The sequence below is a fragment of the Pseudonaja textilis genome, chromosome 3 (genome assembly GCF_049901715.1).
Source record: "Pseudonaja textilis isolate UNSWEBS1 chromosome 3, rPseTex1.2, whole genome shotgun sequence".
NCBI classification, from domain to species: Eukaryota; Metazoa; Chordata; class Lepidosauria; order Squamata; family Elapidae; genus Pseudonaja; species Pseudonaja textilis.
In genome coordinates, this window is record NC_141992.1 from 91,618,230 (window position 1) to 91,690,318 (window position 72,089).

The 72,089-nt window shown below is 36.6% G+C and overlaps 1 protein-coding gene across 1 annotated transcript; it reads right to left on the reverse strand.

The window, feature by feature from the left end:
• Positions 1 to 17,293: 17,293 nt before the first annotated feature.
• On the reverse strand, positions 17,294 to 35,495 carry RGS18 (regulator of G protein signaling 18). The gene is made up of 5 exons (XM_026703238.2): positions 34,971 to 35,495; positions 30,443 to 30,541; positions 25,555 to 25,616; positions 20,440 to 20,606; positions 17,294 to 18,340 (listed from the first exon to the last, which is right to left on the reverse strand). Exons 1-5 carry the CDS (start codon positions 35,084 to 35,086, stop codon positions 18,083 to 18,085), a joined length of 702 nt encoding a protein of 233 aa, XP_026559023.1. The 5' UTR covers positions 35,087 to 35,495; the 3' UTR covers positions 17,294 to 18,082.
• Positions 35,496 to 72,089: the final 36,594 nt, after the last annotated feature.

Sequence of the window (72,089 nt, forward strand, 5' to 3'; positions counted from 1 at the left end):
GTGCATGTGTGAGAACTATGTTGCCTGCACAAAACCACCCTGACAAGTGAAAACAAAGAGGCTGACATTTAAATAAGTTAGGAAAAATATTTACAATTTTGGGGAGAATGAATCTTTTTTTTTTTCAATCTGTCCCTTTTCTGGATTAAGAAGTTAAGGGCTTTCAAAATGATTTTTGATGGTTTAGGGAGGCTTACTAGGAAAAGATTTACAACTCTCTTTCCTCAAGGCAACATCATTTATTGATAAACTAGGCAAACTGTATAAGCCATTTGGGTAATTTGCTAATCCTAGCACAGAGTATATACATTATGTGATTCACACATTAATGGTGAGTAACTTTCATCAGGATTTCTTTCCCTTCTCTTTTACAGCAGGATTTTGACTGTAAATAGGATTCCCTTTCCTTTGCTTTGCCTAACCCATAAGATGAACAAATAAAGCTCTCTGATTCTAACCCTGTGAACTTACATTGCGTGTTGCAGGCTTTTTCAATAGCCCTTCAGACATAGTAGTATATTGATTTGAAAAGAACATCATGATAACAAGCCACCAGTTGCTAACCTTTGACCCTGTAATTAACCATTATTGTGTTAGTAGTTTTACAGACATAGGCAATGTAATTTGTACTAAATGTTGGATAATAGTTGAACTTTAGGGATTCATTTGTATGCAGTTACCTTTACTTAAGCATTTCACCTTCCTTTTGTTCATGTACTAGAATAATATATATTGCCATTCTCCTCAGTACCAGGGCTGTTTTTTATGCTTGTGAGTCACTCATAGAACAATGCCTTTGGAGAGTTGGAATAAAGTTTCTAAATAGCAAATAAGATAAATTAATACATTGCTGGATAGTTATTACATTACTATAGTGGAGGAATAAATATGTCACTGGTTTACCACAGCATATATTTCATGACAAGTAAGTGTTCCATAAAGGGACTGTAAAGAAAGAAACCAAATTAGTGCAAATCTTCTCTCCTTTAAGGGAGAGAAAGAAAATTATTCAAGTTGATTTCACTTTGGTTTCAGCTTTAATTCAACTTGAGGTTAGCTGATTGGTTGGTTTTTCCAATCCTTGTCTGCCATTGCCTTCCCTCTTTCTTTTGAAAAAGGTAAACTTGAAGAAAAGCAAATGAACCACTGTATCTGTCTCCTTCCTTCCTTCCTTCCTTCCTTCCTTCCTTCCTTCCTTCCTTCCTTCCTTCCTTCCTTCCTTCCTTCCTTCCTTCCTTCCTTCCTTCCTTCCTTCCTTCCTTCTTATTACAGCCATTTATATTTTATAAGGAAAATCCTTTGGCTGAGGCAGGTTATTGGTTCTCCTGACACAATATTATCTGAGCTGCATATGATCACCCTGATCTCTCCAGGGTTTAAAGTAAAAGTCTTTCTTATCACCTGCTATCCCATCTTTTTATTGGAGTTGCTGACCTTCTGTGCTGCCACAAATATGCTCTGAGCCCTCTGCCATTCTCTTCAAAGAGCTGCATATGCATCAGAATAGATTGTGATCTAAATTAAAAGTCTGTATTTTCTGCAGTAGCACAAATTTCACATGAAATTAGATCAGCATAGCTTGCTGTCAAATAGCACTTTTTTGCTCTTTTACTTTTCCCTTTTAAAAAGTGAGAAAGAAAAGGTAGAATGGACAGTTTAGATTGTTTCTGATTCATCATTTCTCAAAAATGCCTGGTTTCTCTCAGCCAATGACTTTTACTGCTCCAGGCAAAAATGGAACATATTTGGGTTTTAAACCACCCATAGGTTATTAGAACAAATTTTGCATAAGAATATGCTTCCATGGCTTGAGAAATCTGTTATCTTGTGACCAATCATAATGTTTCTGGAAAAAAAAAATCTTCACAGTCAGTATTGAAAACCTAGCATTATTATAAGCACGTGAAATTAGGAGCTTCAATTTACGATTGCACAAGTTATAGTTGGAAAATGTGCAAGTTTGTTATTAAACCAGAATACAAGTGAGGGACCAGTCCTAAGACTAATAATGCAAATAGATATGCATCCAGCAGCATCTGATGAGGGTGGATGGAGTAGGTTGGGATGGCGACATCTGCAAGATGACACGTGGAGCATGATGATCCAAATCTTTTTGAACATGCATAAACATCCCACAATGTACAAAACAGGAAGGGCTTGGATTGTGATGTCCTGCTCACCATATTGCAGATTGTGATATACATCTCCCGTAGAAGCTATAGTCTTATCTCAAAATTGTTTCAAAACATTGTTTTTGCTACTAAGCTACGTCTCTGCACCAAGGCTGATGATTTTTGGAACTGTACAGCATAGCAAATGCTTCTTCAAAATTAAAAGCCAGATGAACCTGTTTGCCTCATTGGGATTCTTTAAACTTAACCATTTCTCTCAAAGTAATTCTTAAGCATATACAGTTAGTTGATCACAACCAGCATTGCCTTAGTAAAAAGACTAGTACTGTAGCAGAATGAAAATGGAATGGAACCATTATGGTGCTCAGAATGTCATTATCTATGATGGAGAGTGACGTCAATTGCAGATAACACTTTCCAGATTTTTCAAGTGGGAATGTACAGTTTCCCTGTAGCAGATTAGTCCTAACTTCCTTAAAGAATTATTTGAGATAAATCAAACAATTTATTATCCCCTGGGAAAGTATCTTAGGAAGAAAATAGTTCTAGATATCGCATCTCTACATAATTATTTCAGAAAAATGACATTTTCATGTTTTACAATAACATCCTATTCAGGGATAAACTCATTAAACATGACTTGTTTGCTGCTTTTTAATATATTTTAATCTTATTCACAGCTTCTAAAACTGTGTCTCTTCTTAGGTTAATCTAGGTGTATCCAATCAAGTGAAACAATAAATATAATTATGCATTCAAACATAAAATGAGTGGGAATTAATTATATTCATATATTCCTACCCGCCACCATATGACAAGCAATTAACAACGCATTACCATACACAGTGAGCTCAAAAAGAGAGAGAGAGAAAGAAAAAAAGTGCAGAGTTCAGTATGAATATTCAATGCAGGGAAGTGACTTTTGTCTTATTTTTTTTAATAGCCAGATACGATAATGAATAAACTCAGAGCTATGAAAATCACATCCAAGTCTAGCATCCTGATCACAATTTTTAAGAAAAGTAAATCAGTGATCTGCTGTTTCATACCTTCTGACAGTACAATATAGCTTATTGGAAGTTGGGACATCATGAAAAGTTGTCAAATATCAGGCAAATTTTTGTTTGTATCCTAGTTCTCATAGAGATGATCAGTGTAAGAGTCAGCAACATGAACTTGTCATGATTTTCTTGGTGTCTCTCTGCTTTCCAGATGTTAAGTATATATTAAGATTTTTTAAAATAAATTCATCAGTAACAAAAATTGGCAAATTGCAAAATACTGGCCTCCAGCAATTTGGAAATATTTCAAAAAAATGCCTATAGTTTTGTTTTGATTTTGAAAAATTTATAAACACTGCTCAGTGCTTTGTTTGGAAGTATCTATCAATCATCTCATCCAAAATTGAAAAATTACATTGCATGGTAGGGACCATTTGGGGAAAAGTCTAGAGGAAATGGGGTGGAAGTAACCTTACCAGTTTAAAATAAAGGGGTGGGGGACTCTATTGGATGAATGAATATTTTGATGATCACTAGATGGCACTAAAGAGAGTTTTCTGGATTTCTTTGCTCCTTATACTGTAGTGCACGGATGTCCAACTTTGATGACTTTAAGACTTGTGGACTTCAATTCCCAGAATTACCTAGCCAGCATGCTGGTTAGGGAATTCTGGGAGTTGAAGTCCACAAATCTTAAAGTTGCTAAGATTGAACACTCCAGCTGTAGGGGTTGTATGGATTCATTTATTTATTTATTTTAGCTCAGTAGTTGGAGAAATACTGATTGCTTTCTGCCAACAAATTACTAAAATAATGTCCTATCGTTCTAGACTTTTCCCAATTTAGTATTCTTCAGGATTCTGTTTTTTAATTCCAACTTTACTAGCTAGAGCTGATGGGAAGCTATGGTGCAAACCTCTTTAAAAAAGGAGAAAAAACAACTTTTGAAAAGCATAAATAATAAAAACAGAAATAGCTTTCAAAAGCCTATGTGAATTAAATAGTCTTTTTCTTGGCCCAGAAAAGGAAAACACTCAACCAACCAACAAAACAACCAACCATCCTGAAAATGGTTCTTCAATCTAAAATACATTAAGTGATTCCTAAACTATGCTGCCATCGGTGAAAATAGTGTGCTATAACTCTCACAAGTATTAACTTGATACCAAAAATAAACTGTAGGCAAAACAATTCTGTCAAATCTCAGTGCATGGGGAAGTTCAAACTGGAACCAATGTGATAGCCTTGAAAGGGTGATGAAAGCTCCACTTCAATCTTATTGCTATTTTGACTTTTGTGAACATATCCTGTGGAAAGGTCTAAACTGGAGACTATATTAGCACAAATATTCAACATCCATATGTTTTTGAGCTGTTCATGGATTGCATCTATACAAAAGATGCACCCCACCCCAACCCATCTGTATATGGAATCTCTGTACAGCCTAAATGTCCCTCAGGCATTATGTTGGGGTGGGGTTTATGACAATTTGCCACAGCCAGCTCGCTATGACCAACCTGCCATAGCCAACTCACCACAGCCAATACACCACAGCCAGCTTGCCACAGGACAACTCGCTGTGGGACAAGAGTGACACTAGTATCAGATATATGGTGGAATAGAATAATTAAAGAAAGGATGCAAAAAGAAGGACAGAACGAAATTTGAATGGCAAAAATTAAAATATTTTTTATTTATTTTAAATAATTAAATAGAAATTGTTAAATTGTCCTGCACTGAGTTGTCTTGCAGTGAGTTGGCCATGGTGAGTTAAGCCGCTGCAAGTTGGCTATGGCAAGTTGTCCCATTCCCGTGGGAGTGTTCCTCTATGGAATCCAGATGCCTTAACTCTCCCACAGCTAGCTGTAGGACCTGAACTACAACTATCAGCAGGTTACTAGCATCAGAATGCCAGACTCTATGCCTGTGTATACAATCCTCTTTGCTGCTCTTTTGGGAGAGCTACTTTTTGTTATAACATAAGAAAGGGATCATTTCTGAGCAAGGCATTATTTTCAAGCATCTAACCGTTAATAATAGATCTATACTAGGTTTATTTAGTTATACACTGGCTCTTTTTTCTTCTTCTCCTTCCCAGCCTCACATTATGTCTTCATTCATATACTATGGTGGAATCTCATGAGAAAAGAAGCAAGGCAGGCTTACCTTTTTAATCTTGTATTCTCAATATCATTCTCTACTTCCCTCGATTCATACATTTTACATGATGATCTTAGTGCTTGGGTAGAAATGGAGTCAGCAATATAGTTTCCATAGCCAAAAATTTAATCTAACTTCACTCTTATATCTCCTTTCTACTGATCTCATCATTTGTTTAACAGTTCTTGCAACAAAAATCCAGTCTTTGAAAGTTGACCTTTCATTTTCTAAACAGATCATTGGGCTACAATAATAATGGTGAAGATTAATGAGCTATAATAATAATGATAATCAAGTGCCTAAAAATAATAGGAGTTAGTAGAAATATTCCAAGCTTTTGTGCAAGAATCAATGGCATAATGGACAACACTGTTGCTGGTCAAAGGTGAAACACTGGGTCTGGGAGAGATTAATAGCAAGAGAGTAATCTTTCAAGGAACTCACTGTCCTCACTGTTTGTCATTGCACTGATTACTGAATAATACTGAATATGTTAGACCCTGGCTAACACATAACTGCCAGGCTATCCTTTATATGGATGATCTGAAGTTGCATGGAAAAGCACCTTATGAAATAGAATTGCCTCTCAACACTATGCATATAAATTGTCAAAAAAAATGCAATGGAGTTTGGACTGGACAAATATGCCACTATCAACAGGAAAAAATTAATGAAAACTGAAGGAATCATGATGTCCCATGGAATGGCCTATGAATATGGATGAAGATGATCACTACAAATACTTGGGACAACATTAAGCACACTGACATCAAGTAAAAAGTTATAAGTGAATACAACATGAGAGTGAAAAATATTTTCCAAACTCGGTGCAAGAAATACTATGAAGGCAATTAATACCTGGGTCAATCCAGCCATTAAATTCATGGCTGTAGTAGTGGATTGGATTCAAGCAAAATTAAAAGATCCGAATATAAAGGCCAGAAAAATAATGGCAATGAATTATGTCCTTCATCCATGTAACAATTTTGACAGATTCTACTTACCAATAAAAACCGATGGATACTGAATGTTGCAAGCACACCAGACAAAAATGGCATTGGAAGGATATCTGAAGAACAGTGAAGAAGGTATACTATTAATGTTTACTGAGTACTGGAAAGACCAAACTGATCTACAAATGAAGAATAGAAAGACCAAAATAAGAATAGAAAAGAAACATAGCAAGGCAAAGTATTACATGGCTGGTACAAGAAAGAAAGAAAGAAAGAAAGAAAGAAAGAAAGAAAGAAAGAAAGAAAGAAAGAAAGAAAGAAAGAAAGAAAGAAAGAAAGAAAGAAAGAAAGAAAGAAAGAAAGAGCCAAAGCAGATAACAACAAGACCTGGTATTGGCAAAGAGCAGAAAAATGGAAGAAAGAGACAGAGGGGTTAACTCTGGCTGCTTATATTCTTAAAATCAAGCCTTAAAAACAAATGCATGCAAAGCTAGAATTGATAAAGCAGCAGACATCAAATGCCACCTTTGCAAAGAAACTAAAAAAAAAAGTGGAACACCTTGTTAGCTGCTGCTTGAAGCCTGTACAGACTATGAACAATGGCATGACAAAGTAGCAACAATGATGCATTGGAATATCTGCAAGAAATACCATTTACCTGCAAGCAATTATACTCTGTGTGAAACAACTGTTTGCAGACTTTGCATTAATTCTCAACAATCACTCAGTTCTTATTTAGTGGCAACAGTTACCTCTATTCATCATGTACTTACATCCTGTTTTCATTACTTGGACATGTTCTCCTTAAAAAGAAACTGGAAGTTTGCTGTAAAATGTGGTTGTCGTTTAACTCTATTAAACACTGTAGAAGGGCCATAATGCCAATATTGAAAAATCTATACTGGTCACTAGTTCCTTATTTTATGTTATTTATGTTAGAATCTTTTTATCCTGTCTTTATTATTTTTACATTTAACTCAAAGCCGCGAACATACCCAATACGCCCTCTATTTGAACAATTTAATTTATTAGTATTGACTGATAAAGTCATAAGCTGTTTAAGGCCTGATTTATCTAAAAGTTTGTCTCTTCCAGAACCATTTTTTTTCAGATCAGCAGAAAAACCCTCCAAAATCTCTATTGACAGAGGTTCATCTTTGATGAGTCATAGAGGACATTCTCCTGCATTGCTCCTGGGATATTGAATGCATTTTCTCACATTTTCTGACACTGTGCATGGCTTTCACTCTCACTGTTCCTGTATAGACTATAAAAATGTACCTCTTCTTCAGGTTTTTGCCAAAATTTGTCAATGTTTATTTTATAGTATAGGTGCGAGCAAGGAGGCAGCAAGTGAAAAAAAAACACAATACAATGAGATAAACGTGTCAGATGTTGGGCTAAAAGGGGAAGGGTAGGATTTGTATTACAATCTTGTCTGAATCCTCATGTTGATGTAATTTCTATTAACTGCAAATGCCTGTGATTTAGGATTTATTTCAATTGTGGTTAATTTCTTGTATAATTTTTTTTTTTGTATTAAAGTTTGCTAGTTGTTCAAGAATGCTCTTTGAATAAACTAGGGGTGGTAATAAACTCTTGGTAAATCAATATTATCTTATTGTTTTTTCAAAGTTGTTGTCAAAACAGATTCCACAATCTGCATTCTGGGTTCAGACTCTGCAAACTAAAGAGAAAAGCACTAAAATGAAAATATATTGGAAGTTTCTCAGTTTGAAATCTCTGGTCTTTCTAATGCAAACAGGTCACAATGATGTTAGGCAAACTTGGGACTAAAGTTGATTTCCATATGTGCCATATAAATAATATAAGCTTTGGGGAGAATTACTTAAATAATATATTTTTCAAGAGCATAAGCCTACTCACATTAATATTTCATGTACATCGATACTGTTTTCCTAATGTAAGGAGAGAGAGTTTTGCCAAGAAGTTTAATCATGCAAAATGAAAAGCTATATATCTGGTTTTACCTGACTGTTGCTTTCAATGCACATTTCAGCTTGGCATCCATAACACTCCTAGAAACTTATGGAGTGATACAAGCAAAATGAGGAGAACTTATCCCAAACCATTTTCATTTACATTTATGTAGCAAAAAGGCAACAAAAGTAGAGAAGAGAATAATAATAAGAAAAGGCAGTTACATATCGCCCTACCACTACAATGGAAATTTAGCTTTTATAGATAGTAGAGAAAGAAGTTGTGCTACTATTTATATGTGGTGATATTGGAAATCTCATGCTGTTCGTGCCTTTGGCCTCTTGCATTCTCAAGCTGATATAGGGCTTTTTATTTATAGCTGGAAAATTTTCACAGAATCAATGTATTGTGATCATCATTAAACTATCAAAAGTAACTGCTAAGTAACTGCCAAACATGCTAAGTATTTTGACATTGTTTGCTCACAATGGAAATGGTATTTTGTTATTATTTAAAGCAGTGGCTTTTGGGCACCAGGGACTGGTTATGTGGTAGGTGGGTTTTCTGGATAGGAGGGGGCATGGTTCTGTATGCTGTCTGATCCCGCATATGAGTGGGTGGGTTTTGCATGGCCTGGTTCCAGTTAGGCTGTGAACTGGGGCCAGGCCATGGCCCAGGATTCGGGGACACTTGATTTAAAGGAGTAAGTTTGTGTACATTGGTCCAATATGCTGTAAATAAGTTCCTCTAAATCTGTTGTGGTTAGTTGGCAGCAGGTGCGGATGGTGGAGGAGAGCGAGGACTCAGATGAGGGGCCAGGACCATTAAAGAGTGGACTGCTGCCTTCAGAGATTGTGGGGGATGGCAGCAGTGATGAGGAGGTTCCTGAGGAGCCTGTGCCAAGAGCGTGCATGCAGGATTGCTCGTAGGAGAGAGCAGTTACAGCAGAATGTGCGATTCAGTAAGGTTGCAAGGAAAAGGCCCCTCCCTCAAGAGGATAAATGCCAGGTCGGAAGAAGCATTCTTTGCAGAAGGCAAAGACACTCTGAAACTCAGCCTCATGGACATTATAGTTAGTATTTAAAAACACTTGTAAACTATTTCTTATCTGTGAGTTTTTGGCAGCCTTGAAAAACAACTTGGCAAGGCTCTTTCTTGTCAGATCTAATTAGTTGGAAGCAGCCTTTTATCTGTGAAGAAACAGAATTTGTGAATGAAACATTAAAAGGTGGGGGATGCTGCCTTTGTCTTGTGTTTGCTCTCTTGGAACCAGGTTGAGTCAGAACAAAATCTGCCTTACACATCTGTAATGTATAGACACCAACTGATGTATAGACACCAACTTTTAAAGCAACCATGCTATCTCAGTCACTTAAAATCCAAAATATGGAGGTGTCTAGTTTAGACACGACTGCTCGAAATTACAGGAAATAATTTACTTAATTGGAAGCAAAACAGTGGTTCCTTCTTTAATAAGTAGCATTGTTTTTTTGTTTGGTTGCTTGCTTCTTAACATTACATGAAAGTTTATAAGTGCTCAGTTTAAATGAAAATGTGAAGAAGCAATTATGTGTCCAAGTATTAGTAGATAGAACTATTGCCTTGCTTTTAAGTGATGCTGGAGGCATGTCAATCCTTCTTGGAGGATGGTTGCTTAAAGAGGAACCCACTGTCTGATGTAAGGGAATTTATAGAAAGAGAGTAATATAGTCAGCAAGAAAATGTGAACAATGAGAATTTATCTTGCAATCCTTTTTTTACCAAACAAGAAATGAGAAACATTACAGATGGGTGAACTTTGTATTGAAAGAACCTGGGTGATTGGTCCAATAGGGAGCCAATATACTGTAATGTCTTCGGGGTAACACAAAGAGGCAAAGTAAGATCTTACGATAAACAAAGGGATACAATGAATATTAGTGATTGGTTAAACTTGTATACTTCCTGACTCATAACAATTCTGGGCGCATCACAACAAACAAAAGCATTACAATAAAATGGCAAGATGGCAAGCGTGACATGTACCTGATGTAATGAAGGTTGTATGCATTTATCTTTAAATAAATTGATTAACCAGGGGAACATCTGATTCCCGGCTTAATCTTCAGCCAAAATTTAATCTATTTAATCTAAAGTAAGCTTTATTTCTAAATGATACCACCCTTATTTCATGCAGCAACCAACCATAGTCAGACATTTCATAATTCAGGCTGATTCATATTATCATAAGCTTTGTCTAAATCAACAAATGCACAATCAACATTCTTTCCCATGTTCATATACTTCTCAGTGACCTGAAGAACAAAAGAAGAACAAAATCTGGTCTTCACATTCATTATCTGACAAAAGGCTACATTGTATCTCCCTTATTTTGTTCATTGTTGTATCTCATAGCCTTTCAATCAGAATTCTACCAAATATTTTCCCAGGCATCCTTGAAAAACAAATCTTTCTGTAGTTGTAGAAAGAATTCCTGTTACTTCCTTTGCCTCCATGTAGGAGAATGGTAATAGCTTTCTTGCAACCATCATGCACAGATACAGTCATAACACACATTTAAAACAAGTGCACAGTACTCCAGAAGTTAACTAAATCCTTGCTGTGATTTAATACAATTACATTATCTATATGGATAATGTTGCCCCTTTTCAACATTCCCCACAGCATTTACCACATGCTTTTCAACAAAAAAGCTATTATGTTTAGCTTTTGTTTCAATTGATTCTTTACATGTTGCTGTCTCCCATTTCACAAATCTCTACAATATTCATGCCAGGATTATCACACATCAATTTCATTCTGAATAATTCAATCCCTTTTTAAAAATCCCATTCACACTTTTGAGAGCTTCTAATTTATTCCTTTCCATCTACTTCCAAAGCAATATCTTATTACCATCAAATTTAATCTTATCCAGTTCTTCTTCTCTTTGACTACTGTCCTGACAATAGTATTCTTCTTTCTAAACCTGTTATGCAATATCTATCTTTCATTTTTTTGCACAATTCCATAATTCTCTTAGATCTGTTTTTTCTCATTCTACATCTGCTTGCACTTCATTAGTTTACCAAAGATCTTTTTCATATTTCCTATTAGTGTAACCAGGGGTGGGATTCAAATTTTTCAACAACCTTTTCTGTGAGCATGGCTTAGTTGGTGCACATGGCTTGGTGATCATGTGACTGAGTGGACATGGCTTAGTGGTCATGTCATTGGTTGGGCATAGCCAACTCAATATCACTCACACTGAGATATGCATCTCCTTGCCTGGCCTCTCATGACTGTGGGGATGTTGCAACAGTCGTAAGTGTGAAAAATGGTCATAAGTAACTTTTTTCAGTGCCACTGTAACTTTGAATGGTCACTCCACACCAGCAAAGTACCAGCAAAGGAGGGGGAAAAACTCCAGAGAAGTTCCTGAGACAGGAAGTCTAGTCCTGCCCAAGAATGTAATAAGGGTTGACGGAGGGGCAGTTTCTGTAAGCAACACCAGAATGTTTCCTTCCTGCCTTCCTTACAGGATTAGGCCAATAATTTGTTCTAACAACCAGTTCTCCAAACTGCTTAGAATGTTAACAACTGGTTCTAGCAAATAGGTGCGAACTGGTAGAATCCCACACCTGAGTGTAACTTTATACAGTTTTATGGCCCATTGTATTGTTATGCTTTTTATTTTGTTTCAAGTAGCTTCTGCATTCTGTTTCCTTATGTTTATTTTCTATTTCTATCTGTCCAACCAACCATCCATCCAGGATTCTCACTGCAGGTATTGTGCTTTCACTCTTTTCTTTCACATTTTTTTCTTCCATATCCATTTTTTAGAAAGATCTTTTCATGAGAGCTTTAAATAATGGTCTTCTCATATTCAGAGCCTCTTATTACTCTTTTGTGTGTTTCACTGATTTTTCAGCCATTCAGTATAAGCAATCCAATCTGTCATACTTTTATTCCTTTTCCACATGTAGGTAAGAAGAGACTTACCTTTAAATCACCTATTTGGAACAATTTTGGGGGGCACCTAGCAGAATAATTTTTATTTTGGAATTCAGGATATTCTATAAGTTTCCTCCTAAACTCACCTCCACTACTTTCATTAGCACCATTCATTACAGCTTGACATACAATATTGCCCGACTCACAAAATTCTTGCTTTCACCTGCACTCACCATAACCTAGATGATACAAATTCATGCTTTCAAATTTTCAATATTTAGTTCCTTCCTTCATAGTTAAGGCTGTGCCATAGATATTGACATTTTCTGTCTATCATAAATTTGGTAAATTGAGATTTCCAAGTCATCTTTTCATAGCAATAGCATTTGGACTTATATACTACCCCATAGTGCTTGACAGCACTGTCTGGGCAGTTTATAATGTAAGCATTATTTGCATATTGCCACCAACAATCTGGGTCCTGATGTTACCAACCTTGGAAGGATGGAAGGATGGGTCAACTTCAAGCCTTATCAGAATTGAACTCTTGGCTGTAGGGGAAGTTTGCCCGCAATGCTGAACTTTAATCACTGTGTCATCAGAGTTCCTTCATCGGGTAGGGAAGACTTTGATTAGGTTTCCTATGCCACAAACAGCATTCCCTGGTAATAGGAAAGACAATGCAATTCAGAGAAACAACCTAGCACTAAAGTGAAAATTCCTAACAGTAATAACAATTAACCAATGGAACAAATTGCCTTCAGAAATTGTGGATGGCCCAACATTGGAAGCTTTTAAAGAGACTGGAATAGCAACAGCACTTAGACTTATATACTGCTTCATAGTGCTTTACAGCCCTCTCTAAACTGTTTACAGAGTCAACATATTGCCCCCAACAATCTAGGACCTCATTTTACCAACCTTGGAAGGATGGAAGCCTGCACCAGTGAGACTTGAATTGCTGAATTGCTGGCAGTTGGCAATCAGCAGAATTAGCTTGCAATAGTGCATTCCAACCACTGCACTATCACTATTAGAAATAGTATAGGCCTTCTGCGAAAGTTGGACTACCATATGACCTCCAAAGTCCCTTCAATTCTGTTACTGTTACAGTTTTGGACATGGTAACTACAAACAAGTCACCACCATATGTTTCCAGCTGGATTGGTAGTGCCTGCCATGACCTGACTCACACCTTGCCTTTCTTTTTCTGCCTATGTGGCAGTTCTTTTTCATTATACCCTTTTCTCTGATGATTTTTCAATTTTTTTTAGGACTGCACAGCTAACACATATGAAATTCCCATCCTCAACAGTTGCTTCTGAAGGGAGAGATGCCATTTTTAAATGCAGGATCATTAAATTATTATTTAATTCTGTTATTTTTTATTTAATGAATGAAACTCATGTTTAATATTTTAGAAGTTGCTGTGCACGGCAAGATATCCCTACTACATACCCTGAAGCAAAAAGAAGAAGAAAGAACTGAGTATAGTACTTGGCACATGCTGAAACATATACTACAAGCATGACTTGAATATTAAATGTTTTAAAAGAAAGAGCACTCCTTCCTTACTATGAATATCTCTAGACAGCATTTTCAACAAACACCTTAATCTGAAAATTAGAATAGCAGCTTTCTTTTACTCTCCATGCCTAAATCAATCCACCCTTCTCCTCCCAGTCTTTGAATTTTCATTTTATTTTCAAGTGTATTTACATAATTACATCCTCAAAATTAGGATCAAAAAGAGAACCACCCTCTCTTCATTCATTTACATGGAATGAATAGAAAATCAATCATTGCAATACCATAATATAAAGCAAAGAGGTAAAAGTTCCCTGAACCAGATCTTTAAAACTTCAGCACAAGGAAAAGAAATAAACTTTAGGTCATTCCAGGGGCGGGCTGCTGGGAGTTTGCAGGGGTTCTAGCTAAGATTCTGCACAATTCGGAGAATCCCCAAATCCCACTCCCACACAGCCCATTTTGGATGCAGGTACATGCAGGGTGTGCAGGGAGGCTCGGGAAGGCTGAAAAACGGGCCTCCTGGAAGTTTGAGAAGGCCGTAAATGGGCCCATTTCTGGCTACCAGAGAGCCTCTGGAGTCTGGGGAAGGCAAAAACACCCACCCACACCATGGTGCAGGAGGCCAATTAGGGCACGGCCACTACGGTCATGCCCACCCAGTGACCGGGCAGAGAACCCATTGCTAAAATTTTTGAAGCCCATCCCTGGGTCATTCTAACCTCCTCAAAGAATAAACTTCCTTATTTTCTTTTGACCGTGCAAGCCAATGGTCCACATTTACTTTTTCTGGGAGTGTAGGAAGTTAGCATCCATCCCTCTCCTAGAAAATTGAAATATCCTAGGAAATATTAAAAAGGCAGACTATTTCCCCTAAAAAGAGTAGAAACTCAGAAGCAGAAACTCACCCGCTTTGTTAATGGGTGGGCCATTAAGGCCTGGGCCAGAATATTTTACATAACAAAATTCTCCAGATAAAGCTATAGCAATTGCCCAAAGTCCTTTTCATTGCATCATCATCCAACAAGGCTCAACCAAGCCTGGAACTCAGGACAGCCTACAGAGTTGCCCCTGCATGGCCCCATAGGAGTCTGGCAACCAATCAACATACAAGCTCAAATTCAAATCTCAACAGAGGGTATAAAACCAGGCACTTTCAGCCTTCTTCCTTCTCTTTTCCCTCACCTTGAAGCATGTGATCATCTTCCTTTGGAGCTCCAAGCCATGTGGTCCTGTCCACTATTAAACATCTTTTCAAACAGCCCCATGTTTCCATTGTCTTTTTCCCCACTTGGAACTGAACCCAGAAGGATAATTCTTCCAACAAGAAGAAAAGCATTATAGATTTGTAGACATTTCAAACTATGTGATTAAACATATGGGAATATTTTAAATCTGAGCATGCACTGTACCGATATACTTTCCCTACTGGTTTGAGCGCTGATATAGTCCATACAACAGATATCCATGTTTCTCTCTTGTTTGGAAAAAGATAACAAAAGACTTCTCAGAATGTCACACTAGGCTTTTATTTACAAATGTACAGACTGAACATTCAAATTGTACAGATTTAACAGAAAACTAAAGTACAGTACCCTGCATTCGATTTTAAGGCAGATTCTTACAGAATTCCCAAACTCAACATTCCACATCTCTTTCTCTGCCTTTGTATACATTCTCTCATCTCACACACAAAGTTATGTGCATTATCTTTAGGGATATCCTTGGGAGGGGAACATTGCATATCGTAGGTTAGTTTAATCCTTTACTCCTAATCAGAGGCTTCTCAAAATGGCCTTCAAATGATTCAACCTTGAATTGGAACCCTGACAATGGCCTAATTGTAACAAAGAGTTGTCTAAGTACCCAGTTCCCAAGTCAACCAATCACTTGTACTTTATGAAATATTAGAGTGTAACCAGGTAGACTTTGACAACAGGTATGAACAGTTTTTAAGTATTCTTTTTTTCTGAATTATTGGTCCTCTCTTGCAATTTTGTACCTAAATCAAAAAAGGTTTCTTATTGCAGCTTCACAGGAAAGGGAAAATATCACAATTCTCTGTCCTCTGTATTATAATTTACGGTATCCTAAGGAGATTTAATCAGGCCTCAATTCCACTACATTCTATAAGATTTATTGTTTTTGTTATGTGCATACCTTCAAGTCAGTATTGACTCCTAGTAACTGCCTGGAAAGGTCCCTCCAGGTTGTTTGGGAAGGTTTTCAAACATGGTTTATTGTTGCCTGCTTCCTAGAGCTGAGAAGCAATGACTGGCCCCAGGTTACCTGACAGGTTTCATCAGGCGTGGGATTCAAATTTCTTAACAACTGGTTCTGCAGGTGTGGTGTAATTTGTGGGTGTGGCTTGGTAGTCATGTGATTAGATGGGCATAGCTTGCTGACTGGGCATGGCTTGGGGGTCATATGACTGGATGGGCATGGCTTGTATGTAAATATTATAAATATTTATGTAAACATTGATTATTTTATAAAAAAAGAGCAACTTTTACCCAAAAGCAGGCAAAGCAGGCAGGCGGATTGAATTGCTCACAGAATCACAGATTCACTTAGAGGTCTATCTATCCGCAATCGGCTATCTGAGTCTGTCACATAAAATTTTCTTGCAAACAAACTCACAAAATTAACTCACAACACACCATGTATGTAAATATTGATATATATATATATATATATATATATATATATATATATATATATATATATATATATATATATATATATATATACATGTATATGTTAATTTATATGTATATGTATATGTATATGTATATGTATATGTATATGTATATATATATATATATATATATATATATATATATATATGAGCAATTTTTACCCAAAAGCAGGCAAAGCAGGCAGGCAGATTAAGTTGCTCACAGAATCACAGATTCACTTAGAGATTTACCATTCTTCAATCTGCTGCCTGAGACTGTCACATAAAATTTGCTTGCAAGCAAACTCACAAAATTAACTCTATTTATCTATCTGCAATCGGCTACCTGAGTCTGCACTGAAAAGCTTCAGTCCTAAGGAAGGTTCAGCTCTGCTTTTAGATTAGATAAAAAGCAAGAAATCCAAGTATTTCCTGCTTTCTAGATAATCTAAATCTCCCAGCAGAGCAGAACAGCTGATAGTTGGGGCGGGTGGGGGAAGGAAAAATAGCAACTTACCAAACCAGGCAAGTTGGATGGCTCGCATGCCAGGTAAAGGAGTAAGTGGGCAGGGAGGGGAGGCTCCAGCCAATGGAGTGATTTGCCAGTTCTCTGCACTGCGGACAATCATAACAGGTGTGTGTGCGGTGTTTGCAAGAAATTATCAGCTGTGCTGCCTGGACAGCTGACAAAGCGCTGCGTTTGGATGCGCAATGTTTGAAAATCCTCTTGTTTCCTGCTTTTTCAACCTCAGACGTGCTGTGCAAAGCAGCTGAGGAGGGAAAAGGAGGGAATAAAGGACAGCCTAGAGCCCGGGCAGGCGGGTGGGCCAAACACCAAACCGGTTCAGTGTCAGAAGCTCTTCACAGCTACAGGTTCTATAGAACCGGGCCGAAGTGGTAGCATCTCACCCCTGGGTTTCATGTTTCGGCATGATTAGAACTTGTGGTCTTTCAGGTTCTGGCCTTTACTATTATACCAAACTGAATTTCTAAAGAGTTTATCCTAGGCATCTGTATTTCTTGTTCCTCAATTTATTCAATGTTTTTCTAGGTCACATTTAAAATCAAACTTCTGATGATGTGTTTATTCTTTCTAAATTGTTGAATGTATCTGTTCACTCTTTCACTTTGGGAAGCATAATGTTGAGCATGAATATGTCCACACTTTACTGTGTCTGAAAATGTGATATATGGCTGCATAGAATATAAAGAAAGCAAACTGTTAGATCTAATGTTTGATGAATAATGCTATCTGATGTTCTTACAAAAATCATTCCCACACTGTAAGACGCAGGATTTCCCTGCTTTAATGCTACATATTGTATTTGGATTTTGTACACAAGAAACATATTTGTATTTATGTCTGTGCATGTCCATAGACATTATTATTAAACATGGTACTGTTTATTGGGGACTTGACCTTCATAGTATTAGGTCTACTATAAATGAATTGGAGAAATACAGATGATCACTAAATGGCAGTGAAGAGATATAAACTAACTCTTTGTTCCTCTTTAATGGTCATCCAAAGTTTTGCAGCTCAGAAAGGCCTAATTTTATAAAGAGTATCTGAGAATAAAAAGTTATTGGCAATCCATGCAAAAAATCAAACTGAAACCTTTGGATCATCTACAAGTAAACAAGATAAAATAAAATGGAAACAATTCTGTCAGTTCTATAACTTCCCTCATCTAAACTATTTGAGGCAATGATGCCCCTTCATTGGCATGAAGATCGGTGTCAAAGGGAAATCAACTTTTACAGCCAGACAGCAAAATCTGGCTGGACATCTTTGAAGTCATTGAAGGTAAAAGAACGTGATCTCCGTCGAAGAGCTGAACAGCCTAAAGGTCTGCAATGGAGTAAGTCTAAGTAAAGGTTAGACTTTAAGAAGCGTGGATAACTGTCTTGTTCCATCAGGGCATAAATTTTGTTCTGTGCAGCATCAAACGTATTGTGCGTTGGATGAACCATATTTTGATTTACAGAGACTTTGGTATTAAAATCAAGGTTGACCTAGAGAAAAAGAAGAAACCATTTGATAAAATGGATGGTTGTTGTTTGTTCTCAGTCTTTCCATTTAAGGTATTAACTTCCAATCCTATACATTCTTACCCAAGTATTATAAAGAAATCTGCTACATTTAAATTTTATGAGAAGCCTGGTCAAGAAATGTGATGAGGATATTTTTAGTCTCATCCACGCTCAAGTTTCAGTAATGAGTCCCCAGGGAGTTATATGTCAATTGGTATCTATTTGAGAAACTGTAAACACCTGCCTGCAACACCTTGACAAGCTGGGTCTTTGCCTGGGATCACATGGCAGCTCTAACATACTAAAGACAAGTGCAACATCTGCATTCTATATACTCTGAGGCACTTTCTGGAAATCAAATTTAAAGTGCTGAGCATCCGTATGACAAGCATGTTCAACAAAACTGAAGTGGGGCACAGTAGATTTTCAGTGACAAGAAGTGTGTGCTCTTATTTTTTTTCTAAAAGTTGAACAGAGCACAGTAAAGCATTAACAATGTTCATCACTTATCTAATAGGATTTAAAATGGATACCTTCCCAGCTGTACTAATGTTATATTATTTTTGGAAGATGAATAAGGTTAGTTTTAATCTGTGTTAACTTTCCCAGGGAGGGAGAAAAAAACATTTCCATAACTTAGCTTGTTCAATTTATATGATCACCCACTTGATTGGAATGTTCTAATCATTGCACAGATCATATAGACTCTTAACATACCTTGACATACAGTACTATGTAGCTGCTTTTCTTTCTTGAACACATTTCACATGATGAACATTTGATAATTAACTATAAATGGCATCTAAGCCAATACATGAAGTGTATGTGTATCAGTGGTGGGATTCAATTTTTTTTACTACTGATTCTGTGGGTGTGGCTTGTTGGGCGTGGCAGGGGAAGAATACTTTAAAATCTCCAGTCAGAGGTGGTATTTGCTGGTTCTCTGAACTACTCAAAATTTCTGCTACTGGTTCTCCAGAACTGGTCAGAACCTGCTTAATACCACCTCTGATGTGTATATTTATTTACTACTATATGTAGTTATTATGCAATCCTTAACTCTTTGCCTTTTGAACAAATCTGTAATTATTTTTTTAATCTGCTTAAAGCATCACAGTTATTATTCTGAATGCTGTACTTAAATTGGGGATTTCTTTTATTCATTTGTCTTATCTGAAATCTTGCCAATATTTTAATAATAACTTATATGAACTAATAACCACACCACTAAATATTGCTTCAGGGGACCAATGAAGAATAATTATTATACAATACAATAAAATAAAAAAAATCTTATACAAATAGCAATAAAAATAGGCAGATAAAGTTCTTGGCAAGTACATATCTTCATTCTTTATTGTTGTTTCACTTCTGGGATACTCTTGTACTAAATAATCTTAACCATTTTCAGAGATTGATACATTCCAAATGATATTCAATTGGACAAAATACAAAGCTATTGCAAATTTTCTTAAAAGTAAGTTTCCCCATGTACACTGATTTTTGTTGGGAGCAAGAGCTGAGATTTAGGGGTGGCGTCAGGAGTGAGCTTCAAAAATTTTAGCAGAGGGTTCTCTGCTGGGTGGGCATGGACATGGCCTAGGCGGCCTCCTGCACCATGGCGTGTGTGTTTTTTTGCCCTACCCTGGCTCTGGAGGCTTTCCTCGAGCCTCTAGGATGGTGAAACGGCCTCCCTAGGCTCCAGAGGCCCCCTGGAAGCTGGAAACAGGCCCATTTCTGGCCTTCCTGAATTTCCAGGATACACATTTTTCACCCTCCCCAAGCCTCTCTGTGCACCCTGCACTTACCTGCATCCAAAATGGGCCGTGTGGGAACTCCTGGGAGGGTTGGGGTGGGATGGGTGAAGCCAGCTAGAGTGAGATTTGGGGGTTCTCCAAACTCTGTGGAATCTTAGCTAGAGGATCTCCTGAACTCCCGCAAACCCCCAGCAGTCCACCCCTGGGTGGGGTGGAGGGCAGAAAAGTCATGTCATGGACATTACCTTAACATCCTCTCCCTGCAGACATAATCTTTAAGGATTTAAAAGACCAGTAGTGTTAAGAGAACTACTTTCTCTGTACCTCTTTTGGCGATTCTCTTTCAATAAACGTCTCATAAATTGTCTTTGCTTTGAGTGGAAGTTGCGTGGCATCTTTGCTTTTCCTATATTCTTCACATGCCATCCAAAACTCAATGTTCTCTTCACTAAACTCACTTCTCAAAAACTTGATGAATGCATCTAAGCCAGCTACAAAATAAACAATATGTAATCAAAGAAACAGCAAATAAAACAGGATGACATTTTTTTACTACCATTTTCAGTTAACTCTGTTACCAATTAACTCTCTCCCTAAATTAGACATTTTTGTTATTTTTTTTAGAGTCAGTCCTGGAATAATAACTGTGATTTGCATGGTAAACGATAAGCAAAAATAGTGTCCCAGACTATTCTTTCACTGTGTGGAAGTTCATTTTGAATAAATAAGAAAAGTTTTTGGAAGAATCAGAGCTTAATTTGAGAAAAGTAAATGCAGTTTTCAGTTGAAAAACATCTAATTTAAGGACAAACCCTAGATGTGAATGGATTGCCTAAATATGGCAGATTATATTCTCCTTCAGGCTGACAAAGTGGTGAAGCTGTGCACTCTTTCACACACAGCCTGTTCTCAGTAATTTTCAGGGGTTCCTGATACCATTGTGCAGTTTCAGTACTTCATCACCTTGAGGAAGGACAATGCTATGCACCCATTTTAGCAATAGGTAGTCCATTTATAAGTATGACTTCCCATTTAAATATAAGCTCGGGTTAAAGATAGAGGTAGGGAACAAAACTCCTTCTTAATTTATGGCTCCCTGTAATAAATATGCCATTTTCTTTCAATGTGGCCCTTGTGTGTGGTCTAAGAATGGACAGATTAGACTATTTAGATCAATGTCAATTTCAAATGGATTCATTTATATATTAATTATATATGCATATTCATTTGTAATTTCAAAACCATCCAGCTTCACATCCAGCACATATTTATTTCAACAACATACCGCATACACACACACACACACACACACACAAAACACACACACACACACACACACACACACACACACATATATATACCGTGTTTCTCATAAAATAAAGCTGGGCCTTATTTTTTTTTTGAACCCCCCTCAAAATGGCTATGCCGTCTTTTCATGGGTGACTTAATTCCCCCCCTTGCATCCTCGGGTGGGCGGGCGGTGATGGCTTGGATGTTGACCTTGGCATTGGTGGGACACTTCATATTGGGAGACCTTCCGCCACTGTTGCTTTCACTTTTCCCATGCTGCTGCGGCTTTTAGTGCAGCGCCATGGCATTTGGCACAGCCACAAATAGCCAGCCAGGGCTCCTCCCTTCAACTGGAGCCTGGCAGAGACACTCGGCTTCAGGAGATCCTGTCGCCACCTTCCCTTCGCCTTCGAAGGCAAAGCCAATTCTTTTAAAAATGACACCCTACTACTGGTACAACAAAGCCTCCCCTGCCCGAGAGGGCAGCCCAACCCCACGTGGGGAGGTGAATCTCCCGGGGTCACAGCGCAAGATCGGCCCACTTCGGAAGAAGTGCCCAGCTGCCATCCCTGCCTGGCGCTGGGCAGAGTGTGAAGAGCTTCGCCTGGGGTGCCCAGTGCAGCTGACAGGTGGGCCCTCCTGCCTGGCGGTGGAGCTCTCACCAAGGCAGTGAGCACCTCCCCTCTGGGCCCTCCGCTCATCGTGCCAGGGCAATGCCAGAGCCGTGTGGGCTGGGTAGAGTCAGGAAAGCGAGGCGTGGGTGGATGCCCGCCTGCCAAGCGAAAGAGCTGGGTGGACCCGAGCTTGGCTTCCTTCCCAAGTCCCTCCAGCCCAAACCTGAAGGGGCCACCAGGAGAGGCTGCCCGAGGCAGTGATAGTGCCCACCCATCCACAGACAGGGAGGTGAGGCGACGGCAGCGATGCTTCCCTGGCCGGTGGGTCTGGCAGAAAGAACCCGAAGCCATCTATCCTTTCCACCCCTCACCCAGCCTGTCCCCATCCCGACGCATCTCCAAATGTTCCAGCAGCCCTAAATGCTGCAGTGGCATGGGCATCGGGCAGAGGCGCTGACTCGGCAGGGCTCAGCTCGGAGGAGGACGTGGCGCAGGCCGTCGCCTTGCCTCCCTGTCCATGGATGGGTGGGCGCTATCACTGCCTCAGGCGGCCTCTCTGGATGGCCCCTTTGGGTTTGGGCTGGAGGGACTTGGGAAGGAAGCCAAGCTCGTTTGCTTGGCAGGTGGGCGCGTACCCCTGGCTCGTTTTCCTAGCTCTGCCTAGCCCACACAGCTCTAGCGCGGCCCTGGTGGGATGAGCAGAGAGCCTGGTGGGGAGGCGCTCACTGCCTTGGCGAGAGCTCCGCCACCAGGCAGGAGGGCCCGACTGTCAGCTGCGCTGGGCACCCCAAGCAAAGCTCTTTGCGCTCTTCCCGGCACTGATACTACCTTATCGGTAGTAGGGCGTCATTTTTAAAAGAATTGGCTTTGCCTTCGAAGGCGAAGGGAAGGCGGCAACAGGAGTACCTGAAGCCAAGTGTCTCTGCCAGGCTCCGGTTGTAGGGAGGAGCCCTGGCTGGCCACGTGTGACTGTGCCAAATGCCACAGTGTTGCTCTAAATGCTGTGGCAGCACGGGGAGAAGGGAAAGCAATGGTGGCTAAAGGTCTGCTGATATGAAATGCCCCACCAATGCTAAAATCAACGCAGGCAGCATCATATCCAGGTATGCAACAAAAGTATTTCCTAATGGCAAGCCCCCCCTGCCATTCCCCCCCATTTTGCATGTTTAATATAGGCTTTAATTTGAGGGGGGGGCTTAATTTGATTTTATGCCGATAAAACATGCTGGGACTTCCTATTGGGGGAGGCCATATTGTTGGAGAAACACTACACACACACACACACACACACACACACACACATATATTGTGTTCATCTGTGAGTCAATATGACTGTCAGTCTGATATACAAGCCTGATGATGGCAGATGAGATTCTGCCAAAACGTTGCTACAACTTTAAAATTACAACTATAATGACGTGGGAAAATACCCGAACAAAGCTGAATACCACACGCGCGCGCGCACACACACACACACACACACACACACACACACACACACACACACACACACACACACACACACACATATATATATATATATCCAAATGTAGTTTATTGCAACACCACCATTTGATATGCACTGGATTTAGAATTGCACCATAATCCACAAATATTTTTCAATCTTCACATTGATTATAGATTTGCTTTTATCTTTAGATACTGGCTCTAGATAATATTTTGACTGCAGGATTTGGTTCCACTTATATTACTGGAGGAGAACCATTTTGGTGCAATGATTAAGACATCAGGCTAGAAACTGGGAGACCATGAGCTCTACTCCCACCTTAGGCATGAAGCCAGCTGGGTGATCTTGGGCCAGTCATTCTCTCTCAGCCCTAGGAAGGAGGCAATGGCAAATCACTTCTGAGTAACCTTGTCAAGATAACTGCAGGATTTGTCCAGGCAGTCTCTGAGAATCATACACAATTGAATGGAAGAAATAAAAATATAGAAATACTATTTGCAATATTTCATAGACTTCTAGCTGATCTATCTCAAGAAGAAACTTAGTAAATCTGAAAAACATATAGATATTGGCAACAAAATAAAAGTACTGTAAAATGCAAAGAGCTGCTGTGTTGGATCGTGGTAAAGTCTGAAACCATAAATAAAATATGTTCTGATTTCAGTCAAGTCTTATCCATACATTTATTTTATTGCTTCTTATCACCAGTTATCAAGCACTTTAGTTTTTATTACAATGTTTTGTTGTAAAGTTTACTTTAGTATAGCATAGTGTTTAAGTATGTTTCATCACTCTTAATCCAATACACAGCTATTTTTTATATATCAACAGTAATGATATCCTATATTTTATAGAAAATCTTAATACATAGTATAGACATGGAACAATATCTTAACATGAATACATTGTTTAGAATACAGAATATAGTACATAAAAACCTGTATAAAAATTGCACAAACACATATTAAGGACTCATATTTTCAGTGCCATGGAAAGAAAACTTATGGGAATCTAAACAATTGGACTTTGCTCAAAGGTAGCAACAACACAAAACTTGACCATCTCTCTGGAGGTTTCTACTGGCTGGTCAGCAAAAAGAAATAGTATTTCCTTCTCCTTTGACCCAATGGAGCTTATGTATAGATCCTACCAATCCAAACATATGCACAGTGCAATGGGCATGAGTCAAGTGTTAACTCAAAAATTGCTTGCATGCTGTTTAACTCATTTGCAGTGCTACTTTTTAAAGCCAGGTTTCATCAGGTTGCTCAAAACTCTATCTGAGGCCCAGCAAGGCAGCCTTTAGTTAATGCATATTGAACTATGGGCCAGCAAAAGATCAGTAAACATGGTAATGTATAATATTATAGTTATTAAATAAGCGTTGCAGGCATATTTAGAAACTCTAGTTTAATGTACAGTTACTGAGAATAATTGAAAGCTGCACCAAGTCTTTGCTTGGAAGACTTAGGAAATGGGAAAGAAAGATGATTGGTCGGTTGACTGATGATATCATAATCAACAGCCATTTTCATTGAGTGATTTTTTTTCCTTAATTGAACTTCAAAAATTGTATGACATTTTGTTTCATTTTCAATGGTGTATTCAACTTTGGATTAAAAATAAATAAATAACACAAATATTACAAAAAAATATTTTGTTTGTAATATTGACATCCTGAATCATAACTGATATTGATGGACTAGCTAGAAGTTCATATCTAAGTTAATAGTCACAAGTTCCATTTCATAATTATTCATTGTGCATTGCATAACATATTTAATATTAGTCTTTAAGGATTAATAAAATATCCACTTCTTCCTTAAATAATTTTCTCCACTACTGAAGCTTCAATACTTCTAAGCTTTTATGGTAGTGATCAAAATTCACGGCCATTTTTCACAGCAATCTGACAGTCAAACTTAATAGACTTCTTCACTTTATACATGGTTAATCTTTCATCACAGAAGAATAATGAAAAGATAACTTGCGTGAAACAATTTAGCCTTGTTGTAAGATGCTGAACTGTAATGAAGCATAATGCTAGTTGAAAATATCAATACCAACCTTTATGAGAAATCAGCTGGTCAAAAGATTCAGCCCATTTTTTTACAGTTTCAGGAGTCTCACTGCACAAGATAAAAACAGAGGCATCACCTATTGTGTGCATACTTTCATATTTTCCTAAAATATATTATCTCCAGTTAATTTCAGTCTGTCATATTTCTCATGGTATTGAATAAGAATTTCTTAGAAGAAAAAAACTTCAAAAAGTTTTTGATCTAATTTTACTGATGTTTTTCCCATTAAATTAGGAAAAGAATCAATGTATTGGAAAGAAGTGCTGTCTTCTGAGTCATTTTATTGTACACCCTTAATCTTTTTAAGTAAGTAAATGCATGTTTGACATCTTTATTTTTTTTAAATAAATAAACAACCAAACAAACTATTTTGTTTGGTGAAATGGCAGGTGAAATGGTTTTCGAAGGAAAGAGAATTGTTCATACTGAGATGTGGTTTTGAATACTGCCAAAGACACTATGACCACAGGCTATTTTTAACATTACACAGGAAGCTTTATGGTATTCAGAAAGAAGGATGCAATAGCTGTGGTGCCAGGACATAAGCACACAATTTGCTTACAGCAATATTTTTCATCAAATGCCATGCTATTTTGGAAGGACTCATATTTAATTTAGAAGATGAGAAAGAAGGTTTTTTTTCCTTCTTTTTCTTTTTCAAAAAAGCCAACTATGTCAAATTGTCCATAGTAGTCACTGGTCTTTGACATTGTAGCTCAGAGAAAGATACACCAAAAAGTCTCAACCATTCTTCTGCTAAAAAGTCTGGGAAGTGACCTTTTCAGGTATGTGCTGGGCTGCTTTCACAAGCAGTTGAGAAAATTCGATTTTAGATAGATCATAATAATATGTGGTACAGCCTTGGAGAAATGTGCAAAATAAATTAACTTAGAGGGAAATTAATTTGCAGAGGGAAACAAATAGTGAGGATATAAAGACAATAGCAGGCAAGGTGAGACAGAGCAGATTACCTTTTGCAACCTTCTTAGCTGACTTCTGACAAGCAAAGTCAATGGGGAGCTGCATTCGCTTCAGTACTGCATGACTTGTTTAACAATTGCAGAGATTCAGACAGATAGGTACAGATAATCAGAGTTAGAAGGGACCTTGTAGGTCATCTAGTCCAACCCCCACCCAAATGGGAGACCCTACAGCATTTCTGACAAATGGCAGTCCAATCTCTTCTTGAAAGTCTCAAGTAATGGCGCTCCCATGACTTCCAAGGGCAAGCTGTTCCGTTGATTGATTGTTCTCACTGTCAGAAAGTTTCTCCTTGTTTCTAGGTTAAATCTCTCCTTGTTCAGTTTCCATCCACTATTCCTTGTCTGGCCTACAGGAGCTTTAGAAAATAGCTTGACCCCTTCCTTCCTGTGCAGGGGCAGCCCCTCAAATATTGGAAGACTTCTATCATGTCTCCCCTGGTCCTTCTCTTTACTAGACTAGCCAAGCCCAGTTCCTGCAACCGTTCGTTGTATGTTTTAGCCTCCAGTCCCCTAATCATCCTGGTTGCTCTTCTCTGTACTTTTTCTAGAGTCTCAGCATCTTTTTTGTAATGTGGTGAACAAAACTGGATGCTGTACTCTAGGTGTGGTCTTACTAAGGCTTTATAGAGTGGCATTAGTACTTCCCTTGATCTTGATTGTATCCCTCTGTTAATACAATTTAGGATTGCATTAGCTTTTTTGGCTGCTGCTGCACACTGCTGGCTCATATTTGGCTGGTTGTCCACTAAGACTCCAAGATCCTCACAGTTACTGCTATTGAGCCTGTTTTCACCCAGTCTATATATGTACTTTTGGTTTTTCTTGCCTAAGTGTGGGACTTTACTTTTCTCTATATTGAATTTCATTTTATTAGATATGGCCCAGTGTTCTACTCTGTCAAGATCCATCTGGATCTTGAGCCTATCTTCTTGAGTGTGAGCTATTCCTGCCAGCTTAGTATCATCTACAAATTTGGTAAGTTCTCCTTCTATTCCCTCATCTAATCGTTAATGAAGATATTGAAGAGTACAGGGCCTAAGACGGAACCTTGTGGCACCCCTCTGCTTATTTCCCTCCATGTAGACTTAGACCCATTAAGGACTACTCATTGAGTACAGTTTTGCCAGCCAGTTGCAAATCCACCTAGTGGTGGTGCTATCTATTCCACTTTTTTCTAGCTTACTAAGAAATAGGTTGTGGTCTACTTTATCGAATGCCTTGCTGAAATCTAAATATATTATGTCCACAGTATTTTGCTGGTCTACTAATTTAGTCACTGTGTTGAAGAATGAAATAAGATTGGTTTGGCATGATCTGTTTTTAACAAACCCGTGCTGCTAGTTATTACTTTACTTGTTTCTAGATGTTGGCAGATCTGTTTTTTTTATTATCTTTTCCAGTATCTTCCCGGGTATTGATGTTAGGCTGATTGGTCTATAGTTTCCTGGGTCTGTTGTTTTTTTCCTTTTTGGAAGATGGGAACCACATCAGCTCTTTTCCAGTCCTCTGGTAGTTCCCTGGTGCTCCAGGATTTTTGAAAGATATGGTGCAGTGGTTCTGAGATGACCTCTGCCAGCTCCTTTAAAACTCTGGGATGTAATCCATCAGGCTCCAGTGATTTGTTTTCATCTAGATCAGACAGGTGTTCTCTTACTATTTTTTTTGCTTATTTTAACTTTTATTTCTGGTCTGTCTTTTACAGTTATGTTTTTGGTGGGTTGAGCTATAGTTTCTTTTTGCGTGAAGACAGAGGCAAAGAATGAGTTAAGCAGTTCTGCTTTCTCTCTGTTGCCTGTTACTTCCTTGTCGTCTTCTCTTTTTAGTGGACCGACTGTTTCCTTGATTTTTTTTCTTGTTATTTATATGTTGGAAGAAACTTTTTTATTATTATTATTGACTTTTGTTGCAAGTCTTTGTTCATTCTGAGCCTTTGCTATCCTGACTTCATCTTTGCAGAGTCTGGCTATCTGCTGATATTCTGCCTTAGTTGTATGTCCTTCTTTCCATTTTTTGTACTTGTCCTTTTTTTCTTTCAATTTGCCAAAGAGATCTTTGTGTAGCCATGATGGTTTCTTCTTGGATTTCTTGTTTTTCTTTCTCAGTGGTATTGTGCTAGTCTGGGCTTCTATGATCATACTTTTTAGAGTTTCCCAAGATTCTTGAGTTGTTTTCCCCTTTTGGATTTTCATCCATGGAATCTTTCCCAAGTTCTCTCTGAGTCTATTGAAATCAACTCTTTTAAAATCCAAGACTCTGGTGTCATGTTCTGTTGTTTGTGTTTGTGTTATGTTGAATTCTAGTATGACATGGTCACTCTCACCCAAGGTTCCTGCAGTTTCAACTCTTTCTATCACTTCTTCTCTGTTTGTAAGAATTAAATCCAGTATGGTTGTCCCTCTAGTTTCACCCTCTACTTTTTGGACAACAAAGTTGTCAGCTAGGCTGGTTAGGAACTTATTTGATTTCTCACTTGGTGCAGAATTAGTTTTTGAATTGATATCAGGATAATTGAAGTCTCCCATTACTATTGTTGTGTGTTTCCTGCATATGTTTGTTAGTTGGTTGGCAAAAAGGACATCTATTTTTTCTGCTTGATTGGGTGGCCTATAACATACGCCTGTGGCCATGTCGTTCTTTTTTTCTTTTATATTGACCCATATGCATTCTAGGAAGTTTTCATCTTTGGTTTCATGCATTTCTGTAGCAATATAGTGGTCCTTTACACTTAACAACCATAGCAAAAATGTTCATAACATCAGGTAAGATTCCCTTAACAACAGCTTTACTTAGCAGTGAAAATTCTGATCCTAATTATGGTTGTAAGTGGAGGACTTTTTAATGTCTTTTTTAATATAAATCAGAAGCCAATTCACAAATATTTATCCATTTTATAGATGGGGACACTGAACTGTAGACTAGTCTTCAGAATGTCAGTGAACCTATAGCTGAAAATATACACATATAAAAAGCAGATTTCATAAAGGTATATACACTGAGAAAAATAAGCCTATGCAAAGAATATGTGACAATTAATAAATTAAGACAATATTTCTTAATATCAGAAACATTAAGATGCATGGATTTCAACTACCAGAACTCCCGAGCCAGTATGCTGGGTGAAAAATGCTTTGAGTTGAAGTATTAAGCCAATTTATATCTTACATTTACCATTTTTACAAAACACACGTAGAAAAGAAAGAAATAATCACAAAATCAAACTAAACAACAGTACAAAAAGGATTGTGGGAAGATGTGGATCCTGCAAAAAAAAAAAAAGACTTTTTTTCAAAAAAATATAAGAATTCTATTAAGAATTTCAAAAATTCTGTGAGATCTCATAAGCATGATATGTTCATGTATCCATCTTTGATGAGACCATCACTAAGCTGCACAATGGTGCAAAGGAACTGAAAGATGTTCCTAATCTCTATCAAAACATGGTGATGAAGCATCATATCAGTACTATGCTGACACCTCTCCCCCATTTCCCCTCAAATGTTTCAGTTCTTTAATTTTTCTATTTTTGCCTTTTTTGCTTGCAAGTTCCTTTAGCTTTTTAGAGGCAGGGTTTTTGAACATCTTTCATTGTAGTAAAGTGATACTAATAGTTGTTGAATATACCCTATCTATGCCAACCTGTCCTGGTGGAGCTATGCTATCACCATATCATGAAGTCCATATCATGTGATTTAAACTTGGAGATTTAGCTAAAAAGAAACCCTCCCTTGATGATCATCTTATTACAATAAGTAGAAGGAAAATCTATATCTTACTCATTAAACCTTTTATGAAACTTTCTCAATAGAAAAACAAAACAAAACACAATTTCCAGTTATATTTATACGTAAGCATATATGTATGTATATATATTCATTCCAAAACAGGTCTCACCTTGATGCTTTTGCTAGTTGTTCAAATTTGTCAAAATTCATATTTGGGTGCAATTCAGACTTATGCAAGTAACTTAGCCGATTCCTCTTTTCAAGAGACCTACAAGAAAATGAACGTTACTGCAGTAAGATTTTCAAGCATTTCTCTTTTACCAGCTTAGAGTGCTCTGCAAAGCTCATTGTTTCCCTTTCACATATGATTCCATAAATGTTGATGTTATTTTCCCATTTGCAGGAGAGAATAATAGATTTCTCACTTACACCTCTGAATATTTTTACATACAGAATCATCTGCAAAGGGTAAATGAACATCTTTTCATGTTGATAGTCTTTCACATTTACTTTGGTGACAAGATCAGTAGGGACTTGAGAGTGGGAAGGAATAGGTTTAATTTTAGTGAAGCCAGGCTGAGATCATGAGCTTCTGATACTGTGCTGTATAAAATCAGATAACAGAGAGGAAATTCAGTAGCTGAAATGATTAAAATGAAACACATTTCATGATGCATTCAATGACATTTAAATGTATAAGCTAGTATATCACTGCCACAGAAAGTGCTGCTTGCTTTGATAATATTGAATGATGCAAAGTAGGTGATGATGTGGTATAATAATGGCTTTCCATTCCTCTGTTCCTGATTCCTTGGTTGCCATATCATAGGATTTGTACAAGTAGAATGCTATCATCTCAAGGGACAACAACAAATGGAGGTGGAACTTTTAGCCAAACCACCCATCCATTAAAACTAATATTAGGACTTTTTTTCCCCCTTGCACCACTATTTTTTTATGCTTTCTTGTCAGCATTAACTCCTGTTGACTGTCTGAATAAGCCCCTGAAGTTTTCTTGACAAGATTTTTCAAAAGTAGTTTGTGATTGCCTGCTTTGTAGAACTGAGAGGAGGTGATTGGCTCACGATCATCCAGCTGGCTTTATACTTAAGGAGGAACTAGAACTCATAGCCTCCCAGTTTTTATCCTGATGTATAACCTTAGCTCTCTTGTACCACATTATTTGTATTGTATTTTAGTTACTATAATGAATATAGAAAAAGAGAAGTAATGTATCCATAGGTGTATACATCTATTTTTATGGATACAACATTTGGCATCTGAGTAGCATTCTTGACTTACAAAAAGGAAAGTACAAAAAGCTAAACCTCAGTTACATTTAATCTGATGACATTTAATCTAATGTTCAAGCATTTCAGAATTTCATCCTTCTTTTTCATTATAAATAGCAAAGTTTTCTGGAGACCATAGCCAAAGTTTGGAGAGTTGAATACAGGTTGTGTATTTAACTGGTACAACCTGGTTCTCCCAAAATATAACCATGCAGCTTGATAATTCGAGGTATTGCATCCAAAGCTTCTAGATGGCATCAAACCTTGCTTATTTATTAAACAAATTTATACGGCTGTCTATCTAAGCAATGGAACAATGAACAGTGGATAAAAATACAATGTAAATTCAAATCCAATTTATCAAGGTCCTTGTAAGAAATTTCTTGCCCACATAGCACATGCACAATGCTGGGTCCCATAATAATCTAGCCCCAATGCCTGGGGGTGGGGGAATCAAATATTCATGGCTTTCTTGAAGCCTGGCAAGTCAGGACTATCTCTGTGGGGAGGGAGGAAAAACTGTTCTATAACGTGGAATATAGAGACAGTCTTGATGGAAATATTCAGAAACTGTTACAAAAAGAAGAAAAGACAGAGGTATTCATTAGGTTTTATGAAAAAAAACCTAAGGTATAGATTCAGCGAAGAGTCAGCCTGAGTCATTTCCTAAAACTTAATGAATATTGAGAGAGGAAAAGCACACTCTGTCCATAGTGTGTATCTCAATGAAGCTTAGTTTTATTCTACGAACTGTGGTGGTTCAGTCGTTAGAATACATTATTGCAGGCCACCTCTGCCCACAGTTTAGAATTTGATCATGACCAGCTCAAAGTTGACTCAGCCTTTCATTCTTCCAAGGTCAGTAAAATGAGGACCCAGATTGTTGGGGGTAATATGCTAACTTTGTAAAGCATGTAGAGAGTGCTACAAAGTGCTACGGAACGGTATGTGCTATTGCTAATAGTCTAAGTGCTATTGCTATTGCTATTTTGTGGAGTTTGTTTCATGATGTGGACGACCTCAATGGGCTGAAAATAAGGCAGGTAGCATGGCAGAGAAGGCACAGTTCGTAGGTTCCACCAGTGACATTGGTCACCCAGAAGACACAGAACATGCCAATCTGACAGATTTGGATAGACCACCAAAGATAAGCAATCCTCTAAGTGTTTAGAAAAACATTTAGCTTTATATACATAATACCCAACATGACACTTTACAAACTAATTTTTTAAAAAATAATCAAAGAACTTTGAAATTTTGTAAGTATTCAATCAATATGCATTATTTATACAGTACATCACAGTCTACCATAACAATGTAACTAAGGTTTTGTGTTTGTGTGTATGTGTGTGTGTTTTCAAGTATTATTATTAAACCTCAAAAGACTGACGTTTGTCTACTACTTTGCATGTATGGATTCTTTGTATTTATTCAAATCATCATATATATAAACAAGAAACCACTTCCTCACTTTCCAGTGTTAAAGATATGAGTGCTGCTGTTTACATAACCAAAATGCACCAGCTATCAGTTGTGCCCAGTACGGAAGTGTTAGCAGTCTTAAGGGAAATCCAAAATTTGCAAGAGTGCAAATATTTAAAGGGGGAAAAATGACTCAAAGAGAATCAGTATGATGATATCATGAGGCCTGAATATGTGCCCCAGGCATGGAATAATGAAAATTACTGGAATCTTGAACATAGAATATTTGCATTGCAATTATGTTGCAGGTTTCATTTGCCACTCTATGCTGACATTCTAGGATCTGTAAGGATGATCCCATGTTGGCATACCTTTTTAATGTGAATAGCCACACACCAGCAAAACTTGATAAAACCTGGACTACTCCAAGGTACTGCTGTAAATGATCTTTTTTTTTCCTCTTTGACTGGATGCAATAATAAAATCCAGCCAAGAGGTATAGTTCTTGGTTGCATTTTTTTAGAAATGTTGTGCTACCAGAGTTCATAGTGTGAGAAAGGGAAAAAAGTTTTGGAATCACTGGATCCCGTCCATCACGACAGTTTGCAAGGGAGATACGGGGCATCATAAATACAATACAATAAAATAGACTGGCAGACAAGGAAACATCATCATGTATTGGCTTTAGATACTTGGGGGAAAAAAACAATGCTCAATTGCCATGCAGGATTTCAGAGCAGCACTTAAAGAAAATCAAATGGTATTGGAGGATCATTAAATTAAATTAACTAAATTATTTCTTAATTGTGTTTCAAAGAACGGTCCTTCAATAGGCAGAAGTAATATGTTTTCCACTTCACATTTTCTCAGTATTGTTGGCAGTCAGAATGGAGACTAGTGTTCTGAGACAGATTGTTTAGCAAATACACATCACTAAAGTTGAATTTAATCAAGATAGTGAATGTTGTTTTCTGCCTAAAGGACACATTGATCTGAGTTGATAACCACTTATTTTTACTCTTACCAATGTTAACATCCATATTTTTATTTTGGGAGAGGGGATGCTTTTGACTGTGGGCAGGTACTTTGTCATGCTTATCCCTGATACCAGATCTTGTGATAGTTTTGTAGAGAGATCTTTAGTTCTGATTATGAATTAGCTAAACATCTTTCATTTTGTCTTCAAAAGGAGGAACACATATCTCTACTGAATTCTGATCTCAGTGATTTGGAACCATTTAAATTGTTACTGCATTGTTTTATTTTGCTCTTCATCAGATAGATATACTGGCCTCTTTATAAAAAAACTTCTAAGCCAATTAACTGAATAGCTTGGGTTTGCTTGAAAAAAACACAGTTCATTTTCTTTCATATTTTTATTTAAACATTTTCTACTCTGTCAGAGTCACATTGTTGGAGTTGGGAAGCTATACAAACATTCTAAATAAATAAATAACATTCGGATTTTAACAGAACCTTTCAGTAGTATGCTTTTTTCTGTGGATTGGCACCCCCCCCAAAAAAACCCTAAAATATGTAGATAATTTCAAAAGTTTTTCACTTCATGCTATGCATTTGACCAAATGTGTACCAGTTTCTGCATTTGTCAACATTTGTTACCTGCAATAAGAAATAGTAATTTTTGCATGACTGCAGACTCTTCACTACATCTTGATATTTTGGGGGGAGGGGAGGGTGTAAGGATTGAATAAAGCTTGCATTGAAACAAGAACATGCTCTTATCTTCCCTTTAGCTGCAAAAGGCTCAATGGAATTTATTCCCTCCCTCATCATTTCTTTCCATTCTTTGAACTGTACATCAGTGCTCACTTCTTAGACTTCTGGCCTTCTCTCTTCTTTTCAAAGCTCTATCCTACATGCTATTTCTGCCCTGAGTAGTGGAATGCAATCTGGACTCAGGCATTTTGTTGTTTTTCACACTGAGCAAGAAAATCAAAAAATAATGAACATTCAGTCTCTTACCTGTTTCCTGTGTCTGGCTTTGCCCCTTCTCTATTCAAGGATTTCATGATTTTACAGAGAGTTTTCACTCTTGATGCCGAGTTGAGCTGAGAGGATAAAACCAATGGATTCTCCATTTTGTGTGTAAGCAGTCCGTCAGATTAGATCTTCCTCTGATCTTCTTTCCGTTGCACGTTAATAAATCCTCAAGGACTGGATTGCTCTTTTTTATGTTGCACTTACTTTGAAACTTGATTATTTGGCATGGGCTATTCAGTTTGTGAGATGTTCCACCACTACAGTCCTAGCTACTGTGATAAGCACACGTGACCTTTTAGAGAAGTTTTTTTTTTTTTTTTTCACCCAGAAGTCATTTCTTCAAAAGAGAGATTAGAAATAAGCTTATGTTTTGCAAGTTGGAAAGATAAACATAGGCCTTCCCTCAACTTGTGGTTGTAGCTTGTGGTTAGCAGATATGAATGCGATATTTGGTCAAACAAGATGGCTTTTAGCACACTATACTGAGAACTAAACAAAATCAGCCACAGAGAGCAGCAAGAGGGAAAATTGATATGATTTCCTCTTATTACAGTTTTTTTAAAAGCAGAACTTAAAATAGCTTAAAGTAGTTCTTCAGTCAGGCATTGATGAAGACACATATTAACTTCAATCTGCTGTTTGAGTGCTTTTTAAAAACTATTTTATTTATTTCATAGACATCCAGACCTACTCCTAAGAGGTCAAGACCCTGTGAATGGGCTAATGTTGTCTTCATCATATGAGAACTCTGTGAAGGAGGTTAGACTGAGTGGCAAAACACAAGTGGCCCTTGGATTGTGAATTTTTGATTGACAGTCTTTCACCAACAATTTTTAAATCAAAGTCTGGCTTGTACATATATTTCCTTCAAGCACATATTGTACCCACTTAATATGAACCACAGCTACCATTCTTTATCCTGTCTGAATAACAGCTCTACAAAATGTAACCAGAATTTGAGTCAAAAATTCATTGTGAATTTCTACAGTTACTTTAGAACTACATGAGTTGGAAACTGTGTAGTATGAAACCCAGCTTTGAAAAGTTTGTATGTGAGAAATTGCATTTTGTGTTGAACCTCAGAATCCTGTTTCACATCCTATAATTTCTAACTAGCCATGGAAACATTTAGTAAAAATGAACACTACAGACATGCCTATCTTGTTTCTCTATTTTAACATTTTGCATTCTAATTTTTCTCACATACAGGTGAAACTCAAAAAATTAGAATATCGTGCAAAAGTTCATTTATTTCAGTAATGCAACTTAAAAGATGAACCTTATATATGAGATAGACTCATTACATGCAGAGCAAGATAGTTCAAGCCATGATTTATCATAATTGTGAAGATGATGGCTTACAGCTCATGAAAACCCCAAATCCACAATTTCAGAAAATTAGAATATTACATGCAATCAATAAAACAAGGATTATACATAGAACAATATTGGACCTCTGAAAAATATAAGCATGCATATGTACTCAGAACTTGGTTTGGGCCCCTTTTGTAGCAATTACTGCTTCAATGTGTCATGGCATGGAAGCTATCAGCCTGTGGCACTGCTGAGGTGTTAGGGAAGACCAGGATGCTTCAATAGCAGCCTTCAGCTCTTCTGCATTGTTCGGTCTCATGTCTCTCATCTTTCTCTTGGCAATGCCCCATACATTCTCTATGGGGTTCAGGTCAGGCGAGTTTGCTGGCCAATCAAGCACAGTAATCCCACGGTCATTGAACCAGGTTTTGGTGCTTTTGGCAGTGTGGGCAGGTGCCAAGTCCTGCTGGAAAATGAAGTCAGCATCCCCATAAAGCTCGTCTGTGGAAGGAAGCTCCAAAATCTCCAGGTAGACGGCTGTGTTGACCCGGGATTTAATGAAGCACAGTGGATGACATGGCTCCCCAAATCAACACAGACTGTGGAAACTTCACACTGGACTTCAAGCATCTTGCAGTGTGTGCCTTTCCATTCTTCCTCCAGACTCTGGGTCCTTGGTTTCCAAATGAGATGCAAAAGTTGCTCTCATCACAAAAGAGGACTTTGGACCACTGAGCAACAGACCTGTTCTGTTTTTCTTTGTTCAGGAGTGGCTTGACAAGAGGAATACGACATTTGAAGCCCATGTCCAGGATCTGTCTGTGTGGTGGATCTTGATGCACTGACTCCAGCCTCAGTCCACTCCTTGTGAAAGTCCCCAACACTTTTGAATGGCCTTTTCCTGACAATCCTCTCCAGGCTGCGGTCATCCCTGCTGCTTGTGCACTTTTTTCTTCCACACTTTTCCCTTCCACATAATTTTCTATTAATGTGCTTTGATACAGCACTTTGGGAACATCCAACTTCTTTTGCAGTTACCTTTTGAGGCTTTCCCTCCTTATGGAGGGGGTCAATGATGGTTTTCTGCACAACTGGCAGGTCAGCAGTCTTTCCCATGATTGTGCTTCCTACTAAACCAGACTGAGAGACCATTTAAAGGCTCAGGAACCCTTTGCAGGTGTTATGGCTTAATTAGCTGATTAGAGTGGGACACTTTGAGCCTAGAATATTGAACCTTTTCACAATATACTAATTTTCTGAGATTGTGGATTTGGGGTTTTCATGAGGTGTAAGCCATAATTATCACAATTATGACAAATCATGGCTTGAACTATCTTGCTTTGCATGTAATGAGTCTATCTCATAAATTAGTTTCACTTTTTAAGTTGCATTACTGAAATAAACAAACTTTTGCATGATATTCTAATTTTTCAAGTTTCACCTGTAGTTCTTTTCAATTAATATAATATTTGCACAGAATGTATATATATTCCCCAGTTCCTATGAAATGGCGCTTTTAATGGGCTGGTGCAATAGCATCTGCTTTTTATGTCTAAACAATTTGAAGAGCTTCTATTTTATTAATCCATTTATGTTAGTTTGTATTTTAATGCTTGTTTATGACATATAATAAAAGTATTTGTAAAAATAATAACTACTGCTATCAAATTAAATATAAGCAAATCTGCATTCTACTCAGGGCAGAAATAGCATGCAGGATAGAGATTTGGAAAGAAGAGAGAAAGTCAGAAGTCTAAGAGGTGAGCCTGGACCTACAGTTCAAAGAAGGTCTGTAATACTTTTATAGATTTTACTCAGAATAGCAATAGCACTTAGACTTATATACTACTTCATAACGCTTTACAGCCCTCTCTAAGTGGTTTACAGAGTCAGCATATTGTCCCCAACAATCTGGGTCCTCATTTTACCCACCTCGGAAGGATGGAAGACTGAGTCAACCTTGAGCTGGGTGAGACTGCCAAACTGCTGGCAGTCAGCAATCAGCAGAAGTATCCTGCAGTACTGCATTCTAACCACTGTGCCACTGCGCCTCTCAAAATTCTATTTTGTTCCAGAATAAGCTGTAGAGTTTTTTATTTGTTTTAATTAAAACACTTCTTCTAAAACATGTTAATACATATGTAATGGTGTACTTGTGTAAAATAAACATTAAATATCTGTCTTTTTCAAGTTATGTTATTTAAATGTGCATTTAAGTCATTGAAATAGACCAAGCAGACTTTATATTATCTAATTGGGTGGATTGTGAATGTTGGAGTAAGTCTGTAATATGATGGCAACTATTACTACCTATTACTACCTTACTTAATATTGTTAGTATGCAGTGCAAATGTGACTATTTCCCCAAAGACCCATGAATTTCCTTTCATTAGAAGCTAAATATACAAGTGAAGTGAATGATAAGAGGAGAGACTAATGAGGTTGAATGAGACAGAGAAAACCAAGCCCATATCAGAAATAAAAATGTTTAATGCCAGGAAGACTGAAAATAATCTCAGGAAGGAAGAAATAAAAAAAGTAGCAAAGAAAACTTCCAAGATGAAGCAATGGTGAAAAAAAGAGTAAGAGGGAAAGTGTAAATAACAAAGGAAATTAGTCCACTTAGTATTAACATTACTGAAGAAAGTGCATATACTGTTTTACTTTCTATTGCAGACAAGCCCAGGGCCAATCCTACAGAAGACTGAAGCAACTGCCTTAACCCTCAGATGCTGGAAACCACATGCCATTCCATCTGTGTCTCTGAATAAAAAAATAACAGTGTGGGAAGGGACCTTCCAACCCCCTGCACAAGCAGGAGATCCTATACCATTCTAGACAAATAGCTGTCCAGTCTTTTCTTAAACGCCTCCAGTGATGGAACTGTCTGGAGGCAAGCCATTCCACTGGTTAATTGTTCTCACTGGTAGGAAATGTCTCCTTAGTTCTAGATTGTGCCTCTCCTTGATTAGTTTCCATCTATTATTTCTTGTCTGCTTTCTGATGCTTTGGAAAATAAAAAAATATGCTCTAACTAGGAGCAGAAAGCCTCACAGCTAGCACTGCACTCAAGTAGCAAGATTAAAACACCAGCACGATGGACATCTGTGGATAAAGCACAGGAAGGCATCATCTTATCCCTTGCTTCTAATAGCACAGTATCTTACACTGGCCTAATTTTTGCATGCAAAAATATGAACTTGCACAGGTTGACCTTCTTGTTTAAATCTCATTTTGTATGCTTGCAAATGTTTTATTTCCTTCTCATACATTTCCTTTAACAAAGCAATATTGATTGATTGGATTTTTAAAAGATAAGATCCATATCTGGCTTCATATGCCTTCATCTGATATCCTCTTAGATCATTTGGAGACCAAGAAGCTTTTTTAGAGGACCTTAATAAAAGCAATACTTAGGATGGCTGAGTGAAATCATTTCCTTGTATGCAAAACACTAAATAAATTCAGGCAGCCTGCTTCATTTTCTTGCTTTGTGTCTATTTGCAGGAAAATGTGGACTAGATGGATTTGGTTTGTTTATTTATTTAATAAAAAGGGACCACTCCAGATGGTACTCGCTATCATTTACACTCTATGCAAATATTTTCATTATTCTCATAGCTGAAATACATTTTTTTTAAATTCATTGTTATGAGAATTTTATTATACACAGTAATATAGTGATGCCTGTACTAAAACCATATCAGAACCAAGCTTGCTCAGAGATGGGAATGACATTAACTTGTGCTACTGAGTCCCTCCCTCCCTATCACAGGAAGTCCTAAGAGGACAGCAGCACCCTACACCAGGCAGACTGGCTGCCCACGGTTCCTCTGTCTTGCTGCTGCCCTGAATCCAGACACAGCTAGCTTACTTTGGCCCGCAAGCATGCATGTGGTTTGCAACTTCCTTCCCGTGGCAGAAAGGAATCTTTGGGCAGCAAAGAGTTTTGCTGTATACAGCAAAGTCTTTGCACTGTTTAGGTGTTTGATTCTATAAAAATGGTAGCAGAGGATTATTCTGTAGCCATACCGATTAGTAACAGAGGATGATTACATAGCCATACAGCCATACAGATCAAATAAGACATGAAGTGTACAGTCATTAGGGCTTTGTTGCTTAATAGTTTCAGCTGTCAGGGGAAAACCTCTCCACAGAACAAAAGGAACCATGGATTATAACCATAGATGCAGACTAAATAGTGCCATCAACTGACTGAATAATTCTGTAGTTGTTGCAATACAGAATATCTTCTAATATGTATGCCAATGCCCCGACTCAACAACTACTCTTTATAATAGTTCAATTTCTGCTTTCAGTTTTGCTTCCTGTTTCTTAGGATTCTTCTTGTCCTTCTTCTTCCTCTTCTTTTTGCTGTCCTGACTGTCCACAGAGCTACTGCTGCTGCTGCGGCTTTAGCATTGGCTCTCTAAAGGGCTGATACTGAGACTCTAGCTCCAGCTGCACTGGCAGATCAGGGTGGTGGCTGCAGTGTCTATTGGATTCTCCTTCCCATCTCTGGGTTTTAATGCTTTGCAAGCAATATAAGAGAGACGTTTGGCTAGGATGCCTTTATTGCTTCTGGTGGATCTCCTGACTGAAATTTCTTGTGCCCTGGTTTCTTCTTTTATTCCACTTGGACATTCTTTCTCAGTTAATTTCTTTATTATATCAGGACTTCTGTGCCCTAGTCATCTGTGCCATATACAAATGCAGTTTGAATGTGTTTCCTCCTTGGCAGTATTACCGATTGCAGTTCAGCTGATACACTTTATCTGTAATTTTAGCCTTTACAAGTAAGACATCCTCTTTTGTGATAAAACAACTACCCCTTTGGAGGTCATTATATTGCTCCTGTTTTGTGAGCTTCTTTACTGATAAAAGATGAGTTTCAATAGCAGGGACATACACTACATTTTTTACAAGAATCTTTCTGGTGACAGTCTGAAAAATAGGACAGTAAAGAAAACCATCTCCCATTCCTTCTGATTCTATTATTTGCCCACTAGATGTGGTGATTTTTTTCAGTTTTATTCTGGTCAAGGTAAATAAAGAAATTTCTGTCTTTGTCATGTGACTCATAGCTCCTGAATCAACACACCATGCTTTCAAAGATGAGGTTCAACTTTTGGACTGAAAAACATGTTCATTATCTGAAGAAAAATCAGATTCTTTCTTCACACTTTTGGTTTTTTGTAATTTTTGCATTCTCGCTTGCCAGATTCTACAGTCTGCTTTTAAATTACCCCTTTTTTTGAACACAAAGCATTCACATGGTTCTTGCTTCATGTAACTGTTTTTATTCCTATTTTTCATCTTTAAAACAGACTTTGTGATAGAAGCATAGGTAGAAGCACCCTCACTATTAATGCTTTCTGTTTTTTGCTTATATTCATCTATAAGCTTGCCCTTAATATATTCCAATGTTAGCTCATCATCTGGACATGCATCAAGCGCTGTGACAAGCATTTCATAATTTTCTGGTAAATCACTAAATGATAGGGCTATGACATGAAAATGTTTATATTTGGCGTGCTTAGAAGAAGAGGTGGAGGCAGCTTAAACAGCGGACCGGAGTGAAGACTTGCTGGCCATAAAAAAAATCTTTTATTTCTTCTATATTTCTCAGGCATTAAACCATTTCCAAGGTGTGCCTTATGTAATTTTGCATATCCAGGTCTTTCATCAGTTTGATTTAGTTTTCTAATCAAATACAGTTTACTGCTGAGATTAGCTTTTTCATGAACCTTTTGTAATCCTTTAGCAGTTACACACACACACACACACACACACACACACACACACTTTGATAATCTCCTGTGTTAAGAGAGATTATGTTCTAAGCTTTATCCACTTATCTGAAGGGTGTTTTGGCCAAGCTTCATTTCCACATTTTCACGTACCTTCCCTTATTAACAGCATTTTATATTTCTCCTATAATCTGAGGTTTATGCTGGGTTCATCTTTGGTTGTATCTCTGGATTAAAGCTGGGTTAATCTCTGGCTTGATATTAGGTACTGCATTGAAACTGGGCTGAAGCTGGGCCCATAACCTCTTAGGAGTTCTATTTTATTGTTTAGAAATAGTAGCAGAGGATTATTCTATAGCCATACAGATTGGTAGCAGAGGATGGTTACATAGCCATATAGATCAAATAAAATATACAGCCCACTGATACTCCATATGGACCTTGCTGCTTAATGGTTTCAACAGTCACAGGAAAAATTCTCCTCAGAACAAAAGAAATAATAGATTATAACCATAGATGCAAACTAAACATTGCCATCTACTGGCTAAATAATTATGTAGTTGTTGCAATACAAAACACAGTCTAACATGTATTCCAACCAGGGGTGGGATTCTACCGGTTGGCACCTATTTGCTAGAACCGGTTGTTAACATTTTAAGCAGTTCGGAGAACCGGTTGTTAGAAGAAATTACTGGCCTAATCCTTTAAGGAAGGCAGAAAGGAAACATTTTGGTGTTGCTTACAGAAATTGCCTTTCTATTAACCCTTATTACATTCTTGGCAGGACTAGACTTCCTGTCTCATGAACTTCTCTGGAGTTTTTCCCCCCTCCTTTGCTGGTACTTTGCTTGTGTGGAGTGACCATTCAAAGTTTCAATGGCACTGACAAAAGTGACTTATGAACATTTTTCACACTTACGACTATTGCAGCATCCCCACAGTCATGAGAGGCTAGGCAATGAGATGTGTGCCTCGATGTGAGTGATATTGAGTTGGCCACGCCCTGCCAAAAACATGACCACCAAGCCACGCCCACCAACTTAGCCAGGCCCACAGAACCGGTTGTTAAAAAAATTGAATCCCACCCGATTCCAACAATAGGTTCTCTTGCTTAAACAGGATTTTGGACTAAAAGATCTTCAAGGTTTCTTTCAACTCTGTTATTCTATGTTTTATGTTCTAAGATATCATGTCCACCTTTGTTGTTTTTTGTTAATGTCAGATATGGTAGGAATCATATAAGCCCTGGAAGAGTCCATCTGCAAACAGTGAGTTGGCCTGTCAGAGTTTAGGTGTAGTGATAGCGACTCATACGATTTATATTTACATAATCCAAACTAGGACATCTGAAAATATCCAGAAAAGTTTTTCTGAGCTTTTCCTAACAGAGCTATTTCAGCTTCCAGAATTCCCAAGCAACATGAAAAAAAATGGAGAAAGTTGAAATTCAGGAGAATGTCAGGATAGGGGAGATTAAGTTAGAGATTCACTATCTGCCAATGTCAATATGTGACAACAGTAATATTAATGTTCCAGTAGGATGAATGACCTGACTTAGTTGAAACCAACTTCCTCTGTTTTTAAATGATGGTTCCAGGTTATGTGGGCTCCTAGGCAAGGTATTGTCAATGGAGTAGGCACATCTCTTTGCTACTGATGCCATTGCCTGCTTCTTCTGCAGGCTGCTTCCATCTGTTTGCATTTTTTAATGTATAAATTTTATTAAAATATTTAAAGAGAAGATAAAACCTAACACAAATTAACAGGAAGTAAGGGAGAAAAAAAGAAATTAAATAAAAACGAAAAGGTTCAAGAAAAAGAAAATCAGTTAAAGAAAAATATAAAAAATGTAAGAGTTTTTTCATTATTCATTATACAGCTTGTATGTACAAATATATTTGAACTTCTCTCCCTAAAGTTACATCATCTGAGTCTTCTTACTATAAACTGCCCCGTCTAATCATCAAAACCATAAATCACAAGTCTGTCATTTTGATTTTTATGCAAGAAGTTTATAAGAAGTTCCAAGCAGCAAAGTGTTTGCACCTTTTGAAAGGAAAATAAACAGCAAAGAGGAAAAGGAGGTAGGGTTGCCATAAGGCAGGGGTGTCAAATTCACATCATCATGGTGGCGTCACAGGACGTTTTGGGACTTTTTTTCCCATTCGCTAAACCGGGTGTGGGTGTGGCCAGCCCATGGGCTTGGATTTTGATAGCCGTGCCTTCGGGGGTAGCAGTGAAAACCTTGGTGAGACATAGCCTATAGTATGCTACCCTTTTGCAACCGCACATAGATTACCATCTGAATTGTAAGATGTTAACATAATGCATGTAATGTAATACATGTTTCAAAACATGCATTTTAGAAAAGACAAATAGTGTATATTGAATGAATGCATTTAATGTATTTATGCGAGCAAATTTCTGAGTAAGCTCTGTATGCATTATTTGGTAGTATTAAAAAAAAGCTGGGGTATCCGTAACTTAGCTGACACCAAAAATGATATTTTAAAGGTACTTAACTGTAGTAGATATTTGGTGAATATCAATAGTGTTCCTCATGTGCCACCCTGAAATGAACAATAGCCATTTTTAAAAGTAGGCTCTAAAGGGAAACAGATGAGGACGATAATGATAACATCTCAAACAAATTAACAGATGGTGGGTTAAATTAAAATTGCTGCTAAACACTGTAAATAAACTTTACCCTCTTGGAATAAACTTCAAAAGATTTCTCTCCCAGTGTTCAATTTAGGCTCAACATTTATGGGCTATATTACCGCCTACAATTTATTCTGCTCGCTGCCATTTTTTTTTTCATTGTAAGTGAATACTGTTCAGCTGGACCAGAGGTGGTATTCAGCAGGTTCTGACCAGTTCTGGAAAACCAGTAGCAGAAATTTTGAGTAGTTCGGAGAACTAGCAAATACCACCTCTGACTGGAGATTTTACAGTATCCTTCCCCTGCTGTGCCCACCAAGTCATGCCCACAGAATTGGTAGTAAAAAAACCTGAATCCCACCACTGAGCTGGACCAGTTATCAAGGTCAGAAAAAGTGGGGAAAATGCAGCTTTAACACATACCACAATTTGCTCATGTGCATATACACAAATACGTAAGCACACAAATATAGGTTTATATGTTTCATTTTGTTTTTTGTTCTTGGCTTGTGTGCAGGGTTTTGGGTTTTTTTGCAGTGACATACTCTTTTGGTTTGGTTTGGTTACTTTAATAAAAAAGAAACGGAAAACTGAAATCCTTCATTCTTTGTTAATTTGAGAAATAAATTATTTGCATTTTAGTCTACAGGAGGTCACTTTTTCTTGAAATTAAGGTTATAAGTCTTGCCCAAACAAACACCCCCCCCCCAAGCATGCATTAATAAGAGACATATATAATGTAACATTGACATATCAGCACTGATGATGTTTGGGGAATGAAACATCTGCAAGAAAATAAGCAAGCTCAGAAAGCACCAATGACCTTTCATTGATAACAATGCAACTAACAAAGTTGTTGAACTAATTATTTTGTAAAGTCCTTCTGAAGCTTGAAAATGTTTGCTTCTATGTGTGGCTTTTTTATGCTGGAGCAATTATTTTCTTTTTAACATATTTTTATTTTTTCCTAGGAGTTTCACAATCCATTTAATTTAAGAAAATGCTAGAAATGGCTATTTCTTCTTAATTCTTGCTATCATAACACAAGCAGGCATGTAATTGGTGTTTTGCGCCAGTAACTGTCCTGCAATATTTCTTAGCTTAGCATTTGCGTACAAAAATGTCAATTCTATTACAGTCATTTTGTGAAGATGAGCAAGCCACTCTACCTGAAGGAATTTCACTGTTGCTGCATAAAGATGATTTAAAGGCAATGAATAAACTCCATTCAGTTGCCATGCCACACATCTATTTAAAACAATCTGTGTTATTGGGGGAAAGTGCTGAATAGAACAAAGTCATTTATGTTTTTCCTCACTATATGTTCTTTGCAGGGTTCAGATCATTGTTGTTGTGTGTGTGAGAGAACAGAAATAGAAACTAGGAAAGGAATTGCTGCTTGATAGCAATTCCTCTTTGCCTTTGGCAAATGGATTCCAAACTGTATATATGTTTGCAGCATGTCATTGTACGTAAATCTCTGCAAAAGCTTTTTGACTGGAAGTGACAGAGTATGTGCACAAGCAGGCCTTATTTAAAACCCTTTTTGTTATGCTTTTAACCTTAGAGCCTCTGGCAAAAGCAACCTATTCTTTGTCTGGCAGCCTAAGGTGCAAAGAAGAGAAAAGTGGTTCAAAATATGGGTAGAAAAAACATGCAATGTTGGAGATTGAATGATTGGCTGCCCACGTTTGGCTCTTTCTCTTGTCATGATGAGTAGGTGGTAGGAATTTCAATTGAAAATATATTCTATGCATACAATGGGAAGCGATGTTTCTCTCAACTTTCCCTTTTAGTATTATAATCTGGTTTTTTTTTCAATCAAGTTTTTTTTTATTTCAATCTACATATACACAACAATACATAAACAGTGTGGCATCAATACATCATACATTTTACTATATACAGAATAATACCATTCATATCTCTTAATACACATATTCGTATTAAATCATAATCCTTCATTGCTTATTTTCAAAATTTCATTACTCTCTCCTGGTGGCAGCCACCATATCATTTAAACATGCCTAATAATTTCATTATTCAATTTCCTCTCCTATTTTTTATTTTTTAAATAAAAATTCTCATTTGACAAGCAGTGTAGTTCCAGGTATCACATCTCAATACAAACATGACCATAGTTACCTATTCATTTTACTTATTCAATTTCATATCACATTACTCCTTGTTAATATTAAATTCCTTAAACTTATTTTATCCAATCTCAGTTCATATTATAACTTATTTCATTTTTCTTAGGATATTCTCATATCTTATTTTACAGTGTTATCAAAAATTCTTATCTCACTTCTATATTCATTTCCCATATTGCCTTAATCTGTCACATTTGCAATTTTATTAATCCTTATTCTATTAATTCTTAAAATCGTCCCCTTTGGTTAATAATTAGAACTAACCACTGTCATTCTACTTTAATAACAATATTTCCCTATTTACTATCAAACATACACATATTTTATATCAGATTCCACATAACATTTTCTCAGTCACCTTATAAGTAATCTATACATTACAAAAGTATTAATCTAATGAATTAGTTATAGCAACTGATAAATCTTTCCATCATAATTCTCATATTTTATGCATCACTGATCATCAATTAATATATAATATTCTTATTATAAATTCCCATTTCCATATTTATTTCATTAATTTCCATATCTAATGTAGCGATAATCCTTTAGTAAAAAAGAGATAAAGAAAAAGCAATATCAGTTACAATCTTATCTATTTTCAATACTTATTCTTATATATCACAACATATTACTTTGCAGAATCTCCTTCCCAGGGGTGGGTTTCTACGGGTTTTGTCCACATCTGTAGAACCGGTAGCTCTGAAAAGCAGCAGACATAGAACCGGTTCTATGTCTACTGATGTTTTGCCCACCCACTCACCCAGGCTCTTACCTGATTTTTATTTCCTGATTTTTCAACTTCAGCTGCCGAACGAGGCACAGCTGCAGTTAAAAAAGCAGGAAAAGAGGGCTGTTTCAAAGGCTGCTTCTCTGCACACAGCATGCTGATGACAATTTACAGGCACGTGGCTCACAGCGTGCAGGGAAGCTCATAAATCCCAAACCGCTAGTTAACCCTGTCATATCCCACCCCTGCTCCTTCCCTATCCTTTTTTTTACCCATTATCTCCCACTCTCCTAACAATGTAATTCCTTTTCATTTTTGTTTGCTTCCTGTTTCTCTTTATTTTCTGCTCCTTTCTCTTTAATTCCCTTTTCCCCATTATTATTCTCCTCCATTTCTCATTCCAATTATTTAGTTTATCTCCCTCCTCTCTTGGTCTTTCTTTTGCATTTCCCTTTTCTGCTTTTTCCCTTTCCTTTTTTTCATTTTATGAATCATTCCCCCTTTCATTATCACATCAGACCACAAATTTTTAATTTTAATTCCTTTTCCCCCCTGCTTAAATGTTTGTTGTTCCGCTAGATCTTCAAAGCTGGCTTCCTCTTTGTTTGACTCCCTGCCCTCTGGTTCTCTTTGTTCTTCTGCAAGCTGAGTCACCATTTCTAGTTTCTGTAATAAATTGTTGCACATTTCCAGTTTCATTTCCTTTATATCTTGCAAATCCAATCTTATTTCAACAAATAATTCCCCCATTGTGTCTGTTCCTTCTTTCTCCCCCACTTCCTTGATAGATGTATCCAATCTAAAAGTCCAGTATATTATTTCAGCCAGTGTTTTTTAAATTTATTTTCAACAATTAATGTCCATAAATTTATTTTCAACAATTAATGTCCATAAATCTTTGTTTCCAGGTCTTCTGATTGGTCCTTTCCCAGCTATTTCCCAAAGTCACTGGGTGGTTCTAGAACAAGGTTTTCAAATATCTCCCCCCGTTATAGTATTCTGATATCACTTTCCAGGGTTTTTATTTTATTATAATGGAGCCCAGTTTATTAGAAAGACCAAGCACTTTTCAAAAAGTCACTGAAAATTTTCCTGTACCATCAGGTGGCTCTCGGTTCTTTTCCAAAATCTACTCTTTCCTTTATTCTTGCTTTCTTTTTTAAACATAATATAATACATTTATTAAATTCATTAATTTCAATTATTAGCTATTATTTCTTTTCAACACATTCAATTCCAGCATTTATTTATGCCTTTTAGTGCCAAAATTCCAATAGTTATCCAATTTAATTTCACACCTTTTGTAATCAGATATTTTTTTCTAAATTTTCTCCTCCAAATTAATCCGTTATAATGATTCAAGCAAATTTTATAAGATACAATTTCCTTCTCACTCTTTCCGGTCACCGCCTCTGCATACTTTCTTCCAAGATAGTCCTTTATTCCTTAATACCGGGGTGTTATGACTCCCCTTCGAAATTCAAACGAACAAAACAGAAAGCAGCCGTTTCACAATTAAATCAAATGGAAAGAAGTCTTATTAGATAACGGCTGGCAGAAACCACAGCATAAATCTTACTCTGTCCGGCAAACCAGTCCTGGCAATAAATCCTTAGCCTCAGAGCTCTTTGCTGTAATGTCCTCACTCAAATAGTCATTTTGTTTCTGGCGAAATGCACCAGCCCAGCTGTGTCCTTTTATATTCATTAAGGCAACGTGCTAATTTACTGACTTGCTCTTCTCATTTGCTCCAGCTGATTTTGCCTTTTGAACCGTCTTCTATTTTTTACATTTAACCACAAATTTTCCAAGTTCTCATCTCCACTAGAAGACTCTTTCAAAACTTCCCTGTCAGCCATTCCCGGCTGTTGATCAGATAAAGAACCAGAGGAGATCAAAGGTCCTGACAATTCTAATACATCAGGTCCGTCGTCCTTTGTCACGTCCATCTCCTCATCCTGGTTATCAGTCCAATCAGTAAGCCAGGCTGGTTCAAATTGTTCTGACGTAACCTCTTCACTTGAACTCATATCAATCACAGGAGCTGAATCCAAGCCCGGAGCCACAACACCGGGGTACCTTAAAGTCCATGTATTTTACCTGATTCACTCCGCTTGCTTCTTCTCTGCTCCAGCACAGTCTTAGTTTCCTAGACTGCTCCTCGTCTTTGAGGTGACCATTTTAGATTACCAATGCAACTTTTTATTTATTTTATTTATTCATTTTTGTCAATTGCTTACAAGATAATAGGTATAAGTAAAACATAGTTATGAATACATGGATACATATAAGAAAAATAAAAGAAAATAAAAGAAACAATACGATAGGGATGGTAGGCACATTGGTGTGCTTATGCACGCCCCCTAACTTGCCTTCAGAAGGGTTTTTTCTTGTCAGGCAGGAGAGTTGCAATTCCCCTCAGCCCTTCAAGTGGTTCCCCCTTTCTTCACCACCACTCCAGGGTGGTTCTGGTCTTGATTGGGACCCTCCAACAAGTGAGCTCGAAGCTAAACCATGCACAATTGTGGATTCTGTTCTGACACCGATGACGAGCAACTGGAAGCCATAGCCTATTCTTTGTCTGGCAGCCTATGGTGCAAAGAAGAGAAAAGTGATCCAAAATATGGGCAGAGAAAACAGACAATGTTAGAAAGTGAATGATGGGCTGCCCACATTTGGCTCTTTCTCTTGTCATGATGAGTAGGTGGTAGGAATTTCAATTGAAAAGATATTCTGTGTATACAATGGGAAGTGATGTTTCTCTCAACTTTCCCTTTTAGCTATTATAACCTGTTTTTTAATGGCCCTAGTGGTTTATGTCAGGGCAACATTCAGCCAGGGTCACTTTAAAAAAAACACATTACTCAGATGTTGAAGTACTTATACAGAAAGTGATTCTTCTTTGTGCTGAATAGCGGAAGCAGAGATATAGTGGACACAGAAATTATAATAGAAGGAACCTTGGAGGTCTTCTAGTCCAACCCCCCATTCAGACAAGAAAGCCTATATTATTTCAGACAAATGGTTCTCCAATCTCTTCTCAAAAGCTTCCAGTGTTGGAGCACTTACAACTTCTGGAGGCAAGTTGTTCCACTGATGAATTGTTCTAACTGTTAGGAAATTTCTTCTTAGTTCTAGGTTGCTTTACTCCTTGATTAATTTCCATCCATTGCTTCTTGTCCTGTCCTCAGGTGCTTTGGAAAATAGATTGACTACCTTTTCTTTGTGAAAGCCTCTTAGATATTGGAACACTGTTATATCACCCCTAGTCCTTTACATTAAACTAGACATACTCAATTCCTGCAATAGTTCTTTATATGTCCACTCCCCTAATCATCTTTGTTGCTCTTTTCTGTACTCTTTCTAGAGTGTCAACATCTTTTTTACATCATGGAAACAAAAACTGGATGCCATAGTCCAAGTAGGATCTTAACAAGGAATTATAAAGTGGTACTAACACTTCATATCATCTTGATTCTATCTTCTATTAATGCAGCCTAGGAGTGCATTGGCTTTTTTTGGCAACTGCAGCACACTGCTGGCTCATATTTAAGTGATTGTCCACTAGGACTGAAAGATCCCTCTCACAATTATTACTATTGAGACAAGTACCTCCCATACTATGGCTGTGCATTGATTTTTCTTGCCTAAATGTAGAACCTTAACTTTTTTCACCACTGAATTTCATTTTGTTAGATAGGGCTCAATGATCAAGTCTGTCAAGATCCTTCTGTATCTTAAGCCTATCTTCTGGAGTGTTGGCTATTCCTGCCAGTTTGGTGTCATCTGTAAATTTCACGAGTTCCCCTCTATTCCCACATCTATCTATGTGTTTTCCTCCAACTGGAAAATAGAGGCTGGGAACAATATAATTGTCAATGTTCCGAGTAATGCATCCAAAGAAATCAAAACCTCGAGGCAGGAACATCCTCCCCCCATAGTGCATGGCAACTATGAAGCAGCACAAGATGGCTTCAGCCAGGTTTGATTCATCAGACAAAGTATCATCCCCAATGTGCAATGCAACAGACAAAACAAAACACTCAGCCGAAAGGAGAAGAGAGCACTAAAGATACTGAAACAAGATAAAGCATCATTGTTTTACAGGCAGATAAAGGCAGACTGACCGTAGTAATGGACAAAACTGACTACATCAGCAAAGTTGAAAACCATCTGAATGACACCAATACCTACCATATAATCCACAATGACAAAAGAGCTAGAGAACAAAATAAAAGATACCATAAAAAATGGAAAAAGAAAAACAGTTAACACCACAAGAGAGAAAGCACATGCAACCACAAAACTCCTCCACACCCAGGTTCTTTGGAACCCCCAAAATACACAAGGACAGGGTCCCCTTATGCCCAATTGTGTCTCTACCAGGAACACTGATGTACAAAGTAGCAAAAACCTGTAAAGGAAACCCAGATACTACTCAATTCACTCAATAAATTCCCCAGAACAATTTTTCCAATTCATCAAGCATGCCAAGATCAACAAGGAAGAAATTATGGTATCCTTCAATATCATTAATCTCTTCACCTCAATTGACATTGACCTGGTTAAACAAACTGTACACCACCTACTCACTAACCACCACATCCACAAAGATGATATCACTACAGAACATTCCATGTCAACAGAAACCATCATGAAATTTCTGGATCTTTGCCTCAACACATACTTCAAGTTCAATGGGAAAATCTATAAGCAAGTACAAGGTAGCCCTATGGTATCACTCATATCAGGCCTAATAAAAGGAAACAGTCATGCAATGACTTGAATCGATAGTTCTACACACCATCCAACAAAATTTCTGGACATGTTATACCAATGACTCTGTCATCATTATCAAACATTACCAAATTGAAGAAATACTCCACCTACTCAATAACATATTCACTGGGATCAAATTCACATGTGAAGAAGAAATAGACAACAGATTCCCATTCCTTGGCATTGACATAAGGAGACTAGACAATGGTGCACTAGAAACCTGCATCTACCACAAACCCTCACACATGGACCAGATCCTTAGCTTTGCAAGCAACCACTCCACTGCAAATAAAAGAAGCTGTGTCCAAACCCTCTTCAGAAGTGCCAGGACACACTGCAACACCACACTAAGAAAATCAGAAAAGAAATGGCTTGATGTCTTTCTCCATAATGGCTATCCAAAAAACTTTGCATTCTGACACACAGCACCCAAACTATAATACACCACACAGCAAGCCACCATACAAAAAGTAACCCTACTATACACAAAAGGGATGTTGGAAATGACAACCAGAATCCCCAACCTCTAGGAATAGCAATCACTCATAAACCCATAGAGACACTCTGCCAGGAATTATCCAGAACCAAAGACAAGATACAGTAGGATGAAAAAAACAATGTAATTTACAAAATTAACTGTAACAATTTAAACCAATTCTACATGGGACAAACATCACATGAATTAAAAACCAGGATCCATATACACTAGCTGGCAGTCAAACATCACAATCCCAAATCCTTAATCTCTACCCACAGTGACACCAAACAGCACAAGTTCAATTGGAGCAACACAAAAATCATCAGCCATGCTACTACCTTCCATGCTTGTGATTTCATTGAAGCCTGGCACTTCACAAGCAATTCTATCATCAGACAATTGACTTACAACCAGCCTGAAAACTCCTCAGAATCAAAATCAACATCAACCAGAGACAATGCTGAACCTCAACCAACCCACACAAGCCCCCCAACCAGCACTTCACCTCCCAATGACCCTCACCTGATGAAACCTCCCCATCACAAGACCCATCACAAGATTCTAATTGGTTACTCACACCTGACCCAAAATCACAAGGTCTATCACAAGACCCTGACCTGATCCTGACCTGATGTGACTTCACCATCACAAGACCTGCTAACCATATGAAGCCCTTATAAATAGAACAACACTGACACAGACATCTCCTAAACTCTGCTGAAGATGTTACCTAGCATGGTAATGAAACATTCAGAAACCAAACCACAAGCTTGGAGAATGAACCTTTACCCTCAAACCTGATTCTGCGGAAGGCTAGAATATGGGCTTTTCTCCAATCCACAACGTTTCAGAGTTAGTATGATATAAATGTCAAGTATGCCACTGACAGCAGATGAGAATCCCTCCCCATTAATTCCCTAGTCTTGCAGAGGTGTACAGTTGGGATTCTCTTAAGTATCCAAGTTTCTTTACAAACTAACTACAGCATTAGAGAGCCCTTGAATACAAATTCAGTTTTAAGCTAGTTCAAGTTCCTGTCTTCTTTTTAAGATGGAATATGTTAGAGATATAGACCTCATAACTCTTGACCAGCAGAGTGATCATCTCCGTCTTAGTTTTACAAGTATGTTCCATTAATTTCTAAAGAATGGAACTCTGTGTTAAAGATCAGTTCTTCTTTCTGCCATCAGGGACATCAGTACTTCAATATTATAGAGGGGAGAACTGCAGAAGACTTTATTGTGATTTTTAGAGGTCTCTGAAGTCAAATATCTATGTCTCATGGTGAATATCTTTCTTTGTTTTGGTAGAGGCAATTATTATATAACATGTCATTCCAAGGACAAAAGGATCCTAGCTTAAATCACAATAATTTAAAGAGGAATAAAATCAGACACATTTTTGCTAGACTGTGCATAATTTACATAAATTCTGCTTTTTCTCAAGATGTAATTGTAGAGAACTTTTGAGAATATATTTTTTGTACATCAGGCAGAATCAATGTACATGAAGGTCATCCCCTCCTATGACATACATCCCCTATATTTGAATTATTGATAAACCCAGGGGTGGAATTCTACCAGTTTGCACCTATTTGCTAGAACTGGTTGTTAATGTACTAAGCAGTTCGGAGAACCAGTTGTTAGAAGAAATTTTTGGCCTAATCCTGTAAGGAAGGCAGGAAGGAAACATTCTGGTGTTGCTTACAGAAACTGCTTCTCTGTTAAACCCTTATTACATTCTTGGCAGGACTAGACTTCCTGTCTCAGGAACTTCTCTGGAGTTTTTTTCCCTTCCTTTGCTGGTACTTTGCTTGTATGGAGTGATCATTCAAAACTACAATGGCACTGAAAAAAGTGGCTTATGACCATTTTTCCCACTTATGACTGTTGCAGCATTCCCACAGTCATGAAAGGCCAGGTGAGGAGATGTGTGCCTCGATGTGAGTGATATTGAGTTGGCCATATCCAGCCAATAACATGACCACCAAGCCCTGCCCACCACCAAAGCCACGCTTACAGAACCGGTCGTTAAAAAAATTGAATCCCACCCCTAGATAAACCATACTTCTTCTTTTTTTTTGTATTTGTATTAAAAATGAATTTATCTAATTTCAGCTCTTTAACTGGTTTTTTTCATCTGATGTTTAGAGGATCTGATAATTTCAAGTACAATAATGGAGCCTCTCCTACAGAATGAATCTAATTTTGTTGAGACTACTCTTTCTTTCTTTCTTTCTTTCTTTCTTTCTTTCTTTCTTTCTTTCTTTCTTTCTTTCTTTCTTTCTTTCTTTCTTTCTTTCTTTCTTTCTTTCTTTCTTTCTTACAATGAATTGTATATATCACCAAATGAGAAAGCTGGGTATACTGCCACTTTAAAAAGTCTAGTGAACCACTCTAGACTCCCAAGATGATCCTGATCTCCCAATTTTATCTTTTTTCTTGTCGTTTGGGGCAACAAGCACTTCTCAACAAAGCACTACACTGCAGTCACTCAACCAATTTACTGCAAGCTTCATATAATCTCAAAGGAATCATGATAGACAAAAATAATGCCAATTTTGCCTTCTCTCTGTTGGTAGCCTGTTGTTTTTCAACATTCTGTCTCCTGTTTATCTATCAGGTTCTTTAAAAAATAAAATTGCAGCTACCAAGATAGAAATGCACAGGAATATTGATCACCATAGATTTTATGTGCTTTATTCTTCCTAGTGTTGGTGGGTGGGGAGCGCAGGGGTAGGAGAGAAAGAAAGCCTCTTTATTAATAACTGTTTAAAATTATGTAGTAATTTACAGGCTTGTGTTGATACATAGTGATGCACATAGTTTATTTATCTCATTGCAGTTTCCTTCTTTATCACAAGGTCAGTTTTTATTGGTTAGCCTTAAAACCCTGCTATGAGCCTATAGAAGAGTCTAGCAAGTCTATATAATCCAAATTCTATTTTTTTAAAAAAAAAACTGGAATCTTGTTGCTTGCAAGCTTAGGACTTCTCCCTTCCATTACATTTTTTACCACTTGCATTATATTTTCTAATCATAATAGGAAAAATGCATGTAGGGCAGAGTCCTGCCTTTCCCATAGCTAGATACGAAGAAATCTATAATGCAGAGCTAACCAAATGTGATGCAGCCATGGAGATTCCAACAAGAAATCATATTCCAAAACCGTTTCATTAAATGTTGAGTTGCCTAGGTGAGTGCAAAGATCTTTCTTCAACTCATCAAGGAGCTTCATTTAAAGATATTAGAAGGACAACTTCCAAGACTTCTTTTTCTTCATACTACAGTGGAAGATGAAGTGTTGAAAATTAAAACTGAATGCATTTGCATGTGAAAATGAATTTGGTGGCTCACAGGAGGCATTTCCACATTTATCAAAATTGGATGAATATTTATGATGAGTTTGCTCAGTCTTGGAAGAAATTATAATTGGACCAATCATTTTCCTTGATATGATAACCAATGAGCTGCCAACATATGGCTGCTTTATTTAGCCTTGGTGGAAATCCATTTCAGTCTCACAGAAAGATATCTGTGTAAAAATAAATACTTGTACAGTATACCTAAATGAGACAAATTTTACTTCATGTAGATTTGCTAACCAGGGAATATACAGTAATCTGTCATGAAGTTTGGGTGAAAAATAAATCCTAGATTTTGGTTTAAGCTATATACTTCAGCTCAGTTTCCCCAACTTAGTTCTTTTCAAACATGCAGTGATTAGATCCCTCAAATCTTTTGGCCATATGGCCAAGTCATTTTGGAAAATTCTGGGAGTTGTAGTCCCATTATATCTGGAGGGAACAAGATGATGAACAGCTTCTTGGGGTATCTTGTCAATCTTTTGCATTTTTCACATTGCCACAATTTGCAATCCATGCTTAGATGTCTGATAGAAATAACAATGATAGCATGTGATTATTATGGGTGTTGATATATGTGATGTATTAGCAGATATAATGTGTTTGCCATTGCCTTTTCCTCCAGAATTTTTTAAAAATGTCCTAGCCTGCTCTATTTCCTTTGAATACATAGTGGCTTTACTTGCTTTTGTTAAAAAAGACTGATGTTGTTTAGTAGTTTTTCTATTTAGAGTATTGCAGTGTAAATTCAGTGCCAGAAAAGTAAACACAGATGGCTGAGGCTTCATATAGGTTCTTTATAATTATATGAAGTAAATTTTACAAACCAGTTGTAAATTTCTCCTACATGGAGCAAACTCAAACAGAAACAGACATCAGTTTCACTTTAGTTCAGCAGGCAAGCAAGATACACAGCAGAGGAGAGAAGTAGTTTCATTTCAGTAGACAGACTCAGAGCTTAACATAGCTTCAGAGCTGCAGAGCCATGCCTAGGCTACTTCTAGTTTCAGTTTCCAAACAGTCCTCATTGGTTGACTTAGTTGCTGTGCCTATTCATTGGCTGACCTTGTTACCATGCTCTGTTCCAGTTCATGAATATACTCTGACATTTTTAAGTTCAGTATTTCCTCTTAAACACATGCTGATAGGCAGTAGCAGTAGCAGTAGAGAAAACCCCCTAATAATCATTTTCTGGTCCAGATAATAGTAGTTGGCTGAGATATCACGAAATATTAATTTTTAAAATCTAAATATCTGTCATGGTGGTAGTGTGAAGACTTGCATGTTAATCAGGTTTCTATTGAACATTGTTTAGTGCTAAGAGTGCAGGTAAGAGCTTGTTGAGAGAGCTGATGTTTGGCCTTCCCTGTGTTGATTTTTGAGGATGGACGCTAACACTTTAATTCAGCTATAGAGAAGATTCCTTTAATCAGCACATTCTATGTATCATAAAGGACATAACGTCATATAAAAATAAAAGTACAAACAAGGAATGGAAACCTAAGATCTATCTGTCCCTTTTCAGATCTGAAGGGGGTCATGCAGTATTGTAATGTGGTAATATGAGAATCAGAGGTCACGGAAGGTATGCAATACTTCCTCCCCGTTTTTGTTTTTCAGATTATGGGCTTGAAATGCTGATTATATTTTCACAGATGCATATGAAATTTTGCAGCAAATTAATAATAATCTGAAAATTTGAGCATTTTTCCTACAGCTGAGCCAAGTATTTTCAGTGCAGATCAAATCCCTTTAATCAAACACATTTAGTATCCTAATTTTGTCTGGAGATTTTTTTCTTGTTTTGCATGCAATGAAAGCACAATTCTCTTGGGTCTCAGTTGTCAGCCAAGCAAACTAGATAATATGATCAAATAGCTAAATGAAATAAGTAACTTGCACCTGCCAGCAGAGAAACTCTAATTGGCTGATAGTGTCAAGGTCCCTAAACATGTGATGGCAGCGTGACATTTTGCCAGCAAGTACATAAGGGAATTGGATTATAAAAGTACACAAAATGTCTTAGCAAGGCAAAATGTGAATTTAGATTTGACAAAAGGTTTTTAGAAGTTACAAAATAAGATATATTGATTTAATTTACCAACAGATGCAACTTTGTATTAGACCCAGAAAATCAAGTTGTATTGGGACCGCCCGTGCAAATTAGTTGAAGTAATTCATTAATCAACTAAAATGTGATAGATTCATCAATGAATGACAATATTAATTTAAGAAACCTATAAACTGGTAGATAATAGAATTAAATGGAAGCATTCATTTCTTATGTTGTTTTTATTCTTATGTATTGATATAATCCAAAAAAGAAGTTGCTTATTTGATTTTTTATTTGATTTTTTGAGATTTATAATCCATCTTTATAATCCATCCAGCTGAAGATGGAGCACATGATGCTTCTTCCTCCCATCAATCTCCACAACAATCACTCTCTGATGTAGATGGGGCTGAGCAAGAGCGATTGTCCAAAGTCACCCATAGTGAGTTGAAGATAAACTTCACTACAATGAAGTGCACATTTTAATAGATATTAAAATTGGCACACTTGGACCACATCCAGGGAAATTGTGCCTAGATAGTTCGTCTCATTTTCTGACATCATTTCTGCTGCCCTTGAATCTTTTCCTATGTAGAATCATGTTCCCAGAATGTTATTTTATTTATTTATTTGATTTGTCAATTGCTTACAAGATAATAGGTATAAGTATAAACATGAGTAAGAGTACAGGAAATAGGTATGAATAAATGGGGACAATAGGACAGGGACATGATGCACTTATCATCATGACAATAGGCATGATGGTGCACTTATGAACACCCTTTACACACCTCTTAGGACTGGGGTGAGGTCAATAGTAGTTAGTTTGAGGTTAAAGGATTGGGGGTTAGAGGATGTAACAACAGAGTCAGGTAGTGCATTCCAGGCATTGACTATTCTGTTGCTGAAGTCATACTTTCTGCAATCAAGTTTGGAGTGATTTACATTGAGTTTGTATCTGTTGTGTGCTCTTGTATTGTTGTGGTTAAAGCTAAAGTAGTCATTGACTGGTAGGACATGTAACAGATAATTTTGTGTGCTATGCTTAAGTCTAACTGTAGGCAGCATAGTTCAAGGTTATCCAAGCCCAAAATCCAAGCCTGGTGATATAAGGTATTCTGTTGTGAACAGAGGAGTGTAGTATTCTTCTCGTGAACTACTTCTGGACTTGCTCGATTGTATTAATGTCCGATATGTAGTGTGGATTCCAGAATGATGAGTTGTATTCAAGTATTGGTCTGGCAAAAAAATTGTATGCTCTAGTTAGCATTGTTCATAAGTTATCAGTACCTTCTCCTTTAGTATCATCTGTCTGGGTAGAATAGACAGATAACAGGGCTTTTCAGAGAGGGCCAAAATGATTTTTAAATAGTAGGATTAGGATCTAAAAGGATCTAAAGATGAGAAATGCTATTGTATAGAGTGGAAAACTGAAGCTGGCAAGATAGGCAATGAGAAGACAGTGACAGACTCAAGTATGGGTACTATCAAGAAATCAGCAGCAATCAGTCCATTACACCAAAAAAAGGAAGACCAAAATTCATGATTTAACCTCAGAATACTCAAGAACAGACACAGAGAGACAGCTAGATACTTAGACTGTCATAATTCCTAGTGTTACTTATACAGGTAGTTTTATTAATGAACTATTCAAGCTATATCCTTCCATTCCTATGTAGCTTGACTTACAAAATGCAGTGTCCCAGATATAATTCTTCACCAAGAGGTATTCAAGCTATCGTAGATTGCCATATCTGGACTGCAAAAATACAGACAACCACTAGATTGTCTCAAGAAGATAAAGTAACTCTAAATTTTTGTTGCATCTGGATTTTTGCAGACCAAAAACAGCATGTCTGTGCACAGTTTTAAATTGTCTTGTACTTTTTTTAAACCCAGGGTGTAACTCCTAGTATCTTTTGAAAATTGTAATTTTTATTGTGATGGAATTCATTTTAGAAACAGAATGAAATGGAACTCTGTTAATTATTTTACCTTGGCTTTGGAGAAGGTAAAGAAATACAAAATCATTTAGGTAAGAAACTTTCTCATACCATCAAAGTTAGGAATTACTTTTTCTCTTGGTGAATAAAGTATACTGAGCTCATATGAAGCAGGCATTTTGTTCAATGGGACAAATGAAGCAATAGATCAGGAATAAATAGTCAAATCTTTGAACTATAATGTCTATTAATTCTGATCCTATCCATCTCCTATATAGGAAGACCACAGCTATAGCTTGAGCATAAGTAATAAATCTAATCCCATTCTTTTGATCAGTCTTCATGTGTGAATTTATGAATTGTGAATTGTTCAGAAGTTATACTATTTTTCAAATTTGTCTACTTGGTTGCAGTTATTCTAGCTTATTTCCATAATAATTATGAGCAGGATCCCATACAGCTGGCATTTCAGAACTACTGCTGAGAAAACATCCTTATATTCCATTATTCATTATATAGGCAATCTTACATTTTTCATCATTTCCATAATTTATGTGATGCTCTTCAAGCCTCATGGTAAACTGAGTTAGTCAGGGTGGCCATTTTATTTTTATTTTTAATGTGTGACTAACCACTGGGCTTTTATTTTTTCATCCATGCAGTTTGAAGATCTTATATGTATCCTGAAGCCATCTTACTGTGTAGGACAGCAGGGGTTCATGACTTTGTTGTTTGTTTGTTTGTTCATTTATGCATGGTGGAAGCTGAGTATTGAGCCCAGGGCTGCATTCCTCAAAGTAGGTGATGGGATTAGGAGATAAACTAAACCTTATTTCATTTAATGAATATTCAATGTAATCGCTGGTATGATGTGTTTAACATTTTTCCTTCAATCACACTATGTTACAATAGCAATTTTAGGACATCTCCAACTCAAGGCTTTAACAAGGGATGCTGGGATATTTTCAAGTCCAAGAAGTTTGGAGATTTCACATGGCCTCATCTTTCATATCTCTGATTTATATGCTTGTTCACTAAGAAAACTTTGTGAATCAAGCCAAAAGAATATTCCCTCTTTCCTCTGAAGCACCAGGTGATATTAAACCTTGATTAATGCCATTTAATGTGCAACAGTTAATGAGGAGATTTAAATTATATCGCTTAATGAGAAAAAAGCTTATCTTTATGGTAGTAATTGCAAAAGTGTATCAAAATCTTTTTTTACCTTAAGGTAAAGCAAGACAACCTATAAATCTGTCTGGAAACAGGTTATTTTCCTCCCCATATTTTAATAGCTAATGTACTGTGTATCTCATTATTGAGGTGTGAATATATCAAAGCACTTTATGGAAAGTAGTGACTGTGGTTTTACAGCAATCTACAACTCTTGTACAACTATAAGATTGGCCATCAAAAGGATTATAGGTATATGCCCAGGGACAGGAAACAAATGTGATGAAGCATTGCCAGCATGCAAATTTCATTCTTTTCTTTTAAGGAAGTGAGTCCACTCACTAGTATTTTTGTGCCTTTCTTTAGATTTTTAGATATTTGTACAAATGGATCCTTTGCCACATTATTTGTTTTCAAGCAGACCTTCATCTGGTTTCCCCCCTCCTTTATAGTACCATCACACTTTTGAAGTTACAATAGTCAAAGCAGTATAGAACAGGTGGATTGTCTGAAACTCTTTAGCAAGGAAGAACTGATAATTCAGCTTTATAGAAACAAACATGCTCCTATGATAGAATTTAAATAAATTTAACCAGATGAAGGGAAGGGAAGCTTTGTATTACTGGTCACAAGTTCAGAAAGCAAGAAAAGTGAGTTTCATTTTCTGACTTCACTTTTTAGGAAGCCAAAGGATGCCTGCTGGGAGATAAAAAGAGTGAAAGAAACATGAGGGTTGAGGATAATTCACTTAAGCACCTGGATCAACTGTAAGATATACAGTAGACAGAGACACACATACACACATAGATAGATACATATATTTTTAAAGCAACTGTGGACCAGCAGAGACAAAATGGTTGCCCAACTCAAAGGGAAAGAGCATATCAGAGACTGCATCTAATCAGAGCTGAGGCTGCTACTGGTATCAAACAAAGCATTGAAGAACATCTGTTCTGAAGAGTTTTAACTAGATCAGAAACCAGCAGTTTTCAACTAAAGCTGAAAAACACAAGAATGTGATGCCTTTGCAATAGGCTGGAAGTAGTAGTAGGATGACATCATCTCTTCCTGCACTCAGCAAGTGAAAATGGCCCATACTAGCAATGGGCCAAGTTAAAAATGCAAATTTGCCCAAAAAGATACTCTCAAAAGATTGAATATTTGATACATGACAACAAAAAGCCTTACTACCTGGCTACCTGCACTTCAGAATATAGAAAAAAATAGAACATCTTTTAAGCTAATTAAAAAGAATAGTAACATTCGGAGGGCGGAGCTTGCATTGCAGCAGTACAGCATGTGATCTTTAAGCTCTAAGATCACTGCTGATATCTCCATTGCAGGATGGTCCCAATGGATCTAAACCGTCCCATAGAGACGGTGACTGAGGAGGGCACATCCTGTCAGTCCCAGGGACATTGCAAAGTCCCTGGTAAATCCAGGAGAAGCCCTTTTTTCCTGTGGTGGAGAGGCAGCCATTAAAGCTGCTGAAGCTGGGACAGCTCCAGAACAGAAGAAAGCTGGAAAGAAAGTGTGTCAGTTTGGTGAGATAATTTTCGACTTATTCTTTTCTGGAAAGAACACCCTAAAAGACTAAAAATTAAATTTAAAAGTGAAGATAAAAGTGCTCAAGCAGCGAGATTAAGCACAAATTAAACCTGAAGGTTTTTTTTGTTGTTGTTGGAAGTTTGGATTTTGTTAAAACCTTTTAACTTTTAAACTGGACTGCTCTTTCCTTTTTAATTTTAATTTTTTCCCTTCAAAATAACTATTTGGAAAAGTTTTTTTATTCTCTTGCTTTTTCTTTTTAATAATTTTAGATTATATTTTTTATGATTCCTGATTTTAATATTAGAGGGGAAGGGAAAGGAAAGGGAAATAAGTAGCGCTGCCACCTGAAGGCTCGGATACATTGTTTTCCCATCTTTCTTTCTTGTTGATACATTTGCTGTTACATTCAAGGTCTCTGTGCTTTTCATTGAAAAGATAGTGGGAAGAGATGTAGATTGTTTGCAGGTGCTCTTCTGTGGAAATACTGATAGCTGGAGTCTGGATTTGAAATTGAAGAAAGAAGATTGAAGTGACCTTGAAAAGAGAACTGGAAATTATGTTTTTTGATTTAGTAAAGAGCCTCGAACATATAGTGGCAGTGCTTTGCTTGTTGACAGAATTGCATTTCCTCTTTCCTTTTTTTCTCTATCCCCCCCAAGTTGGATTTTTATATTTGGACTTAGGCAAGGGAATATATAGATTTCTGTCTTTTAAAATCTTTTAATTTTTTTATTTTTTCATCCTTTTTCCATTTTATATATTTTTTCTTTTTTTCCTTTTTTCCTACATAATTGGAACCAACTGGATTAAGGTATTCAAGTGCCTGAAGATTTCTCCCTTCCCTCTTTTATTTTTAATTATTTTTTCTTTCTTTTTTTTACCGGAGTGGCAATTGGCTGCTCTGGCTTTTTTTATTCAATTTTTCTATTGTACTTCAAGATGAGCAGAAAAATGCCAGCCTCAGCTTCCTCAATCCCGACTTCTTCTTCCTCACCATCTGGAGGACAACGATCAATACAGGTGATGTTACAACAAGAGAAGGAGAAAGAAGTGACACTGCAGATGATTATGCAAGGAATTCAAAAGATACAAGTAAAAACAGATAATATTGAAAAGAGAACGGAGAATATCAAGCAAAGAACAGAAAAGACGGATGAAAAAATAGAAAATATTCAACAGATGATGATACAATACGAGGACAAAATTAAGAAAATTGAAGAACAAGACGTACAAAGAGATAAGAAGATTGGAGATATGGATAACCAATTGAGTGAAGTGGAAAGAGATAAGGGCAGATCTCTGCAATCACTGGGATGTGAAATTGATAGATCAGAATTCTATCTTAGATTTCAAAATATAGAAGAAGAAAAGGGTGAAAACCTTGCTGAAATGATGACAGAAATCCTGGCAGAACCATTAGAGGTAACTAAAGAGAAGATGATGGATGGAATGGACGAGGTTTTTCGTGTTTATACAAAATATGTGATGAGAAATAAACTGTCAAGAGAAGTTCATATCAGATTTACCAAGAAAATAATAAAATCACAAATACTGCTGGCGGCAAGAGAAAAAACACTAAAGTACAAAGATAAAGAAATAGTGGTACTGAAACAGGTACCTAGAAGAGTGAGAGAGATAAGAAGAGAATATTTTTGACCAAAGAGTTACTTAAGAGAGGAATAAATTACAGATGGATGATACCTGAAAGTCTCCTGTTTACCTGGCAGGAACAAAGACACAGAATTGATACAGTTGAAAAAGCTGAGTTATTCTATCTGGAATATTTTAGAGGAAGGGAGGAAGATACAAGAAAAGAAGAGTCATTAATTGAATTTCAAGAGGAATGTACAGCAGCAATTGAAAAAGAGGAAGGAGCCATAGGTGGCATACCCAGAGAAAAATGAGAACCAAGATCTACTAGAGCAACAAATCCTTCTAACAACGTCTAAAATGGATGAGAAAAAATTGATTACAATGAATATAAATGGGCTTAACTCAGCTATTAAAAGAAGAAAAATATTTCATAAATTAGAGAAATTAAAATTTGATATAATCTGCCTACAAGAAGTACATATTAAAAAACAACATGATTATATATTGAAACAACAAAAACTAGGGAAATTATTTACAGCGTTAACACATTGTAAAAAGAGGTGAGTGGTGTTATACATTAGAGATACAATCCCTGCAGAACAAATATATACAGATGATGATGGAAGGATTTTGATGATGGAGATAATGGACAATAATCTAATGACACTTTTAAAAGCAATTTATGCTCCAAATGATAATCAAGAAGATTTTTACAGGAAATTACATAAGAAAATAATTGAACTGGACTATGCTAATATCTGTCTGATGGGAGATTTTAATGGAATAATAAATAACAAATTGGATCATAAAACACAAAAAACAGCAAAGAAAACTAGAAAGACATTGCCAAAATCCTTCTTTTGAATGGTAGATGAGATAAACTTAAAAGATGTATGGAGAGAAAGAAATGTGGAAAATAAACAATATACTTTTTATTCAAATAGACATGCATCATGGTCTAGAATAGGTATGAAATGGATGTCAACAGAATTGCTTTCTAACATACAAGACATTTAAATAGAAGCAAGTACCTGGGCAGATCACAATCCAATAACACTTGTATGGAAAGGACAAAAAAAGAGATCTAGGTGGACTTTAAGTAATATGATATTAAAGGAAAAAGACTTTAAACAGAAGATTGAGAGAGAATTTAATTTTTTCTTTAAAGAAAATACAAAAGAGGATACATCATTACAGAACCTCTGGGACATGATGAAGACTTATACAAGAGGCTTGATAATGGACTATACAAGGAAAAGAAATATAAAACAGAATTATTATTTTTTTTGTAAATATTGGAAGATGACTATAAGAAGTTGGAAAAAGAACTACAGAAATTTCCACAAAAAAGGACATTAAAATTAAAATGGATATCACTAAACATAGAATGTGGCTAATGGAAAAAGAAGAAGTAGCACAGATTTCCGGTTTGCAAGGCTTTGGTGGCGGTAGGAATCCGCGATCGTGCGCAGTTCCTGCTGCGCTCACTGCCGAAGTGCCTCTAATCCAGCTGGATCTGGAGGATATGGTTGCCCCATAGAGGCAACTGAAGAGAGAGGAGATCCGGGCAGGGGCTTGGGAGTATCGTAAACCCCCTCCTCAGCCAGCTAAACTCCTTTTTCCCAAGGCGGTGGAGCAGCGGTCAGCAATGTCTGCCACAAAGAAGCCTGCAGCTGGGTAAGATTGTGCAGGAGGAAATTGGAGAAAGTGAAAGTTTTTTGGCTGAAGCGGGACAATAAGAAACTTTTAAATACCCTGGAATCTTAATTGCTTGAATGGTACATTGTTTCCTAAGAAGATTGGAAAGCAGTGGAAGAAAAGTGAAAGTGAAAGTTATTTTTTCTCACTCTCCCTCCCCATGGAAATAGCTGATGGAAATCAGAAAAACCTGCTTGGGCATAGAAGGTAATTAAATTTCAAACTTAAAGCCAAGAGGATAAAAGATTTCTGAACATTGGAATCAAAAACTAAAACTTTTTTGCTATGAGTGGGAGGGAAGAGGTAAAGAACTTATTTTAAGATTGTATTGAAGGAGACTGCTTGCAGTTTACAAGTTTAGAAATAAATGACAATAAGATTTCTAAAAATTACTTTGGGACTGTGTAATTGAACTCTACCCCAGGAAGAGAAAATATAAAAAGAAGAAAGTGCTAAATGAAACAATTTGTTCTGATTTGGGTTGCTTTATGACTTTTGGATTTTTGGGAACTATTTCTTGAAGGATTAAAAACATTTGGGTTGTTCTTAAGGAAAAACGAATGGCACTATCAGTTGAAGAATTGCAAATTGAATTTCAAAAGCTAAAAGAAGAGGAACAAGAAGGCAAGGGCTCTTCTGGATCTATTTTTCACTTTTTAGAAATGGCGATTTTTACCTACCAAGAAATACAACAACAAGAAGGCTGGGATGAAGGAGAAGAAGCCATCTTTAATTGATATACAATCTCACTTGAAGAAGAAAAGAGAAAGGGGGGAAAGAAAATGGAGAATTCAGAACTTAAAAAAGCAACGAAGAAAGGGAAAAATAGGATGAAAAATCGATACAATGTCAGAAAGCAACAGAAAAGAGAAATACAACAGAGAGGGAAGATTAAGAGAGTGGAGTTTGAGAGATTGGGGGGGTAAAAAGGCTAGAATTGATAAGAAAGGAAGGGAAAAAGGAAAGAGAAGTCATAAAGGTTAAAAACAAGATGTTAAAAAATAGGTTTTTTTTCAGAGACAAAGGGTAAACTATAATTTAAAAAATGATTCTGCAAAAGTACATAAGATTGTATTGTAGATATTAGTATTTGAAATTGAGTTAGAAAACTGAAATATATGAGTTAATAATGCATTAAAGGGAACGTATAAAAATGTTTAAGATTTAACAATAGAGTTTAACTTTTTATGGAATATTGTCTTTACTATTTTATAAATTTAATTCTCTTATTTTCTTTGTTTTATTATTCTAAAATGTGATACTTAGAATGTACTAAGCAGAATCAGTATGGAAAGTATGTATTATTTTAAGTGTTAAATTTAGAGGAAAGATAAAAAGTTGTCATACTTCAACCAGTCATTACAGGAGAAATATTGTATTAGAAAGAAAAGAAAAATAGATAATTGAAAGAGAACAGACAAAAGATGCAAGTATAATTATTTAAACAGATGAAATAAATAAAATAGAATTAAGAGAGTGAATGAAGAGAGAAAATATATAGAAAATATAGAATGTTAAATAAGATATGAAATAGTATATTAAGTGAGCATGAATTTGATTTATGTCTGTACAAAAAGATGTTACCCGGGGTAAGCCACTTTCCAAAAAGAAGTTTTATGTATTTATGTTTTGTGTTTTGTTTGTTCATCAAAATGTTAGAAGAATGTTGGAAGAAAATAATGAAATTTTAAATAAGACAGATGGATATAATGAATATATACAATTTAAGGCAAAAGAAATATAATTGAATAGAAAAGGAAAGGGAGAAATAAAGAGAAGTTGGGAAAAGATATGAAGTTGAACAGATAAGATGAATATACATATTAAACTGTGTTGGTATGGAAATGTGATAATTTGGAATTATCCTGTCTTTAGATAAGATGTTTTATTTGTTTTTTTTTTTAGAAAAGATGTCCTATGTTATTATTCTACATTTTGTTTGTTTGTGTATTGTTTTTTAAAATTAATAAAATTTGTTTAAAAAAAAAGTAGCACAAAAAATTAGAAATGCTAAGCAGAACTATTTTGAAGATGCAAATAAACCAGGCAGATGGCTAGCATACAAACTGAGAAAGGAAAGAGACTCGAGAAGAATAAATCAATTGATAAACGAATAAGGACATGTATGCTATGGAAATGCAGAGAAGAAAAAAATTATTCAAGATTACTATGGAAAACTGTACCATCAAGAGAATGTTCAGGAAGAAAGAATTCAACAATACTTACAGGAATCAAATTGCCCCAGATACCCAAAGATATTGAAGCAATGTTAGAAAGTAACATAACAATTATGGAATTAACAGAAGCTTTAAAAAAGCAAAATATTGGGAAAGCACTAGGTCCAGACAGTTTGCCAGTGGAATTTTATAAGACATTTCCAGGAAACATTGAATCTTCACTTATTAGAAGTTATGAATGAAGTTATGATAAAGAAGAGAATACCCAAAACATGGTCAGAAGCATATATCACACTTGTACTGAAGGAGGACACAGACCCACAGCAAGTAAAAAACTACAGACCAATATCACTATTAAATTCAGATTATAAAATTTTTGCTTCAATTCTGGCAGAAAGACTGAAAAGATACTTAAACAATTTTATTTATCCTGATCAAAATGGATTTCTGCCAAAGAAACAGATTAAAGACAATAGAAGAATAATTTTAGATACAGTGGAATACTATGAGGCGCATCCTGAAAAACAAATGGCTCTGATGTGTTTAGATGCACAAAAAGCTTTTGATAATGTGAATTGATGTTTTGTGGAGGTACAATTGGACCAAATGAGCTTTGGTAAAAAATTTACTCAAGCCATAGAAACAATATATCATAAACAAACTGCAAAGGTTATGATAAATGGAGAGTTAACAGACTTTATAGATATAAGAAAAGGGACTAGACAAGGCTGTCTACTGTTGCCTCTGTGTTAACACTGGAAGTGCTTAGGAACATCAGAGAAGAAAAAGAAATAAAAGGAATGAAAATTAAAAAAAAAACCAGTATAAATTACAAGCTTTTGCAAATGACCTGGTATTTATATTAGAGGATCCATTGGAGTCTGCACCTAAACTGTTAGAAAAGATAGAACAGTATGGGAAAGTAGCAGGTTTGAAAATAAATAAAGATAAAACAAAGATTTTAGCAAAGAACATGCTAGTAAGATGAAAGAAAGAATTGGAGGAAGTTTTGGGGATCCAGGTCACAAACAAGGTTAAGTATTTAGGGATACATATAACACCAAGATGTAGCACAGTTAAGGGGGACAATTATCTCAAACTTAAACAATAGATTGCAACAGATTTGATAAAATGGGAAAATTTACAATTATCACTGATTGGGAGAATATCTACAATTAAGATGAATGTATTGTCCAGAATCTTATACTTATTCCAGGCAATTCCAATCAGATTAGGGAAAGAATTTTCTGAAGATTTAAACAAAATAGTGCTAAAATACATTTGGCAGGGGAAGAAAGCGAGAATAAAACTTAAATTGTTACAAGATGCAAGAATAAGAGGAGGATTTGCTTTGCCCAATTGGGAATTATACTACCAAGCATCAAGTTTGATGTAGGTAAAGGAGTGGATAACACTAAGGAATAGTAGACTTTTGAATTTAGAAGGACATGACTTGCTGTTAGGGTGGCATGCCTTCCTCTGGTATAAGGGAACTAAAATGCAGGGGTATTTTAGAAGATATTATATTCAAGAAGCATTGTTTCTAATCTGGGAGAAGATAAAAAAGCAATATTATTTAAAAATTCCACTATGGTTATCTACTATTGAAGCTTTTTCCTATCCAATAATATATAAAAAGGAACAAACAGTTAGATAAGGTGAGCTATTGAATAAAAAGGGTGAACTTAAATCTATGCAAGCGTTGGAAGAACAAGGTGTAAAAATGAATCGGTTTACATATTTGCAAATACAATCTAGATTTGATAAAGTTGTTAAAACAGAAGGTATCTATGACAAGTTGACTGATTTAGATAAAATTTTGACAGGTACTGATGAAAAAGTAATCAAAAAACTTTATGGACATTTGCTAGAGTTTAAATTAGAGGAAGAACAAGTAAAAGAAACAATGATTGCATGGGGGGAAATTTTGGATATGGGATTGACTTAGATAAATGGCAAAAATTGTGGTCTCAAAATTATAAAATGACAATGTCAACTGTGTATAAAGAAAATTTGTATAAGATGTTTTACAGGGGGCACTTACCCCCGACGAGAATTGCGAGGATGTTCAAGAATAAATCGGATAAATGTGGGAAATGTCATCAGATACCTGGTTCATATTACCACATGTGGTGGACATGCTCGGATGCAAAAAGATATTGGACTATAATCCACACTGGTTGGAAAAAATGACAAAACAACACATAGACTTTAAACCTGAGATATTTTTATTGGGAATTATACTGGAAATATATTGTAAAGAATTGAAATATTTGATTGTAAATGTTTTAACAGGGGCGAGAATTGTATTTGCTAAGAACTGGAAAAATGAAAAAATACCTATGCAGGAGGAAATTATTAAGAAAATCATGGACTGTGCTGAAATGAGTAAATTGACATTTGAAATTAGAGAACAGGAGGATAAACAATTTTATATGATATGGGATTTATTTTATCAATGGTTAGATAAAAGACATGGTAAAGAAATAGACTACTAAGCCTTACAATAAAAGTTAATAGATTGATATAGAATATAAAATATATCACCATTGGATGAATGTATAAGATTACATCATAATGAAAATTAAAATATTTTGTGTCAAATGATGGAAAAATAGTCAAATGAATGTTTAATAATTGATATTATATAAGCACAAGCTAGATCGATAAGGTGAGAATTTATATAACTTGTGAGTAATTGTAAAAAAAGGATAGCACAAAAGATTGTAATCAACTGACACACTGTGTGTACATAATTGAAAGATGGTTTTATGGTTTTATGTTTTGTTCGTATGTTTGTTGTAAAAAATAAAAACTGTTAAAAAAATAAAGATAAAAAAGATAAAAAAATAAAAAATAAGAATAGTAACATTCATCCTTATCTTATTCATCTTATCTTCATCTTATTTTCAGGGGGTGGAGGCACAGTTGTAATTGTGTAACATAAGAAAACTTCCTAATGAAAATTTAGCATCCCCCAGTAGCAGAATGTAGGAAGAAAATGATACATGGAATATGGCTACTCCAATTGCCAAAAACTAACATATATATTGGGAATTACCAGACAGACATAAGCACATAGTGTTTCTCTATCCATAACTTTTATGACTATCAATTGAAATACATTCACTATTCTATCTCCTTCTCCAGAATACATTTTCTATTGAAAGAATATGAAAGAATTGTTGAGGAAACAACAACTAGAAAGCCATTTGGCCTATCCATAAAATTATGGTAAATAGATAAATTTCACAATATGATAGAATGTTCCCTGAATGGGTGGAACTATTAAGCTTCTTCTAACTATTACATGAAGTAAAATATCCTGATTAGAAATATAAGGCACAGTGAAAATTCTGGAATTGTAGGACATATGATTTGAATGAGTTAATTTGGGCATTGGATTAAATAGTACAATACATTTTATCCACAATAAGGTGCCTCTTGTTCCATAAACCAAACTATGACATTTTTAGAGCTTTTGATGTGACTATAAAAGAATTCTTGGTTGTCCTGAAGACAACCTGAAAATCATATCAGGCAGTATAAGCCATATTTGTTTGCAAAGGTTGCTACTATTTCATAGCTGACACATAATAATGCTTCTTAATCCTACACAATTTAATAAATGAGACCAACAACTTATTTAGTATCTAATAGCATTTGAATGGTCTCTGTTTCATA

Coding starts and splice junctions, on each gene's coding strand:
- RGS18 (XM_026703238.2), bottom strand. CDS start 35,086: ATGGAGAATCCATTGGTTTTATCCTCTCAGCTCAACTCGGCATCAAGA. Junction 30,542..34,970: donor AAGCCAGACACAGGAAACAG/GTAAGAGACTGA, acceptor ATTTTCTTGTAG/GTCTCTTGAAAAGAGGAATC. Junction 25,617..30,442: donor CAACTAGCAAAAGCATCAAG/GTGAGACCTGTT, acceptor TATCTTGTGCAG/TGAGACTCCTGAAACTGTAA.